The following is a 72,089-nucleotide window of genomic DNA, read 5'->3' as shown; positions in this document are numbered from 1 at the left end:
TTTTGTAACAATCTCATCCAGTGTTTTCATCACATGGACAGCCCCTTTAACCGATGAGATCATGAGCAGTTCTGTCAGCATCTTAATAGTGAATCCCTCCCTGTATACAATATGGGCAGGTCTGGCAGGGTAAGGCAAGTCATGGACCAAAAAACACCTAAAATCAGTTATCACCCTAATACCTCGTGTAAGGCATGAAGGATATGGAGCGATACCAGGGATTACATTATATGATGGGACATAAAGACCTGGAGCCAGAATGTACTGCCAGGATTTATTCCACTACATTTTATTAGTACTTTCAGGGCGTAGATGTGAGGAGAGAGGCTGCAGACGAGGGGCGCGGTGCCGGGGTTGTCAGCAGTTGTCAGGTACAAATACATGTGAAGCTTTTACGACAGTCGTCTGCATTATCCTGTAGGATCCATCCTATGGGCAAGACCTGAAAGAGAAAAACAGAGAATAAATCACAAAAATATATATAGATAATAGATAGATAGATAGATAGATAGATAGATAGATAGATAGATAGATAGATAGGAGATAGATAGATAGATAGATAGATAGATAGATAGATAGATAGATAGGAGATAGATAGATAGATAGATAGATAGATAGATAGATAGATAGATAGATAGATAGGAGATAGATAGATAGATAGATAGATAGGAGATAGATAGATAGATAGATAGATAGATAGATAGATAGATAGATAGATAGGAGATAGATAGATAGATAGATAGATAGATAGGAGATAGATAGATAGATAGATAGATAGATAGATAGATAGATAGATAGATTTTAGATAGATAGATAGATAGATAGATAGGAGATAGATAGATAGATAGATAGATAGATAGATAGATAGATAGATAGATAGATAATGTAATGACAGTTTTATATCTGACCCCATCACTAGGGGTCGCTCATGTGTACTTTCCCCCTGCCCCACACCCTTTACTGAATAATCACAATAAATTAACTACATCTTTGTGGTTACAGAGGTGAGCGGTCCCTGGAGCCTGGGGTGCGGATTAGTGTCATCATGTTATGTGAAGAAGTATTGGCTCCTTGTCAGCTGTAGATGAGTCCTGGAAGTGAAGATATTGAACAGCATTATCTGAATAAACGTCAACCATTTCTTTCCATTCTTCTGCTTGTACTTCACATCATGAGACTGAAAATCAGAAGATGATAGATTGTAGAATTGTATACTCTGGGAGGTGACTGATACATGTAACTGCTCACAGAGCATTGTCTAGACTAGAACAAGTGTATACTCCTCTAGGAGATGACTGGTACCTGTTGCCTACTCACAGAGCATTATCTAAGACTAGATACATTTTTATTCCCCTCTGAGAGGTGTCTGATACATATTGTAGAATTGTATACTCTGAGAGGTGACTGATATATGTATTTCTGCTCACAGAGCATTGTCTATACTTCACTGGGAGGTGACTGATATATGTATTACTGCTCAGAGAGCATTAACTAGACTGGATACAATTGTATACTCCTCAGTAGGTGACTGATACATGTTACCACCTCACAGAGCATTGCTTAGACTGGATACAATTGTATTCTCCATGTTACCTTCCTGCAGTGACACTAACTATGAGTGGAAACACGCGTCTTCTGATTCACTGACAGCAAGCAGAGATCTTGGAAACGGTGAAGAATAGAAGCAGAAAGTATATTAGAGAGCTGGAGAACTTTCAGTCTCTCCATCTATTAAGCCATCAATGATCCACCATCACCATTAACCCTAAACTGCCTGATCTGGGGACATTTTAGTTCTTAAAATAGTGAATCTCATTAGCTGATCGATTAGGCCGGACACTGGTGTTTTCGACCGACAACCAGCGCAAAGATTCCAGAATGGCCGATCTGTTTCCAACAGGCCATGAAATGAATAAGTCGTCCATTCTCGCTGGCGAAAATCTAATGAATACGTCTTAATTCTAGGAATTTTATTTAGTCATTGTATGATGAAAACTATCCTCAGCTGATGTCTGTTACAGTCGTATCCAGTCTAGACAATGCTCTGTGAGCTGAACATATCAGAAGCAGTTGCACAGATCCCTCTGTGAGTTTGCTACAATGTATCAGTCTAGCGTCCAGGCCGCTGAGCTCACAGAGCATTGTCTAGGCTGGATACATTGTAGCCACTTCTCAGCAACCAGGTTACTGCCTCTGAATGTAACCAAGAGTCTTGTTATTCACTATTTAGTTGGTGCCCCCTCTGCCCATCCTCCCCCAGGTATACCCCTGGCCTGGCTGATAGACTTGCAATGTGTAGACATTCCCTACAGGTCTCTAGAACTTGCAATTTTCTGGTTAGTAAATGTAAAGTGTGTTGGATACATCTCATTATGTGCGAGGCTTTTCCATCTCAATGAGTCTTTGTTCTTATTGTTCTCCTCTCAGTAAGATTGATCTCTTGACAACCCCGGGCTGACGCGTTCCTTCTTCTAATGAATACTTACATGGAGTCTTGGAGCTCCTAGAAGGTGAAGCCCTGAATGTGACCTCACAAAACTCCACTCCACACGAAAGCGTTCCCGCAGCCCAAGCTCTGACAGCCCAGTGCACTATGCAGGGCGCAGAGCACCTATTGTCCAGGGCAGGGTTGTCTTGGCCGGGGGCCAACGCTCTATAGGAGGGGGCTCAGGTTTATACAAGTGGAAACACAGCTGGGAATGAAGTTTGGAGCTCGGAGCTGTTCTGCTTCCAAGTATGGTCAGGAAGGGAAAGCGCGAGGCGTTCTGGCCCTGTGTCATCTCTCGTTTTACGTAACCGACACATCCCTGACTATTGTTTGTATATAGTATAGTAAATGGCACCAGGATCTCCTGGAAGTCAGAAGACGTAGGCGACGCTGAATATATACACAGCAGGTCACTGTCCAGGGGGTCGACTACCGGATATGGGGGTGCAGCGAGATGTCTCCCCAAATGCAAGCGAGTCTGGGGCACAGATAGGATCTCCATAGGGAAGGGCGGCCAAATATATAGACGTATAGCACAAATTTGGCCAATCATTTGCCAGTTTTTTTACCTTTTCCTCTTTTTTGACTCCCAATTTAGTTGGATGATGGGATTGTACATGTGAATGATCTCATCTTCCATCAATCAGTAGCACTGTGGCAATAATTCTCTCCTTTTACCCCCTCCAACAAATCCAACTCCAACTCTTTGCCTCCTACAATTGGATTCCGTCACAGTTGGATTTTTTTCTCTAGCCCCCACCATACCTGACCAATCAATGCTGCTAGTATTAACACTCAATAGGCTTATTAGACTCTCTACTGTCAAGTGGGCAGTCTCAGACTATCCACTCCAGCCCAGAACCGCCCACCTGACAGTACACAGCCTAATTAGCCTATTGGGTCCTGAAGTGAACAGCACTGATGGGTCAGGAGTAGTCGGCGTTAGAGGAAAAATTCCAACTGTGCCCAAATCATTGGAGCTACAATACAATGAGCCAGGGTTGGCCCAAATATTCTAAAAGTATAAAGAGTATAATAATAGCACTTAAGGGCTGAACCTTGAGAATATTCCTTGAAACGAATCTCGTAAGGTTCTTCCATCTCTGGGGGGGCAACTGCTAAATGCTGCAAAGATTTGGAGTTGGTGGTGATAGGTCCTCTGTAAGGTGTGTTAAACGATAACCCCAGAACGCGAGCGCTCCTGTACAGGGGCCGTCACTCTAAATCCGCGCCCGCGGCCAGGGACCTGCTCTGTTATAATCATCTCAATCCAATAGATCAATCATCTCCTCTTATGGCCAAGGGTGAGCAGATGACTGGAGATGGTAAATCGTTCTGGGGAAGCTTTGACTTTGCCTCCGGGACAAATTGAGGTCTTCCGATTGTTGCGTGTGTTTAGACTACGAGGCGTTCTGACGTCATCACTTGTGTCACCAGGAACTTTCCCCCGGGCACTAATGTAATACAGATAATCCTGCACCTGTAGGCTCTGCATTGTTACTTATTCCATATCGTCCACGACTCCCTGGAAAGTCAAATTTCCATTGCGACTTTCACCTGTTGCTTCAGATCTTGTTCTTCTAACACTTGGACCAGTTCAGACGAGCTTATTACGGACACATTGCTGCACAAATACTAGTGAGGCTTTCAGTCTTCAGTGAATCTTCTCATTGAGAACAGACTTACTCTTATTACTAAGTCCGTCTTGGGTTTAAGACCCAAGATGGACCTAGTGAACAACTAAATAAAATAGAACAAGGATCCAAGTGGGAAGTCCTGACATCAAACTGAATATTAGTGAAGGGTCTGCGGGGCCCGCTTTCCATTAAGCTGTGTCCAGGCCCCTGACACCACGACCCGGTTACAATTGTATCAGTTTAGATAATTCTCTATGAGGTAAGCACAACAAAAGCGTAATGATGGCTCAGTGGTTAGCAGTCCTGGGAGCCAGATAGTGACATGCATTACTTGTATACGATTTGTGTTAATTTGGTAACAGCATTTAGTGTTCTGCTTTACAGCAATCTGGTGGCCATAGTCAGCAATAGTCTGGAGATGAGTCATTGAGGTCTATGGAGAGACAGGATTACAATAGAAGATAACACATCTATAGATAACACCACTGATTAGGGTTGAGTGATCGGGATTGGAAAAGATCAGATTAAACTTCACGATCACGATTGGAATTCCGATCCCAATTTTTTTTAGGCAGGATCGCATTCGGATGATTATTTCCCACAATGCTTTGCTACTGGCAAAGCATTGTGGGAAAAGCTAACAATGGTAGTTAGGTCCCATAGGAATGAATGGATGCAGCCGGCACACAGCTTAGACCCCTGTGCGTTGACTGCGTCCATTCATTCAACACTTACCTGCACAGATCGCTGCTCTGGTCCCCGCTTTTCTGGCTCCTCTTCTCGCCTCTTCTTGCTTCGCTGCCCCACCTCCCAGGTTAGTGTTACAGACCTAGGGAGAAGGCGGGGCTTGTGGCTTAGGAGAGTGTGGGCGGGTACTGGGAGGGGTACTCCCCGCCCCATATCCGCCCAAACTCTCCTAAGCCACAAGCCCCGCCTTCTTCCTAGGTCTGTAACACTAACCTGGGAGGCGGGGGCAGTGAGGTGAGAAGAGGAGCGAGAACAGCGGGGACCGGTACAGCGGCAGCGATCTGTGCAGGTAAGTGGACACCAGGGGGGACAAGTAGCCAGAGGATTTTTTTTTAATCACTACACAGCGTGGAGTCTAACAAAGCGTTCAATTTATAGATTCCATGCTGTATAGTGAATAGGATCGTTTTTAAAATCCGATCTTCAATTATAAAAAAAATCCCATTGACTTGCATTGGGATCGGAATTGGGATCGGGATCGGGTTCCAATGTGTCTGTGCAGGGAGAGGGAGGAGCTAAGCTGTGACATCATCTATTGTCAGTAGTGGATGTAATGTTGGGTCAATGGTGTTATCTATAGAGGTGTTATCTTCTATTGTAATCCTGTCTGTTATGTAACTGAGTGACAGCTGCACAGACAACCCCTACAGAATAAACTAGTGTCAGTCTATTATTTATCTTAGTGGTCAGAGTGAAAGTTGACAAATATAGTACATTTTTAAATATAGCAATATGGAAAATAAAAATAATACAAAAAAATTATTGGTTTAAAAAAAAAAGTTTATTTCCTGATTAAACATTTCCTTTACTCTCTCCGGAGATGTAAGTCTGGTTATAGCTTGGCTGGTGAATCTATTATTAGGTTTGGCGGCCAGAGTGAAAATTGCGGGGTATAGTGCTTTTTTTTAAAATACAGATGGTAACCTGAAAAAGAAATCAAAAATTCTGAAAAATATGCTAAATATAAAATACAGGTTTGATGACATCTTCCCTCTGAGTACGTATCCCCCATAACACAGGAGTACCAACCTTTGCCCACCCCCGGCCATTGTGTCTATGCCCTTTAACAAATTTTGAATCGTGTGTCTACAGCCCACAGATCTGACAGGAACCTTGGCAACAAGTGAATGGTTACTCTGTAACGCGATCTGTAACCGTAAACGGAAACCTTCCTCCTATCAGATGTGAAGTTCTGGGGCTTTGTCCAATGTCGGCTTCGCCCTTGATAGCGCACCCAGCGCCTGTGCCTCATTATAGGACAGGACATGCTCGGATTAGTGCAGCCCCAAACTCTGCATTCATGGAGGGCGAAGTCTTTGTTCCAGGACGCAGGGCTGTGTTTGTCTTAGCGGGGCGCGGTTTGGTGCTAAATGTGATGCAAACGTCGTTTCCTCCTGTCCAAGAACAGAGATGTAAAAATAACACAGACCAGATTTATTCCCGGGTCTCATAAAAGTGAGGAGGTCGGCTATAAAATCCACCAAAACATTGCTAAATAGTAGTTTTATCTGTTTACAACCAACATGGCCACCAGAGCGGGTCAAAGGGAAGTAGGGACAGATCCCTGTACAAGAAAATAGGGAGATATTCCCTAAAGTGTCCCTGATCATCCCCTCCGTCCTTCAACTGGGATCTTTCCTGCTTTAGATCAAAACACGTAAAAAAGTGACATCAGATTTCCCATACATAGTGAAAAAACAGCTTTATTTAAACACCATATGGCGGTATTATTCAGTCACCATATGGCGGTATTATTCAGTCACCATATGGCGGTATTATTCAGTCACCATATGGCGGTATTATTCAGTCACCATATGGCGGTATTATTCAGTCACCATATGGCGGTATTATTCAGTCACTGTATGACGGTATTATTTAGTCTCTATATGGTGCTAATGTTAAGTCACTGTATGGTGGTATTATTTATTCTCTTTATGGTGGTATTGTTAAGTCACTGTATGGCAGTATTATTCAGTCGCTGTATGACGGTATTATTTAGTCTCTGTATGGTGCTATTGTTAAGTCACTGTATGGTGGTATTGTTAAGACACTGTATGGCAGTATTATTCAGTCACTGTATGATGGTATTATTCAGTCACTGTATGGTGGTATTATTTAGTCTCTGTATGGTGGTATTGTTAAGTCACTGCATGGGGGTATTATTTACTCTCTGTATGGTGATACTCTTTAGTCACCCTATAGTGGTATTATTCAGTTTCTATGTAATGATATTATTCAGTCACTATATGGTGGTAATATTGAGTCCACATATGGCAGTATTATTCACTCTCTATATAGCAATATTACTCAATCATTATATAGTGGTATTATTAAGTTTACTGCATGCTTTTATTCACTCTATGGTTGGATCGGTCAGATAATTTGTAATGATATTACTCAGTCACTTTATTTTGCTATTATTTAGTCCACGTATGGCAGTATTATTTACCCACTGTATGATAGTATTATTTGATCATTCTACAGTGGTATTATTCAGTCATTGTATGGAATATTATTCAGTCAGTATATATGGTATATGGTATTATTTAGTCACTATGTGGTAGTATTATTTAGACACTCCATGCTGCCAATATTTAGTCACTGTGTGGAGATATAATTTATTCAGGATACTGTGAGATTATTTAGTTTCTCAGTGGTGCATTTATTAAGTCCCGGCTTTGAAGTATTTTTTTCTGTTCATATATGGTGGAGTTGTTAAGTCATTCTATAGTACTATAAACTAATCACTGTATGGTGATATTATTCAGCCAGTATATGGTGGTGTTATTTAGTTACTCTATAGTGGTATTAATCGGTTATTGTGTGGTGGTATTATTCGGTCAGTATATCATGGTATTGTTTAATTACTCTATAGTGGTATTAATTAGTTACTGTGTGGTGGTATTATTCAGCCAGTATTTGGTGGTGTTATTTAGTTACTCTATAGTGATACAAATCGGATACTGTATGATGATATTATTCAGTCACTGTATGATGGTGGTATTATTTAGTTACCGTATAGTGATACAAATCAGTTACTGTATGATGATGTTATTCAATCACTGTATGATGGTGGTATTATTTAGTTATTCTATAGTGGTATAAATCAGTCACTGTGTGGTGGTATTAATCAGCCAGTATATGGTGGTATTATTTATTTACTGTATAGTGATACAAATCGGTTACTGTATAATGATATTATTCAGTCACTGAATGATGGTGGTATTATTTAGTTACTCTATAGTGATACAAATCGGTTACTGTATGATGATGTTATTCAGTCACTGTATGATGGTGGTATTATTTAGTTATTCTATAGTGGTATAAATCAGTCACTGTGTGGTGGTATTAATCAGCCAGTATATGGTGGTGTTATTTAGTTACTCTATAGTGGTACAAATTGGTTACTGTATGACGGTATTATTTATTATTCTCTGCTAGTACATTTCACCACCAGAATGAAGACCTTTTCCCTTATCTTGACCTAATCTTGGTCACATCATGTGGCAATCATCTGTTTTATCACCATGTCCTCAGGCTGACCAGGCGATACCCGCAATGACTGATCAACAGAGCCAAACAGCCAGGATATTTGGATTTATTTCTTTATTAAGTGAGTGGTTACTATGGGTTAGGGGGCATTAGGGTACACCCAGACCACCCTATCATGGGATCAGATAAACACGATGGGCTGCGATAAACGTGACCCCCAAGCTAAAGGTCACGGCCTCGTCTTCATTTCATTCATAAACACTTGACATACCGTCTTCTCGTGTCATGTGATAGCCGCCATTCAGGCCAGAAGTCTCTGCCAGAGCAGATAAGCCCCGAGCACACAACGTTCAGTAATAACCAGAGTTATCTTCTTGTGCCAGGAAGATCGGAGATCACAATGTTATAGTGGTGAAGCTTCCCAGGCTGGAGCAATGGCAGCTCACATAGTCTCACTTAAAGGGACACTTAAAGGGACACTTAAAGGATGTCTTCACTTTTGCACCTATGTTTAATTTATTGCTTCTGTATTGAAAATGAAACAATGTTGCAAACAGTCTGGATTAAAAAATTCTCTTATTGGTTACAGAGCTCCAATACAGACCTATGCGTTTCCATGTTTAAAGACTACAAGCAAACTCTATGTAGTCTGATCCCAGAGCTTACTGCTTGCCTGTGCCATTGCCAGACACACACCTATCTGATACTGACGGCTTATCCTACGTTTATGCCTTTAATTATGTAATTCCAGAAAACCCCTTTAAGCCACAAGCTAGGCTGCAAGGGGTTAATTACTGTAATTGCTATTTTTGTTATTATTTTTCCTCATTATTCTTTCTTAAGTATTTTATGCATTTGCGGCAGGTCGGGTACATTTTTTGCCGATGTCCCCAAAAATAACCGAGAAATAAAAAAAAAGTTCTCGAATTATTGTTTTCATTCTTGTAGACGATTCACAATTTGTCTTTGAGGGGACGAGAGCGGGACAATGGGATTTATGTAGGGGAGAGATGAGGAACAGAAATGCTTTTATAATCTGGGTCGCGCACATTAAAGGGTCAACATCTTATCGCCGGCTGTGGCTGTAATTTTAGAATTTGCTGACACATCAGAATGGGCTCAGGAGGCGAATGTGAACTGGAGGCGATCCAAAATGTGGCCTGGCAGAGCTGTCCTATTGTCAGTATATGGGAAGCTAAATCTAATGAATAGATGCAGAGCGTGTTCTCACAATGACGGGAGGTAAAGGGTGTGCCCTGCAAATCCTGATCTATCTATCTATCTATCTATCTATCTATCTATCTATCTATCTATCTCCTATCTATCTATCTATCTATCTATCTATCTCCTATCTATCTATCTATTTATCTATCTATCTATCTATCTATCTATCTATCTATCTATCTCCTATCTATCTATCTTCTATATATCTATCTATCTATTTATCTTCTATCTATCTAGCTATCTCCTATCTATCTATCTCCTATCTATCTATCTATCTATCTATCTATCTATCTATCTCCTATCTATCTATCTATCTATCTATCTATCTATCTATCTCCTATCTATCTATCTATCTATCTATCTATCTATCTCCTATCTATCTATCTATCTATCTATCTATCTATCTATCTATCTATCTCCTATCTATCTATCTATCTATTCATCTATCTATCTATCTATCTCCTATCTATCTATCTCCTATCTATCTATCTATCTATCTATCTATCTATCTCCTATCTATCTATCTATCTATCTATCCATCTCCTATCTATCTATCTATCTCCTATCTATCTATCTATCTATCTATCTATCTATCTATCTATCTATCTCCTGTCTATCTATCTATCTATCTATCTATCTATCTATCATCTATCTCCTATCTATCTATCTATCTATCTATCTATCTATCTATCTATCATCTATCTCCTATCTATCTATCTATCTATCTATCTATCTATCTATCTATCTCCTATCTATCTATCTATCTATCTATCTATCTATCTATCTATCTCCTATCTATCTATTATCTATCTATCTATCTATCTATCTATCTATCTATCTAAATCATATCTATCTATAAGTTTAGTCCTAGATGAAACTGGTGGGTGGGCATCCCAGATATTCACAAAAGGAATCTTACCTATCCCTAGTCAGTGTATGAGCAGAAGAGAACCCTGGCACATATTAGAGAATACTGACTGCACTCTGAACCTGCAGCTCCACAAGCAATAGATAGATAATAATAACTGATATAAACCTAAAAGTAATTTTTAGTCCAATGATGGAAATACCCTACAAATTCTGCACATTGGTGCCCATTCCCATGAATCTGCATTGGAGTATTTTAGGAAACATCCTGTGCCGCTTCCTGCTGGCCGGGCGCTGAGAAGAATATCTATTGTGTTACTGTATTACTCCGAGCACTTGTCGTGTTCTGTTATTGAGCGGTAACCACCTGAATCCCCTTTCAATGAAATTGCCTAAATCTCCTGCCATAAGAGGAGACTCTCACAGACGTATCTTATTATAGGACTGGCGGCGTGTTTCTGAAGGTGCGGTGTGTGCGGGTTCTCCGAGATTTCGCCTCCTTAATGGAACTTTGATGTTAAGTTTATTTCTTTCCATTCAATAAAACCAAATGAGTCTAAAGCTGAAAAATAAAGATTTAGGATTCCGGCAAACACAGTCATTGAGGGATGGCGGAACCTGGCGAGGAAGAGTCTACAGGATTCAGAACATTCCGCAGCGCAAGGACAATTGTATTACATAATAGTAACATGATTGAAACAGGCGCAGAAAGCCGCTCGGTGTGCAGCTGAATGTTTCATTGTGTTATTGTTCCCTGTTGTCAGCCATTGCAGACTAGAGAGAAGCCGACTGGAGAGTTTTTTTCAATGAGAGTATTTCAATTTCTGTATAGTAGAATGTTCTAGAACTTTATACAAGGGCAAATGTATTAGAAAGCAGACGGCACTTACATGGCATGGAAATAGGCGGTGCAGAAGTAGCAGCCAGATCCTTCTAAGTTGAGCCAGAACCAAAAGTGTTACAGAATGGTGGAGGCCCAGGGAGGTGAGACATCCGTACCGCACCTTTTTTGGGTTCCCATGCAGCGTCAATGCTCATTGTCCTGCATCTCTAATGTGCCGAGCACAAAGGGATGGCCCCAGTAGTCACATGGGGCTTGCAAATGTCATGAGGCTTGCATCAAAGTGTCAAAAAGTCGCCAGTATTATAAATGATATGGTAGATTGGGGGAGGGGAATGTTACAGATTTTGCTGACTCATCTACATATTTGGCACAGATGATCAAAAAGTGATTAAAAAGATGCAAGTGCCTCATAATAGTACCATTAAGGGTCAATACGCACTGATTAATTGGGCACGGATCCTGACATGGAATCCGCGTCAGAATCCACACGGAAAAAGGAACTCATTGAAGTCAATAGGAGGCTTTTTTTCCACGCGGATTCCATGTCAGAATTTGCAACCAAATACTCTGTGCACATTGACCTTAAAAATGATCCCATCCTGCAAAAAATAAGCCCCCACACAACTCTGTAGGTGGAAATGTAAAGAATTATGGCAATGCAAAGAAACTAATTTTTTTGAGGGTGGTAAAACAAAAACTATATACATTTGGTATCGCTGGGTTCCTGCCAATGCACAGAATAAATTTAACGCGTCATTTTTACTGCACCATAAAAGTCGTAAAAGGAAAAACCAGTGAAAAATGGCGCAACTGCAATTTTTTTCCTCCATATTCCCAATTCTTCACATAGAATATTAAATGGTGTTATTAGGAATTACAATTTGTCCAACAAAACACAAGTCCTTGTATACAAAAAATATATATATAAAATTTTATGGTTTTGGAAGCCCGGGAGGAAAAACTGAAACCGAAAAATTGAGAACTGTCTAGGTGGGACCAGGTTAATGTCAAGTTATTGATTTCATCAGGATGGGGCGTCCATCTAATGTGTATGATGCCCTGATATTTGCCTCTAGGGGAGGAGGATCGGGATCGAGGAGGATCGGGTTCAAGGAGGATCGAGATCGAGGAGGATCGGGTTCAAGGAGGATCGAGATCGAGGAGGATCGGGTTCAAGGAGGATCGAGATCGAGGAGGATCGGGTTCAAGGAGGATCGAGATCGAGGAGGATCGGGTTCAAGGAGGATCGAGATCGAGGAGGATCGGGTTCAAGGAGGATCGAGATCGAGGAGGATCGGGTTCAAGGAGGATCGAGATCGAGGAGGATCGGGTTCAAGGAGGATCGAGATCGAGGAGGATCGGGTTCAAAGAGGATCGAGATCGAGGAGGATCGGGTTCAAGGAGGATGGGGATCGAGGAGGATCGGGTAATGGAACCAGTATGGTGATCCCTTTTGTTCTTCTCTCTTTCTGACCATTATCTCGGGATTAGTCCATGCTGAACCTTACTACATTCTCCTCTCACTTACAGCAATGGAAGCAAAAATCGCCAAAGAGTTTGAGAACATTCTTGTGTCGAACCTCACACATGTTAAAAAAACCCAACATGGTCAGGATCCACCATGTCTAATGTCTATGACCAGCAACGGTATTCTATTACTTCTTCAAAGCTGGTCCTATAAGATGTCTCCTATGATTGATGGGACACCCTCTGGTCATAAAACCCAGTACAATGTGGTGCTCCGAGCCTCGTCCATTTGTGCAACCATCAAGCACATCCAATTTTTGGAAGAGTCTTACAGCTCCTCAAACGAGGGCCGAGGATCAATCCAACCAAGCCAAAGTATCCTACTGTGTATGGCCAAAGGAGTAACCTAATGAGGCCGATGTTATACTACGCACCTAAGAACCTGTAAAGCAACTTTTTGACACTTTTCACACTATCATTACCCCCCACCCCTACTTCCTTACTATTGACTTTTCCTTTTATAGTCTCCTCTGTTGGTCTCATTGTTAGGTCCACACAATGTGGAGGTCTTGTAGAAGACTTCTGTTCCCATTCACGGTTTGGACAATATCCTAACAACCACAAGCACAGGCCATAGGTTGACATGGTCGCCCCCTGTTGTCTTCTGGCCTTTCCCATAGATCAGGACATGAATTATTCACGGCCCATAAAGCCCTACAGCTCTGCAATGGAGTCATTAAGATGTAAGGTTGAGGCCAGAAATGTCAAGAATCCGTGACCTTCTCTGTATCGACCCAACAACTGTGCGGAGGTCATCTCCAAGCCTGACCCCGGTGACTGCGAAGTTTTATGACCGTGCTTGTAACATTGCACAACTGCTGACTCCATGGCTGCGGGTGGACAGGATCCATCACTGCTGACGGTTTATTATCGGAGAGATGACGGTGCCTGGATGGAGGAATATTATGTAAGAGGTATGGGGGGGCGTCATGACCTCCGCGCCGTAAATCTCGATTTTTATGTTGTTTAGACGCAAAGACCAGTTTTATTCTAGAACCTATTAGATGGTGGTGGAGTAACCTGGCACCGAGTCAGACAGAAATGTAAGAAAACGGAAATAAAATATGGTAAGAGGGTTAACCCTCGCCTGATATTTTTTACAAATGGCACCCGATAGCCATAACCGTGGGGTCTCGACTATGTTACACAGTGGGGACCTGGTGGCAGTGCCTGTGATCTGAGCTGACGGCTAGGCCAGTGACTGGGGTTGAGTCAATCGTGAGATCTCAGGATCGTTTTTAAAATCTGATCATTTTCCAGCCGATCCCGATCGTGAAATTTGCTTTGATCGCCGATCAAGATTCGATCTTTCCCAATCCCGATCGCTCAACCAGACCAATGGCCAGTAGCCAAGCATTGTAAGAACTAACGTGAAACCTCGCTCCCGCCGAAAAAGATCGGGATTGGAATTTCGATCGCGATCGCCGATTGCTCAACCCTACCAGCGACATCACATCCATTGGTCACAAAACTAGGCTGAAGCTCAGTCCCAATCAAATAAATGAGGCTGACCAGCAATATTAAGAACAGCCACTATATCCCTACTAGGGCCTATGGGCATGGGCTGTCATCATGTAACAACCCCTTTAACTAGTGTAACATTATTCTTGCACTATCCCCTTAGGGAATATGGAGTGGAAGGGGTCCAATATTTGGGGCCTCCATGATTAAGTTGGAGCAAGTCACCAAAAAGTCACTCTTGCTTTGGAGGACTCATTGCTGGACATGGGTTGAGCAATGGGATCGGAAAAGATCGGATTCCGATTGGCAATTAATCAAATTTCACGATCGGGATTGGCTGGAAAATGAACGGAAATCGGATTTTAAAATCGATCCTGAAATCTCAACCCTGCGTGTAATACCTTACTTCCCCTGCGGAGGCACTGCAGTATAAATGAACAGGAATCCAGCAGGCTACAGCTAATGGCTCGGGATCAATTATACATCATGTGATTGACTTAGTTTTGGTGGACTACCCCTTTAACTATGTGTTACTATGTAACCACATCTGTTTCAGCTTACTGTAGCTGTTACCGCAGCTTGCACGTTATTGATTTAGATCACACCTTTGTTTGGGGCTGACTCACTAGTAAAATAAGTCTTAAGAAACCGTCTGTAATAAATCTTCACACGCTGTAAGTCCTTTATGGTTTCTTGGCTGTGACGTGTGGTGCGGCGTTCCCATGCGGCAGGAAATCGTGGTGTTTGGTCGCTACACCCTGACTCACAACTTATCGCCGTGTTTGTGTACAAAGGTTTGTTTGGTTATTGCCACAGAGAAGCCCTTACCTGATAAAAGGGTTAAATGAGTCATAATCATGCAATAATACAGTCAGTAGTGGTTATGGCATATCCACAGGGCAGGGCCGGAGGTTGCACAGAGCTTCATCACTACAGAGCTCCGCGCAGTCACTGTTGTCCCATCCTCTACCCTTCTGTCCATACACACAACACAAAGGACCGAGCTAGACCACACAATAGGACAGAAGGGCTTGCCGCTTGTGTCCCCTCCGCACCCTTTCCATGACCCTTGGTCCCATTTCTCACCCCTTTGTTTGGTAACAATCCATCTCCTACAAGACAGTCCCTACTAGGTTATCTCCAACCAATTGCAAAGTGACTCTTCCTCTATAGGTCCTATAGTAGTTGCATGATGTGACCCTATAGTGCGCCCCCTCTTGTACACCATGGCCAAATATCTATTGTATGGCCATCGGCCCTCTGCATAGAATACCTTAGGATGGAAAAGTCTCCTTGACAGCTTCGTGGTTCTTGAGATTCGAGAGTCAAAAATACCTTTAACAACTTTTTACTGTTACCATTAGCTCTGCCATTCACTAGTTACAATGTGGCTGTCACTGATACTGAGATGGAGTGGCTGTGGGATTCGGCTTTGATGCACCTGCCCTTGTTCCATCTTCTGCCCGCTATGTCCTCCCCCCATAGACGATAATAGAGGAATATTCTAAGTGACCATTGATGATCAGGCTATAGCACACAATAGGACAGAAGGGCCTACCGCTTGTGTCCCCTTCCACGCCCTTTCCATGACCCTTGTCCAATTTCTGACTTCTGTGTTTGGTAACAATCCATCTCCTCTGGACAAGACAGTCCCTGCATAGATTATCTCCAACCAGCAGCAAAGCAATGGAAAAGCCAGGACTCCTCCTCTATAGGTCCCATAGTAAGGACATGATCTGGCCCTATTGTATGCACCACCTTACACCCCGGGATCAAATGTGACAATGTGCACCCTATGCCCATCTGCCAGGGTGCCTCAGGATAAGATGGTCCCTTGACAGCTTCATGGTTCTTGAGAGTCAAAAATACCCCAGGCTCAAATTTTAACTACAAAAACCCATCTATAGACTATCAACTCTGCGAAACTCAAGAAGTGGCTGTCACTGACATGGAGAATGGTGGCCACATACTGCTCTAGTACAGCTGCCCTCGCCCTATCCCCCGCCCTCACCCTATCCTCCACCACAAATAATAATAATAATAATTATTATTATTATTATTATTATTTTATTTATGTAGCACCATTAATCCCATTGTGCTGTACATTATTATATTCATTCCATGTTGCTATACATTATTATATTAATCCCATGGTGCTCTGTACATTATTATATTAATCCCATGGTGTTGTACATTATTATATTAATCCCATGGTGCTCTGTACATTATTATATTAATCCCATGGTGTTGTACATTATTATATTAATCCCATGGTGCTCTGTACATTATTATATTAATCCCATGGTGCTGTACATTATTATATTAATTCCATGGTGCTGTACATTATTATATTAATCCCATGGTGCTGTACATTATTATATTAATCCCATGGTGCTGTACATTATTATATTAATCCCATGGTGCTGTACATTATTATATTAATCCCATGGTGCTGTACATTATTATATTAATCCCATGGTGCTGTACATTATTATATTAATCCCATTGTGCTGTACATTATTATATTAATCCTATGGTGCTGTACATTATTATATTAATCCCATGGTGCTGTACATTATTATATTAATCCCATGGTGCTGTACATTATTATATTAATCCCATGGTGATGTACATTATTATATTAATCCCATTGTGCTGTACATTATTATATTATGTCCATGGTGCTCTGTACATTATTATATTAATCCCATGGTGCTGTACATTATTATATTAATCCCATGGTGCTGTACATTATTATATTATGTCCATGGTGCTCTGTACATTATTATATTCCTCCCATGGTGCTCTGTACATTATTATATTAATCCGATGGTGCTCTGTACATTATTATATTAATCCCATTGTGCTGTACATTATTATATTATGTCCATGGTGCTCTGTACATTATTATATTAATCCCATGGTGCTGTACATTATTATATTAATCCCATGGTGCTGTACATTATTATATTATGTCCATGGTGCTCTGTACATTATTATATTCCTCCCATGGTGCTCTGTACATTATTATATTCCTCCCATGGTGCTCTGTACATTATTATATTAAACCCATGGTGCTGTACATTATTAAATTAATCCCATGGTGCTCTGTACATTATTAAATTAATCCCATGGTGCTCTGTACATTATTATATTAATCCCATGGTGCTTTACATTTGGGGGTTATATACAGTACACAAAATATACAGGTAGATATAATACTAACAATGACTGACTGGCACGGTGGGGTAGAGGGCCCTGCCCGCGAGGGCTTACAATCTATGGGGGAAGGGGGGTAGAGACAGAAGGAGAGGGGGAGACTGTACAAATGGCGGTGCGGTGATAGTGTTATTGGAGGTTGGAGGCCTTCCTGAATAGGGGAGTCTTCAGGGCCTTCTTGACAGGACTATTGTAAGTGACCATCAAAGGCCAGGTTATATCACACAATAGGAGGCGTTTGCCACTTGTGTCCCCTTCCGCCCCCTTACCCTAATATCTGGTCCTATTCTCCACCCCTGCAGTTCCTCTAGGCAAAGAGAAGTCCCTGTGTGAGTTCTCATAACCTAGTAGAAAAGTGATGGAAAAACCAGGACTCTTCGTCCTCTACTATAGGTCCCATTGGTCCCCTGCATGATCGGCCCCTATAGAGTGTATGCTCTTGTACACCAGGATAAGATACTTTATTGTACTGTATGACGGTATCTGCTGGGGTCCCTTAGGTAAGGAGGTCCCTTCACAGCTTTGTGGTTCTCAAGAGGCAAAAACACCTATGTCAAAAATTTTAGCAAATTATTATAAACCTGCCCAGTACTGAACTGAGGTTCTTGGGGCCCATGAGATGATTCTAGGGGCCCCTGGGAAAAAGACCATAGTACTCATCAAAATTCAGTGCCTTCTGCTGAACCCTTATTGCATTAGGGCCTGGCCTTCTACAGACATATTAATTATTCAGCAGGCTGAGCTGAGTGTGCATGTGTATGAGCAGATTTGTAGGAATAGCTGTCTGTCAGACAAGTGCACAGTCAACAACCATTGGCCACCACTGGAATAGACAATATAGGTATAATCAGACCTCACTAATCAGCGCTGATCGGGCGCTGTGTCTCCTCTAATTACAGCACAGTGACATTCCTCCAAGTGTGGCCATGTGTAGTACTGCATCCCATCCATTTCTTTTGCTCAGCAGGGGTCCTGCCCCTGTACCAGGCATAACACATGCACAGTATACAGTATACCTTGAATGTTCCATTCAGAGCACAACTAGAAGCCTCTCCTCCATTCACTATTCTCACACACACCTTTGCGTGACATTGTTCCATTCATCATTGACCTTCTCAGAATATTCTATATTTATCTCCGCGCGGCGCTTACATCGGAGGATCAGCAATATTTCCCACACAAGACATAATGAGCCCTGGCAGCGGTGGAAAATATAGGTCATGTGCGGCATTGTATGGCCCTTCACTCTGTCACTTAGACAGACAGGAGCAGGTGGAGAGTCGGAATAGTGGAGAGGAGTTTGTAATTATCACATCATCACCCAATACCATCCGAATAATCAGCGGCGCCACCCGCTGCCAGCCATGGAGTCATACGGAAGGGGGGGGGAGGAATATTACTTGTAGAGGTTCTCATAGAGATTTCACTGCACATGCAGCAATGACATCCAAAATATACAGTCTATAAATACACACCGTGACAATCCAGCCAATGATTAGTGCCGCTTGTTAATCCACTTCCTAAGAGGCGGCCATTGTTCTAATGGGAACCTATCGCCAAATCCCAGCCAACTGTATCCCATTCATACAAGGAATCCTTCTGTCCCCGCTTTGTTCTTTCAAGAGCGATTACATCTGAGCAAACAGACCCAGAATTAATGTGAATATTAACATTTCTATACAAGTACACAAGACATAATGGATAGAACCGCAAACTAGTGCACCCCTCCCCCACAGCATCCATAGAAAGCAGAATTATAGAAGGCGTATTCCTGAATATAAGGGCAGTATTATAGTAGTTATATTCTTGTACATAGGAGTAGTATTATAGTAGTTATATTCTTGTACATAGGAGGTAGTATTATAGTAGTTATATTCTTGTACATAAGAGTAGTATTATAGTAGTTATATTCTTGTACATAAGGGGCAGTATTATAGTAGTTATATTCTTGTACATAGGAGGCAGTATTATAGTAGTTATATTCTTGTACATAAGAGTAGTATTATAGTAGTTATATTCTTGTACATAGGAGTAGTATTATAGTAGTTATATTCTTGTACATAGGAGTAGTATTATAGTAGTTATATTCTTGTACATAAGGGGCAGTATTATAGTAGTTATATTCTTGTACATAGGAGGCAGTATTATAGTAGTTATATTCTTGTACATAAGAGTAGTATTATAGTAGTTATATTCTTGTACATAGGAGTAGTATTATAGTAGTTATATTCTGGTACATAGGAGCAGTATTATAGTAGTTATATTCTTGTACATATGAGTAGTATTATAGTAGTTATATTCTTGTACATAGGAGTAGTATTATAGTAGTTATATTCTTGTACATAGGAGCAGTATTAGAGTAGTTATAGTCTTGTACATAGGAGGTAGTATTATAGTAGTTATATTCTTGTACATAGGAGGTAGTATTATAGTAGTTATATTCTTGTACATAGGAGGTAGTATTATAGTAGTTATATTCTTGTACATAAGAGTAGTATTATAGTAGTTATATTCTTGTACATAAGGGGCAGTATTATAGTAGTTATATTCTTGTACATAGGAGGCAGTATTATAGTAGTTATATTCTTGTACATAAGAGTAGTATTATAGTAGTTATATTCTTGTACATAGGAGTAGTATTATAGTAGTTATATTCTGGTACATAGGAGCAGTATTATAGTAGTTATATTCTTGTACATATGAGTAGTATTATAGTAGTTATATTCTTGTACATAGGAGTAGTATTATAGTAGTTATATTCTTGTACATAGGAGCAGTATTAGAGTAGTTATAGTCTTGTACATAGGAGGTAGTATTATAGTAGTTATATTCTTGTACATAGGAGGTAGTATTATAGTAGTTATATTCTTGTACATAGGAGGCAGTATTATAGTAGTTATATTCTTGTACATAGGAGTAGTATTATAGTAGTTATATTCTTGTACATAGGAGGTAGTATTATAGTAGTTATATTCTTGTACATAGGAGTAGTATTATAGTAGTTATATTCTGGTACATAGGAGCAGTATTATAGTAGTTATATTCTTGTACATATGAGTAGTATTATAGTAGTTATATTCTTGTACATAGGAGTAGTATTATAGTAGTTATATTCTTGTACATAGGAGCAGTATTAGAGTAGTTATAGTCTTGTACATAGGAGGTAGTATTATAGTAGTTATATTCTTGCACATAGGAGTAGTATTATAGTAATTATATTCTTGTACATAGGGGCAGTATTATAGTAGTTATATTCTTGTACATAGGAGTAGTATTATAGTAGTTATATTCTTGTTCATAGGAGGTAGTATTATAGTAGTTATATTCTTGTACATAGGAGCAGTATTATAGTAGTTATATACTTGTACATAGGAGTAGTATTATAGTAGTTATATTCTTGTACATAGTAGTAGTATTATAGTAGTTATATTCTTGTACATAGGAGCAGTATTATAGTAGTTATATTCTTGTACATAGGAACAGTATTATAGTAGTTATATTCTTGTACATAGGAGTAGTATTATAGTAGTTATAGTCCTGTACATAGGAGTAGTATTATAGTAGTTATATTCTTGTACATAGGAGTAGTATTATAGTAGTTATATTCTTGTACATAGGGGGCAGTATTATAGTAGTTATATTCTTGTATATAGGAGCAGTATTATAGTAGTTATATTCTTGTACATAGGAGTAGTATTATAGTAGTTATATTCTTGTACATAGGGGGCAGTATTATAGTAGTTATATTCTTGTACACAGGAGTAGTATTATAGTAGTTATATTCTTGTACATAGGAGTAGTATTATAGTAGTTATATTCTTGTACATAGGAGTAGTATTATAGTAGTTATATTCTTGTACATAGGAGTAGTATTATAGTAGTTATATTCTTGTACGTAGGAGTAGTATTATAGTAGTTATATTCTTGTACATAGGGGGCAGTATTATAGTAGTTATATTCTTGTACATAGGGGCAGTATTATAGTAGTTATATTCTTGTACATAGGAGGCAGTATTATAGTAGTTATATTCTTGTACATAAGAGTAGTATTATAGTAGTTATATTCTTGTACATAGGATGTAGTATTATAGTAGTTATATTCTTGTACATAGGAGTAGTATTATAGTAGTTATATTCTGGTACATAGGAGGTAGTATTATAGTAGTTATATTCTTGTACATAGGAGTAGTATTATAGTAGTTATATTCTTGTACATAGGAGCAGTATTATAGTAGTTATATTCTTGTACATAGGAGTAGTATTATAGTAGTTATATTCTTGTACATAGGAGTAGTATTATAGTAGTTATAGTCCTGTACATAGGAGTAGTATTATAGTAGTTATATTCTTGTACATAGGAGCAGTATTATAGTAGTTATATTCCTGTACATAGGAGTAGTATTATAGTAGTTATATTCTTGTACATAGGAGTAGTATTATAGTAGTTATATTCTTGTACATAGGAGCAGTATTATAGTAGTTATATTCTTGTACATAGGAGTAGTATTATAGTAGTTATATTCTTGTACATAGGAGCAGTATTATAGTAGTTATATTCTTGTACATAGGAGCAGTATTATAGTAGTTATATTCTTGTACATAGGAGTAGTATTATAGTAGTTATATTCTTGTACATAGGAGTAGTATTATAGTAGTTATATTCTTGTACATAGGAGCAGTATTATAGTAGTTATATTCTTGTACATAGGAGCAGTATTATAGTAGTTATATTCTTGTACATAGGAGTAGTATTATAGTAGTTATATTCTTGTACATAGGAGGAGTATTATAGTAGTTATATTCTTGTACATAGGGGGCATATAGTAGTACATAGAATTTTGTACTATTTTCCCATCTATCTGCTACATATTACAGAGATAAGTTTCCTTTGGTGCCTCCTCTGGGTGATGTATAGGCTTTGGTATAAGCAGATTCCCATCCTGGCTGACATTGCTGAATGATCTGTGTCCATCTTAAGATCTCTCTGGAATGTCTGTGATTGATCATTGTTCCTCCTGTAGTCATTCACCTCTCTGCTTTCTATGGTAATGTATTACCTGCTGAGGTGAGTCCATGTGTGTGAATACTTCTGTGAGGCTTCTGTGTGTTCTCCATATAAAAGCCTCCCCTCAGGCCACACATTGAAGGGTCTGTTAAATATTATTTACCTGTTTACACAACAGCTTTCAATTAGCAAAGTCAATTCTTATTATTGGTGCGAACATGGAGACCGTCAGCAGGAATCTCCTTGGTTGTGCATGTTACAGGATATTTCTTTTTTTGCAGTAGCAGTATAGTGGATATATATACAGTCCTATGAAAAAGTTTGGGCACCCCTATTAATCTTAATCATTTTTAGTTCTAAATATTTTGGTGTTTGCAGCAGCCATTTCAGTTTGATATATCTAATAACTGATGGACACAGTAATATTTCAGGATTGAAATGAGGTTTATTGTACTAACAGAAAATGTGCAATATGCATTAAACCAAAATTTGACCAGTGCAAAAGTATGGGCACCTCAACAGAAAAGTGACATTAATATTTAGTAGATCCTCCTTTTGCAAAGATAACAGCCTCTAGTCGCTTCCTGTAGCTTTTAATCAGTTCCTGGATCCTGGATGAAGGGATTTTGGACAAACAATTCAGGTTCAGTTAAGTTTGATGGTCGCCGAGCATGGACAGCCCGCTTCCAATCATCCCACAGATGTTCAATGATATTCAGGTCTGGGGACTGGGATGGCCATTCCAGAACATTGTAATTGTTCCTCTGCATGAATGCCTGAGGATTTGGAGCGGTGTTTTGGATCATTGTCTTGCTGAAATATCCATCCCCGGCGTAACTTCAACTTCGTCACTGATTCTTGAACATTATTCTCAAGAATCTGCTGATACTGAGTGGAATCCATGCGACCCTCAACTTTAACAAGATTCCCGATGCCGGCATTGGCCACACAGCCCCAAAGCATGATGGAACCTCCACCAAATTTTACAGTGGGTAGCATGTGTTTTTCTTGGAATGCTGTTTCTTTTTGGACGCCATGCATAACGCCTTTTTTTATAACCAAACAACTCAATCTTTGTTTCCAAAATGAAGTTGGCTTCTCCAAATGTGCTTTTGCATCCCTCAGGCAACTCTATTTGTGGCGTACGTGCAGAAACGGCTTCTTTCTCATCACTCTCCCATACAGCTTCTATTTGTGCAAAGTGCGCTGTATAGTTGACCGATGCACAGTGACACCATCTGCAGCAAGATGATGCTGCAGCTCTTTGGAGGTGGTCTGTGGATTGTCCTTGACTGTTCTCACCATTCTTCTTCTCTGCCTTTCTGATATTTTTCTTGGCCTGCCACTTCTGGGCTTAACAAGAACTGTCCCTGTGGTCTTCCATTTCCTTACTATGTTCCTCACAGTGGAAACTGACAGGTTAAATCTCTGAGACAACGTTTCGTATCCTTCCCCTGAACAACTATGTTGAACAATCTTTGTTTTCAGATCATTTGAGAGCGGGCTGTCCATGCTCGGCGACCATCAAACTTAACTGAACTTGAATTGTTTTGTAGAAAGAAATGGTCCAAAATACCTTCATCCAGGATCCAGGAACTGATTAAAAGCTACAGGAAGCGACTAGAGGCTGTTATCTTTGCAAAAGGAGGATCTACTAAATATTAATGTCACTTTTCTGTTGAGGTGCCCATACTTTTGCACCGGTCAAATTTTGGTTTAATGCATATTGCGCATTTTCTGTTAGTACAATAAACCTCATTTCAATCCTGAAATATTACTGTGTCCATCAGTTATTAGATATATCAAACTGAAATGGCTGCTGCAAACACCAAAATATTTAGAACTAAATATGATTAAGATTAATAGGGGTGCCCAAACCTTTTCATAGGACTGTATATATATACTATTGCTGGATGAATAATGTCATGATCCACAGCCCAGAGGTCCATATACAGTCAGTCCCTAATAAACACAACGCCAACCGGGGAGAGGAATTTATTAATGTTTTCTGATGCAAAAGTAACATTTTCTGACACAGGGTTACATTTGCACCAAAAAAATTGACATTTTGTTCAATTTCCTACTGGAAAATGGTTGTGGAGTGGGGCAAAGATTGAGGTGACCTGAAGCAGGGGCGCCTTAGCCCAACGATTTGCAAAGACTTTGGCACTGCCAAGGTTTTTCAAATTGGGCAGAACTCAATTCAGCCCCTTGTGCGGTGCGTGGTGCCATCATTGCACTGCACTGTACCCTCCCCCTCCAGTGTGCATCTATATGTGGTCATCACATTTAGGATGAGAGTGAAGCCATCCTTCGTTTTCATTCCTTATAACCATCTAGGGTCCACATCCCACCCTTGAGGATCCCAATGACCCATATGCACCAATTTATGGCCATGAACTACAATGGACTGGTGACTATAGAAGTCTGACTATAGCCACATGTCCATTCAATCCTACAGAGATGGTGGTGACTGGCAGTCAGTAAATTGGGCTACTGGATCCATGTTCTCTCCTCTTAAGATGGGAACATCCCTTTAAATTCATGAAAAACATAGTAAATATTTTCCTTATTTTCGTTACATTGTGTCTTCTGCTCCAATCACATCCCAAGCAAATTTTTTTTGCATAGGATTGCTCAGACCCATCATCTTTAGTCGCTGTGTCCTTGTGCCCAATGTATCCGGCATCTGTCATACGGATAACAAGTCAACCTATTGACAATTTTGCTTAGTTTTTTGCTGTTTTTCTATGTTTTTGTACTTGCTTTTCTGTTTGCAGCCACTGAATATAAAAACTTCTGTATCTGCTGAGATAAAAACAGAAGAATTCCTGTATCGTGCCCTGCCAAGGAGTCCGGGGTGATGGAGGATCCTGTCAGCGCCTCTTCTCTTTATCTGTATCTGGGGTGGAGTAGATCATGTGACGTCACCCTATGGTCCGGTCTCAGGCCTCGGGAATCTGATTATCTAATATCCCAAAATGTATTATATCTGTTTCTGAAGAAGTTGGGTGGAAACTAATATGGCTGTCATTCTAAATATGTTTTGTTTTATTATCAAGGCTAGGATATAGGGCACTTATATATATAGGAAAGTAGTTCTGCAGCAGCTTTACAACCACCCTATATCTTTATAACCATAGGCTATTCACCCATCTTTCCTAGTCTCCTGAAAGGCAAATTTTGTAACTTCCATGATAGACGTGAAGCAGCAGCTGCAAACCTCTAGTGATGTTAATCTTGGAGGGAAACCTTTGGATTGGTGGTAAGGCTCAGACATGACTGTCGGCGGCCTCCTGGGGGGTGTAGGGGGGTTCACACCCTAGTGTTGGCTCCAAAATTGCAGGGCACATAAATAAACCTGCGGTCTTGGCAGAGCATTTGCTGTGATAGCAGCGACACCGCCACTTGTGCAATGTTTGTGTAGCTGTCATGTGGCGCTTAGACTCAGACCTGACATCTCTGGCTCCCTGACATTGTTCTCAGGGGTGTTTCGTCACTGACAGGGCTGCAGCTCTAGAGAACCCCACTTAAAGGTGCGGTATATTAAAGGGCTACAACTTTCTATTGTTTGATTCCGCTCTTTCCAGATCTCTGCTTGCTGTCAATGAATGAGAACAATGTCCTGTATATGGCAGTTTTCAGGGTCTGCTATACAGTGCACAGGGCTGCAGCAAGAACAATATTTGTTCCAAAACTTACTGCACGTGAAAATCACTTCTATGTGTATGAATTGTGTCTACTGCAAGGATCTATTTCAGTTTTAGATGAATGGGGAAAGCAAAGAAATTTCTGCAATAAATCTGCCATGTATGAATTCACCCCAGAAGGTCTGCAATATACTTTGAGTTTCACTTCCTCCATTCTTGAGAACTTTACTTCCTACCAGTGAATGGACAGATTCCTGTTGACATCATCCTGGACCTAAGACCCCGTGCACATGGCCATACTTGTGTATCGGTCCTTGGGAAACAGAATACAAATGGCATACAAGGTTTTCACAGACTCTATCCTTATAATAGATGGACCGAGCCACAAAAACGGACAGAAACAGGACCTGCTCCATTATACAGATGTGTATATAGGGCCATAAAGTGAGGGTCTGTATATGCTATCAAATAGTATGGATCCATACTAACACATAGCACACAGACTAACACTACAGTCGTGTATATGTGGACTTCTGGGCTGTAGGATGATACATTTTACTTTCCTTGATACATTGTAACAAATGACCAGAACAAGAGAGAGTTTTTGTTTCTGTTGATATATTGTCTAGAGTGGATACAATTGTATCATGGTGAGTAAATGTTCGTAGGAATTAGCCAAGTCTATGCACAGATCTGGAATAAGTAGATTTATTTTAATATCCATAATATATAATGCTAGTAAAGAAAGGTGACTCCCACGTAGACTGTCACCCAGCTTTCCCAGACTCCTGAAGGACAAAGCTGGATGCAGAGACCTAGTAGCAAGGCATTCATTTAGTTCTAGTTTGGCTTACATTCACTTACAGCAAAGATTTAGTATGTTGCTGTAGTCTTGTGTGTGTGTGTGTGTGTGTGTGTGTGTGTGTATGTATGTATATATATATATATATATATATACTGGCTTGTTATTTTGCCCCTGGCACTAACACTTGGCGTACATGCCCCACTGATGCAAAGGTAATACAGTGTATAGGAAGCCTATATAGGAAGCAGTATTATCATTTTTCCACTCTTTTAATTTTTTTTTTAGGTTTTTTTGGATTCAGAATTTTCAGCATGAATATTTGCAATATAAATGCAGCCAAGATTGGCGCAGACCTGGTGCAGCGATTCTGCCCAGTGCCTGGGAGGTGCTTGGGTTTTGGTTAGATGTGGGCTATCTTCTCTGGGCCACCCTGTGGCTTTTCATTGCCCAGCCCGTCTCTCAGCATTATCATCTCCCAACAGTTGTATCCTGTGCAGACAGCGCAGTACAGCCCAGATCCTGCGACAAGACGAGGGGCTGCACCCACAAGACTGATAGATTATACTCTCTCTGTGGCCCCACCTTGCCTCCACTTATACAGTCCTATGAAAAAGTTTGGGCACCCCTATTAATCTTAATCATTTTTAGTTCTAAATATTTTGGTGTTTGCAGCAGCCATTTCAGTTTGATATATCTAATAACTGATGGACACAGTAATATTTCAGGATTGAAATGAGGTTTATTGTACTAACAGAAAATGTGCAATATGCATTAAACCAAAATTTGACCGGTGCAAAAGTATGGGCACCTCAACAGAAAACTGACATTAATATTTAGTAGATCCTCCTTTTGCAAAGATAACAGCCTCTAGTCGCTTCCTGTAGCTTTTAATCAGTTCCTGGATCCTGGATAAAGGTATTTTGGACAAACAATTCGCGTTCAGTTCAGTTTGATGGTCGCCGAGCATGGACAGCCCGCTTCAAATCATCCCAAAGATGTTCAATGATATTCAGGTCTGGGGACTGGGATGGCCATTCCAGAACATTGTAATTGTTCCTCTGCATGAATGCCTGAGTCGATTTGGAGCGGTGTTTTGGATCATTGTCTTGCTGAAATATCCATCCCCGGCGTAACTTCAACTTTGTCACTGATTCTTGAACATTATTCTCAAAAATCTGCTGATATTGAGTGGAATCCATGCGACCCTCAACTTTAACAAGATTCCCGGTGCCGGCATTGGCCACACAGCCACAAAGCATGATGGAACCTCCACCAAATCTTACAGTGGGTAGCAAGTGTTTTTCTTGGAATGCTGTTTTTTTTTGGACACCATGCATAACGCCTTTTTGTATGACCAAACAACTCAATCTTTCTTTCATCAGTCCACAGGACCTTCTTCCAAAAGGAAGCTGGCTTGTCCAAATGTGCTTTTGCATACCTCAGGCGACTCTATTTGTGGCGTACGTGCAGAAACGGCTTCTTTCTCATCACTCTCCCATACAGCTTCTCCTTGTGCAAAGTGCGCTGTATAGTTGACCGATGCACAGTGACACCATCTGCAGCAAGATGATGCTGCAGCTCTTTGGAGGTGGTCTGTGGATTGTCCTTGACTCTTCTCACCATTCTTCTTCTCTGCCTTTCTGAAATTTTTTTGGCCTGCCACTTCTGGGCTTAACAAGAACTGTCCCTGTGGTCTTCCATTTCCTTATTATGTTCCTCACAGTGGAAACTGAGACAACTTTTTGTGTCCTTCCCCTGAATAACTATGTTGAACAATCTTTGTTTTCAGATCATTTGAGAGCGGGCTGTCCATGCTCGGTGACCATCAAACTTAACTGAACTTGAATTGTTTTGTAAAGAGGAATGGTCCAAAATACCTTCATCCAGGATCCAGGAACTGATTAAAAGCTACAGGAAGCGACTAGAGGCTGTTATCTTTGCAAAAGGAGGATCTACTAAATATTAATGTCACTTTTCTGTTGAGGTGCCCATACTTTTGCACCGGTCAAATTTTGGTTTAATGCATATTGCACATTTTCTGTTAATACAATAAACCTCATTTCAATCCTGAAATATTACTGTGTCCATCAGTTATTAGATATATCAAACTGAAATGGCTGTTGCAAATACCAAAATATTTAGAACTAAAAATGATTAAGATTAATAGGGGTGCCCAAACTTTTTCATAGGACTGTATAATGGCACCTAGTGTGGGTCAGAGCAGTGTTAGTTGCTGATTTCTCACTTGTGTGTGCACCCTATGGTACTAGTATGTAGGCACTATATGGCAGTATTATATAATATATGGTATTATTTATGCATTGTGCTGCAGTAATATTGCGGTTGTTATACTATAGAAATGAGGAGTAATACAGTCATAATACAACCCCTATTCTTGCACCATAATGTGTAATTAATAGCACCATACAGTGCACACAAATAAATGACACCCTGCCTCCAGTTATATCATGGTACCTGGAAAGGTATATAGGGGTATGATTTGTGTATTACCTAGCCCTGTTGAGTACTGTGTGGTGCTAGTACATTGATGCTATAGATCAGTATTATATGCACACTATATGGTGGTATTATATTGGCATCATATGGAAGTATAATTGGGATTAATATAGTCATAAAACAATCCCTATACTAGTACCATATAATGTAATACCACTATACATATGTTATGCACTACATCCCACCCCGCCAATGCAGATTTAATGGCACAACTGCAACCTCAAAGCTCTACCATAATATACTTCCCCACTGACTAGCACATATCAAAATTCATCAATTACCATCACAACACTGCCCAGTGGCCCGATGCAGTATAATGCTTCCTAGTGGCCCCCCTCCCACACACACTGTATAATGCTCCCCAGTGGCCCCTAGACACTTTATAATGATCAGTAGCTCCCAGACACTTTGCAATGCTCCCAAATGGCCCCCAGGTACTTTATATTTCCCCTAGTTGCCCAAACACACTGTATAATGCTTCTTAGTTGTTACCAGATAATATTGTATAATGCCCACAATACTCCTGATACTTTATAATACCCTCTAGGTGCACCCAGACACTTTATAATACTCCCCATTGTCTGCTACAAGCTGTATAATGCCCCCCTATACCCCCAGATGTTTTATAATGCCCCCCTATATCCCAGATACTTTATAATGCCCCCTATACCCCAGATACTTTATAATGCCCCCTATACCCCAGATACTTTATAATGACCCCCTATACCCCCAGATACTTTATAATGCCCCCTATACCCCAGATACTGTATAATGACCCCCTATACCCCCAGATACTTTATAATGACCCCCTATACCCCCAGATACTTTATAATGCCCCCTATACCCCAGATACTTTATAATGACCCCCTATATCCCAGATACTTTATAATGACCCCCTATATCCCAGATACTTTATAATGACCCCCTATATCCCAGATACTTTATAATGCCCCCTATATCCCAGATACTTTATAATGCCCCCCTATATCCCAGATCCTTTATGATGCCTCCCTATACCCTCAAATACTTTATAATGCCCCCTATACCCCCAGATACTTTATAATGCCCCCTATACCCCCAGATGCTCTATAATTCCCCCTATACCCCCAGATACTTTATAATGCCCCCTATACCCCCAGATGCTCTATAATTCCCCCTATATCCCAGATACTTTATAATGACCCCTATACCCCCAGATACTTTATAATGCCACCTACTATCACCACTTACTTTATACTGCCCCCCAGTGTCCCCCACATGCTTTATAATGCTCTTTAGGGGCCCCCAGGTGCTTTCTATTGTCCCCAGTGGCCCCCAGTCACTGTATACTGCCCCCCAGTGTCCCCCACATGTTTTATAATATTCTCTAGGGGCCCCCAGGTACTTTATATTGTCCCCAGTGGCCCCCAGTCACTGTATACTGCCCCCCAGTGGCCCCCACATGCTTTATAACGCTCGTCAGTGGCCGCTAGACAAATTCTATTAGAAAGTTGCAGAAGTTCTGGATTAGGAGGCGACTGAGGATCTCCACCGCTCACCCCTCTTATTATACACTCTATTATACACACGTATAGTCAGTTATGGTCACACGTCTTGGATAATGAGGGTTGTAGTCCCATAAGAGACCCCTCATTCAGTGCAGGTTTTGCTGTGATTTGCTCATTAACCCCGTTATCTCCGCGGCAGGAAGGAAGCCCTTTTTCTTCTTCTTCTTTCTCAGAATTGTTCAGATGTAACCCAACGCTCCGGCCCCTTTTTATCTGTCTCTTTTGCGTTTCTTTGTTTTTGTTGCCCAGGCCTATAATTATGATGTGGTTTTCCGGACGTCCACCCTGTCATTTCCTCTCCTGTCTTTCTCAGGTTGTCTCGTCGTTGGTCGCAGGCTGTCACACGTCCTATCACTTGCCTCGGTGTCTCTAATACTTGGTGTCATGGCTTTAGAAACAGAAGTTTGGGACAAAGCCTCTGCGGTCACAAGGATTTCCTGGAAGGGTGTCTGAATAGAGCCCAGGTAACAGGAGACATGTCCTGCCCGAGGTGTCCTCATTGTCTCCACTCAAAGGGATCTTCTGGGTGTCTTCTCTTGGGTCATGTGGCCTAAAACATGTAAACCAACCTCTACACATCAGGTCACCCAAAGTCAGTCAGCACAGCCCATGATGGCCACTTCTATCTGTACTTATACACAGCAACCAAGCTAAACAAGCAGACCTGCAGTGTAAAACATGGGGAGAAGGAAGCGGCAGACAGACCTCACATGAAGAGACAGATTATTTTACATTCTGATGATTGAGTTGTACATCAATGAAAGTGGATATGGACATCGTCACCGACCATAGACCCAATGGAGTAAAACCAAATAGCAAGACAAGAAAAGCAGGAATGAGTCAGAAGCGATGACTTAGACGACAACTCGATGACAGCCTTAAAGAGGTTGTTAGGTTTAGGTCTGGCATGGCTGATCTCTTTAAGAACATCACCCCTCCTATCCATGGGCTGTGCCTAGATCTCAGCTCCATGACATTGAACATTGTTTATCTGCTACAGCACACACCATCGGAGGATGGCGCCATTTTTGGAAGAAAACAGCCATGTTTTACCAAACCATTACAACCCCTTTTAAAATATCTCTAGGATACCCTAGATAAAATACTTTAGGGGATTTTGACAAAGATTCAAAGAGACCAGGAGCACAAGGTGACCGCATATGTAAAAACCACTCTCCAATGTAGGTAGGTAGAGGACGCCTTAGACTAGATACATTGTAGCGAACCTTGTACAGGGATTCAACTTCATTGCTGATATTAGAAAGTTGCAGAACTTCTTCATGATACATTGTTGAAAAAATTGTCAACATAAAACTGAAAGTCCCTTTAAGGTGTAACTCCCCTTTAAGAAATGTATCTCCTGACGCTGACAGTGTAACCGTAGACAGTAGAATACAGTCATTAACTAATGTTCTTGTTGGGTCCTGTCTGTGTGAATACAGAATGTGCATCGTAGCATCCTGGGCCCCTATCGCATTAAGCTCTACAGGCAGCTCGACTATATTATACATATTGCCCCGGGCGGCAGAAGCAAAGTCACATATCACATTGTCTAATGTACACTATGCCACGTTCTGCGGGCCAGGGAAACATAGGAGTTGCTGGATAGATTGAATCTTTCTTAATGATTATTTGCTTGGGCTGTGATGAAACAAAATGTTCTGTCTTTCTAGGGAAATGAACTCATCAGTTGGCAAGACGTTGGTAGAAGGTGTGGTGCAGCAAATCTAGAACATTGTGATGAGAGAACGTCTTGATATCATAGAAATGGACAAAGTTGACCATGGACATGAGATTGTTGAAGAGCTAACCCATAACATGGTGAATAGTCCTTAAAATCCAAGACATCTTGACATGGTAGAAATGCCCAAAGCAAGACCGAGACTGTTTAGGAGTCAAACTATAACATTGGGATAAGTTCTTCAGAATCCAGGAGGTCTTGATAGAAGTGGTCAAAGTTGGCCATAGCCTGAGACTGTCGAGGAGCGAATCCATAATATTGCAACAAAACATCTGAGCATCACAAAGGTGGCGACCAAAGGCATGAGATTGTTGGGAAGCAAATTCATAAAATTGTGATGAGTCCTTTAACCCTTAAGTACTATCATGGTGTCTATCATACACATATCGTTACTGTTTCTTACTAAAGAAGCCCATACGTTTTAGAGAAACACTAACGAAACATGCTGAACTCAGCGGGATAGGATGACTATCTCATATACATGGATCGTGATGAGTCTCCCCCAATGGCAGATGTCATGAGAAAGAACAATGGGAAGATACGAGGCAAGTTATTGTTAGATCTGTCTGGAAGTTGCTCATTCCCTCTTACAAAGACTAAAATGGTACAGTAATGCCTTGTCAGGAGAGGCCGACAGAAGCCAATGGCATCCTCTAAAGCTGGTCAACCACGTAGACTTGGCCAAATCCACCAGTTTCAGCAAGACCAACAAACAATCTAATGTATACAACTGTGATCATGGATGTGTATGGGGGAGAAGTAGCTGCTGATTTCAGAGGGATCGGCTGACTGTCTCATGGGAGAAAAACAGCTGTCTAATGTGTAAAGAAACTTTGACGCTCCTTCCTTCAGTGGTGGTCCTGACTCTAGGACCACTCACCTATGTCAATGACTTGTGAGAAGCTCCTTAGCAGAACAGAAACTCTTCAAGAACCATACTTTTACTTCATATTATGTACTGACTTACTGAGCTTGGATGGTAGACACGACCTCCCCACCACCTCTTACACAATCACATGTCAATCAGTAATATCTAATTAGACTGATATTATGTAACGGATACAATTCTGTCATAACATCTTATGTATTTCTTCCCCGTATAATGTGTCACGTCTAACATTCCACAGAAGTCCTAACATGCCGGTCCATGCGAGGCTGTAGACAGCTGTTCACACTGTACTCCTACTGTACACATAGACATCTCGTGCAGACCCCGGCACCTTACACAACATGCCGTAGATTCCTCATTACATTATCCCCAGGCCTTGTTTTGACAGGATATGAAGGAAAGCGAAATAGAGACGGCACACAACATTATTAGAGTTCACAAGAGGACGTACACTCAGATAACTCCAAATATTCAGCCAAATTGGGAGCTAACATCTTCTAAAGTGTCAACTTCTGGAAACCAGAGAGCACCATCAGCACCCTAAAGACTGAGGTCATCGTGGATCTCCTTATGATTGGGTTTCAACGAACCCCACAATGTCTTCCAAGATTTGCATTCACCAAGAAGAAGGCAAACATGGGAGCATTGCTGGAAGAAGGATTTCTTGGTCAGTATTTTCTCCAGGTGTTCTTAGATAAGGATTTGACCTATAAGAGATGATCTAACCATGGCTGCCATCTACCAGGTTCATGAAGTCAACAAACCCCACCTCTGCCCCATAGTTTTTTGAGATTAGGAAGGCCAGACAGAGGTAGCAGGTTCCTGAAATCCTCCATCCACATGTATCTCCTGCAACTTTCCTTTGCCACTTTAAGGAAGCCATGACACCTTACTACATTCCACCTTAACAGGAGGAATGACTGGGAGAAGATGAGCCGGACACCCCTGGAGAATCGAGGTGCTGGCGGAGCAGCCATAGTGCCACTGTCCCCACACTGTTCATAGCTTGTTGGTGGCTATTATACAGTACAGTGATTGACGAAGCAAAAATGGAACCCTTTCCAGAGGCAGCCATACACCCTCACCTCTTCTAAAATTACCAATCATTCCTCCTCATAGCACCCATTACCAGTATAAAAAAAAACAAGTATTCCCAAATAGATACCACTGAAGGGCTTGCAACACTTCTGTAGCCTTGGGGGTTAAACCACTAGAAGGGTTTAGGGGCAAAACTGTCCAATTTGTAGTGGCCGCTGTAGGATCTACAATGGCAGACAGGCCTGTACCAAGCGGCATGTAGTCAGCAGTTGCTTCCAAGTCCTGAAGGTGCCCCAAGAACCCTCCACAACATAAGCCCACCCCAATGTTATAGATGGCACCAGATATCTCAGGGACCCCGTTACACATTTTGCACTGTAGCTCTGACCCCCCACTTTCAGGCCTGGCCCCAGTTGGGTGTCTGCCCTCTCCTATTATTGCATTTAGTAAATATCTATGTGGATTGATACTCTGCTGCGGTGCAGACTTGTAAAAATCCCATTATTTCCCAACGAATGAGCGCACGAGCCATAACAAGGTGCGGGGCTGTGTATTCCGTCTTGTAAGCTGAGAACGTCTTGTAGCAACTAGAAAGAAATCACTTAGCAGTTGCCACATTTCAGCAGCTGCCATGTAAACACAGAGCGGCCGATAAATCGCGAGAAGGAAAGTCGCAACTAATTAGAGGAATGACGGCAAGTGACATAAGAAGTAATGAGAAGCGGAGAGGAAGGAGGGAAGCGATAGATGATAGTGATAGCAAATACTGGCGAGCGGATGAAAGGGAAAACCGCAGACACTAAACGTCCTAATGAGGAGGGAGGAAGAAGGAGAATTCGCAGCACAATGCACACCGGATATAAAGGGATCCTCCATGTAACTGTGTGATGAAAAGAGATGAGCAAGTCGCTTCGTAACAAGCTGGGTTGGATACAAATTTTGGGGTTCGCCATCCACAAATCAATGTTATACTCTGAGGTCTCTTCAGACCCCCCGGGTATAATAATTGGAGGCCTGGGGAGGTGGAAAAGTAATAAACACTGATATTCACCTCCCCTCACCTCTCTCGAACAAGTCATGGCCGCCTTTGATCATCTTTGAGCTTTTTCTGGCCTCCTAGGTGATGTCACAAGCTCCAGGTGACCACTGAGGCCCGATTACGTGTTGTTGGCCGACCTCATCACCTTTGATGTGACTCATTTGACCATTGAGGCCCAATCACAAACTCGGTGGTCCACCAGGACCAACACTACCCAGAAGGCTGGTAGACAACCGAAGAGGTCAACAATGGAATACAGGACAATGCAAGAGAGTCCAGGAGAAGTGGTGGAAGGTACACCAGAAGATCAGCTCTTTGAGGAAGCCCAATGCCCCCATCACCCAGATTTGGATTTCCATATCGGCCATCTTTTTTGAGAACGCCACCCTGCTAGAAGACCATTTTTTTTACCAATGTTTGTTTCCACACCTCCCCCGGACCTCTATTGTCCGTCTCTGGGTTGAAGAGACGGACAATCACATTAGTTTTATGTGAGTCCCAAAAATGTGCCAGACTGTCAAGATATATATATTTTTTTTACTGGAATAATGTCACCTAATATAGAAGATAAATTAAATCTACACTATATGTTCAAACCTCGTGGGCCAATAAGTTACAAAAATTTTCAAAGAATTTTTTTTTTTTTTTAATTTGGGGATTTGTAAACAAGACATCCTGTTCATGTGATCAGAGGCGCCATAACCAGTGCGTATTTGTCTTTCCACCATGAAGTGTCCAAATAATACAAAGCTCTGAGGCCGAGTCACAGATCAGTGCGAAACAAAAAGAAAAACATCATCGGCTTTTGTGTTGCTCCCCAGGATGTCAGACTGCTTGTAAGATAGGTCACTGTTATGTCTTCAAGTTGTAAGGAAGAGATTTCTCTATGGGGGAAGGGAAGTGTAAGGAGACGGAGCCTATGCAGGTTATGCATAGATGATGGTGATACTTGGAGCTGGAGTCTCGTCTTCCAGGAAATATATTGTTTGTTTTTCACTGACCTATTATATAATAGGAAGATGGCTTAAGGGTCCACGGACTAAGCAAATTAACCCATAACGTGGCTCCTTGGTGGACTACGTTCTCTAGATACAGTCCTATGAAAAAGTTTGGGCACCCCTATTAATCTTAATCATTTTTAGTTCTAAATATTTTGGTGTTTGCAGCAGCCATTTCAGTTTGATATATCTAATAACTGATGGACACAGTAATATTTCAGGATTGAAATGAGGTTTATTGTACTAACAGAGAATGTGCAATATGCATTAAACCAAAATTTGACCAGTGCAAAAGTATGGGCACCTCAACAGAAAAGTGACATTAATATTTAGTAGATCCTCCTTTTGCAAAGATAACAGCCTCTAGTCGCTTCCTGTAGCTTTTAATCAGTTCCTGGATCCTGGATGAAGGGATTTTGGACAAACAATTCAAGTTCAGTTAAGTTAGATGGTCGCCGAGCATGGACAGCCCGCTTCAAATCATCCCACAGATGTTCAATGATATTCAGGTCTGGGGACTGGGATGGCCATTCCAGAACATTGTAATTGTTCCTCTGCATGAATGCCTGAGTCGATTTGGAGCGGTGTTTGGACATTGTATTGCTGAAATATCCATCCCCGGCGTAACTTCAACTTCGTCACTGATTCTTGAACATTATTCTCAAGAATCTGCTGATACTGAGTGGAATCCATGCGACTCAACTTTAACAAGATTCCCGATGCCGGCATTGGCCACACAGCCCCAAAGCATGATGGAACCTCCACCAAATTTTACAGTGGGTAGCATGTGTTTTTCTTGGAATACTGTTTCTTTTTGGACACCATGCATAACGCCTTTTTTTATAACCAAACAACTCAATCTTTGTTTCCAAAATGAAGCTGCCTTCTCCAAATGTGCTTTTGCATCCCTCAGGCAACTCTATTTGTGGCGTACGTGCAGAAGCGGCTTCTTTCTCATCACTCTCCCATACAGCTTCCCCTTGTGCAAAGTGCGCTGTATAGTTGACTGATGCACAGTGACACCATCTGCAGCAAGATGATGCTGCAGCTCTTTGGAGGTGGTCTGTGGATTGTCCTTGACTGTTCTCACCATTCTTCTTCTTCTCTGCCTTTCTGATATTTTTCTTGGCCTGACACTTCTGGGCTTAACAAGAACTGTCCCTGTGGTCTTCCATTTCCTTACTATGTTCCTCACAGTGGAAACTGACAGGTTAAATCTCTGAGACAACTTTTTGTATCCTTCCCCTGAACAACTATGTTGAACAATCTTTGTTTTCAGATCATTTGAGAGTTGTTTTGAGTAGACCATGATGCCACTCTTCAGAGGAGATTCAAATAGTAGAACAACTTGCAATTGGCCACCTTAAATACCTTTTCTCAAGATTGGATACTCCTGGCTATGAAGTTCAAAGCTCAGTGAGCTTACAAAACCAATTTTGTGCTTCAGTAAGTCAGTAAAAAGTAGTTAGGAGTATTCAAATCAATTAAATGATAAGGGTGCCCATACTTTTGCACTGGTCAAATTTTGGTTTAATGCATATTGCACATTTTCTGTTAGTACAATAAACCTCATTTCAATCCTGAAATATTACTGTGTCCATCAGTTATTAGATATATCAAACTGAAATGGCTGCTGCAAACACCAAAATATTTAGAACTAAAAATGATTAAGATTAATAGGGGTGCCCAAACTTTTTCATAGGACTGTATATAGTCATAATACCGCTATGCACTGTACCGCTGTACAGTGGTCATGACGGACCTGTGGCCTGGTATCCAAGTTACAGATTTTGTGTAGCCCGGGAGCTTTAAGGGGTTATTTGCATTGCTTTTGGATATTCCATCACTTTAATGATCATGGAGGGAAGTCAGACCTGTGGGCCCCTCACTGATCCCACAAAAGGGCCACAGTGTTGAGGGCCCTTCACTATTCTGCCTTGAACATCAGCAGGTAATGGACCTATACTGTGGCAGACTTTGAAAAATCAGCGCTATGTTCTCTTCAGTCTCAGGATAGCTGGGGGTCCAAAAGACAGACCCTCCTCCGATAAAGTCATGGCATGGGATTTGCTCCTGTAAGCCAGGCCTCTGTGACCCTGTATATGGTGACTGTCCATACACAGAGCAATTTCCCTCCATCCAAAACGTGTTCCACTATTTAACACCATCAGGACAGATTGGTAAACCCTTAAGGGCTACATGACCACTTTGGTTGTGACCCCCATCTTGTAACCCATCGGCCTGCAACTCCTTCACTAATGTAAGTGAATAGGGTCTCAAGGCGACCCAAGGCTGCCGCAACAGACTTCTAGTCTCAAAAAGAGTGAGAACTTTTTTGAGACTAAGTCGTAGTGACGGCACTTTTCACGTACTCACATTATTTAAGCGAATCCGCTCCTTCCTCACCTCGGAAACTACCAAGACGCTCGTCCAGGCCCTCATAATCACCCGTCTAGACTACTGCAACACCCTTCTGCATGGACTCCCAGCAAACACCCTCGCCCCCCTCCAGTCCACCTTACACTGTGCTGCTTGCTTAATCCACCTCACCCCCCGATCCTCATCGGCTGCTCCCCTCTGCCAGTCCCTCCACTGGCTACCTATAGCCCAGCGAATTGAGTTCAAGCTACTAACGCTAACATACAAAGCCATCCACAACCTGTCCCCTCCATATATCTCTGACCTCATCCACACCCTGTCCCCTCCATATATCTCCGACCTCATCCACAACCTGTCCCCTCCATATATCTCTGACCTCATCCACAACCTGTCCCCTCCATATATCTCTGACCTCATCCTCACCTGTCCCCTCCATATATCTCTGACCTCATCCTCACCTGTCCCCTCCATATATCTCTGACCTCATCCACACCCTGTCCCCTCCATATATCTCCGACCTCATCCTCACCTGTCCCCTCCATATATCTCTGACCTCATCCACACCCTGTCCCCTCCATATATCTCCGACCTCATCCACAACCTGTCCCCTCCATATATCTCCGACCTCATCCACACCCTGTCCCCTCCATATATCTCCGACCTCATCCACAACCTGTCCCCTCCATATATCTCCGACCTCATCCACACCCTGTCCCCTCCATATATCTCCGACCTCATCCACAACCTGTCCCCTCCATATATCTCCGACCTAATCTCCCGCTACCTGCCCACACGTAACCTCAGATCCTCCAAAGATCTCCTACTCCGCTCTCATCCGCTCCTCACACAACCGTCTCCAAGATTTCTCCCGTGCATCCCCCATACTCTGGAACTCCTTACCAAGACACATAAGACTGACCCCCACAATCACAGGATTCAAGAAGGCCCTGAAGACTCCCCTATTCAGGAAGGCCTACAACCTCCAATAACACTATCACCGCACCGCCATCTGTACAGTCTCCCCCTCTCCTTCTGTCTCTACCCCCTTCCCTCATAGATTGTAAGCCCTCGCGGGCAGGGCCTTCTACCCCCCTGTGCCAGTCAGTCATTGTTAGTATTATATCTACCTGTATATTTTGTGTACTGTATGTAACCCCCAAATGTAAAGCACCATGGAATTAATGGAGCTATATAAATAAATAATTTAAGGAGTTGCAGGGCAAAGCAGAAATCTTTGGTTAGGTGATCGGAGTGGTTGCAGGCAAAGTCATCTCGCCATGAAGCCTCAGCCTTAGGAGGCAAGAGGGGGCAGATACAGACGCCGAAACCACCTCAGAATCCGCCCCCTCACAATACAGGTCTATTTAGACCGCTAGCTTCCTTTTTCCCATGAGCGGTATGTTCCAGTGCACGGAAAAAAGAAGCGAACTGCCCTTTTTTCAGGTAGATTCTGCGGCTGAGTCAGCCCCGGCGTCCGCTTCACGACAGCACCCTCCGGACTAGGCCCATTCATTTGGGCCTACTCTGGAGCGGGAGGCTGAGTCAGTCGTGGCAGGCGCATTTTGGTCCTATTCTGATGCTTCCCCATGCCCAGTGTGGAACTAGCCCTTAAAATCCATTACTATGCAGTGGAGGAGGACTCCTGCTACAGAGGGTTGCCCATCAGGAAGACCGACCCGATATTTGATGGAAGGAATAAGGGAGATAGCAGATCTTATACAGTCAAGAAAGAGGATTTAGGGAGGACCCACGGCATATAACATCACGCCATTGTTTTCTACAGGCAACAATGACTGCCATAATGGAAAGTGATCTTAGGCCCCTCCAGACACAGCAGAGCTGACCTGGCACAGATCACAATTTACACATCTGCCATCAAGCTGACACTGCCGGCTCCCAGAGAGAAGAAACAAGACCTTGGCGCCGGCTCTGCTACATCTGTGTATAGCAGTAATAAACCACACGCACCGCGACGGAGATCTTTAGACTCGTTTTATTGAAGCTGAAGAAAGTGTCCATTTTGTTTCTCATTAAATACAGACATTGCTACATCAGTAAGACAAACATGGACGCAAGCTCCACCAGAAGCCGCCGCCGCATCATCCTTCCGATATCGAGCAGCGTCCTTTCAGCTGCCAGGTAAATACGTAAAAAAAATAAAGTGCGAGTCAGTTTTTATGTAAAACAAGTGACAACCGAGTAACAGACAGTTCTGATGACGGACAGGTCACCTGTAAAGAGCACCTCTTAAAGGGCATCTCCATATGTATGTTAATAAAGTTTATTGAAATAAACACTACCTATGTTGTAGATGTAGAGGTCACAAGAAACTATTGTGCTCATTTCTCTAAACTTTATTTATAAACTCTCAGCCTTGGCCTGTGTGTACAATTACTATAGTCAAGGTGAACTCTGGGACTGTACAATAAAGTTTATTGAAGATCTTATGCATGAGTGACCCATAGCAAACAGATCTGAACTACACTGAAATGAAACTGGCGCACTGATTGGTTACTAAGTACGTATGAGCACATCCTGCGCCTTATTCAATAAACTTTATTTACAGTCCCAGATAACTAACGATCATGTTAGTTTTGAAACAACAGATTTTGAAACTGAAAGTGTGAAGATACAACTTTATTCATAGGTGACAGTTATAAATAATGAAAGGTTTGTGCATTTTTTTAGGTTTTTAAAACAAATTCTTAAGTTGAAATTGTTGCGTACAGTTGCAATAACTTTATTGACCTTGAACATGTCACAAATTTTGCATCCTATACAAGTATAGGCTATTGTCTGGTATCCGCCACATTTCCTGGCAATGGTATTTCATAGGCAAGTCTAATGTACAAAGTAAAATTCGTACACCGTAATATTTCATATTTGATACAGCCCTGTCCTCTACCAGACACTCAAGGCCTCAACTAGTCTTCCCGAAAGGCTTAAAGGGGGTGTTACAACAAAAAAGAAAAAAAAAAAAAAGTGTTTACTTTCAAAAGCAGCGCCACACTTGGCCACAGGTTGTATGTGGTACTGCATCAAAGTCCCATTCACTTCAGAGGAACCAAACCAACTATGGACATGCGAGACAGCTTCTGAAAGCCCGATATTCCCAATTATTCTGGAAAAGTCCTTCAAGGCCTACACCCCTGGCCCAGCTATGGAGCATGTGGTTCACTTTGCATAGTATCCTGATCCTCACACAAAGTCGACGCATACAGAAATCCCATAGCAATGGCGGATCACTGCTGAGGGGAGCAGGACAACCGTATGGGTCACCACTCCAATCTGTAGCTGCCATTTTCTTATAGACATGACAGCCCCTACAACGCTGTGGTGGGCGTCAACTCATTTCAGGAGACTGCATAAGAGTTATTAGCACCATTTTTTGTTAGTTGCCCCTTTAACATGGGGTGGGGAGTTAAAATATAAATTGAAGGGTATCTACCATGATCATATGAAGGCCAAGAAACAAGTAGTAAACATTTAGAGGGTCGTCCTAATATACTTTATAAGGCTGTGGGGGCCCCGTTACTTTAGTGAAGAGCGAGGTTCTCTCCTTGTACTTTTATACATCCGAGCTACCTGTAGCCACCACTAGAGGGAGAGCTACTGTACAGTCTATATATACCACCATAGCTCCCTCTAGTGGTGACAACAAGCAGCTGAGACTTTAATAGCTGTATGTGGAGGAACAAAGGTCAGAATTACAGAAATGGAGCAAGTGAATAGGAAAGACTACCGTGGGTGGAGCTTACTGTACCATAGTCATTACCGCCACAGAAAGACAAAAATATTATATAGATATAAAAAAAATAGCGTCCATATTGTGCTTCTGTACCAATTTTCAGAGACCTTCCAAAACTTAAGGCGTTTTTCTAACTTATACTCCAGTCACAGCTAAAGCCGCATTCAAAACATTCCCAGCCGTCACGAGGATCCCGTCAGGACTGTGGTAATAGACACAGAGCCAACAGCGCTGTATGATGGGAGATGTAGTCCACACTGCCAGGTCTAAAGACTACATCACCGCAGCAGAAAGCGGTAGTTTTTATGAATTTATAATGCAGATTTTAGATGCAGCTTTGGAAGTGACTGGAGGTGAAGACATAATTAAAGCAACGGGTATTATAAGTAAATGTAACCCTGCCATCACGTGAAACTACCCCCAAAAATTCAGGCCCTCCGTCCCTAGATGAATGTCACAGAATTTATAATGCACAGCATCGTCATGTGATGTCACAAAAAAAATGTATTAAAAACACAAAAAAAATAAGATTGAAAACCTTCATGCACTGCATGGATAAGTCTTAAAAGCAAATATCAGCAGGATTTTACGTCTCCAGCCCCACCCCCTACCGTTGGAATTTCGGATATTACATAAAGGGGGAGGTACGAGGGGCGTCACACGTCCTCATTTATCTCCCCTGGGTGGGTTGATAGCGTCACAGGAGCATTCACCCTCCGCAGCGGCATTATTCCAAATGTCACAGTTCACGGGATGGCGCGCGTCCGCGCTCGGATCTCCTGGTGTTTACACAACTCAGACACACTGCGAGCATCGCCGGATCGGCACGACTAGAAATTAAGATGTAATGTAGCTTTAAACACCAGCCGGGTCCAGGTTTCCTGACCTAACCCTGGGTAACGTCAACATACTGACGGGGCAGCACTACACCATTTGGTCACGCTCCACAGACCTCCGCCCACGAGCCTCATCTCTTTTTCTTCTGCTGTCTGAGCATTTTCCGCCGTTTTATGATCATTTCGTGAAGTTTCTCTATGCCCTCCCTCAGGCCGTCGCCGATGATGGCGCAGGTGGGCTGGAGGTGCCACGGCGTGGAGGAGCTGAGCTCGTTGAGCGCCAACATCTTCTCGATTTCCGCCAGAGATAAGGAGTTCCTCAAATCCTGCTTGTTGGCCACAATGAGAACCGGGACCCCTTGGTTCTCGGAAATTTTTGTAATTTTGTACAGTTCCGTCTTGGCTTCCTCCATGCGTTCGGCGTCCACCGAGTCCACCACAAATACAATCCCGTCCGTGCAGCGGGTATAAGATTTCCAAAGCGGCCGTAGCTTCTCCTGGCCGCCGACGTCCCAGAACTGGATGGTAACGGATTTGGAGTTGCCAAGAGGAACTTTAATTTTCTCCGTGTTAAATCCTTTGGTGGGGACGGTGTTGACAAATTCGTTAAATTGTAACCGGTACAGCACGGTCGTCTTACCGGCGCAATCCAAACCCAAGATGACGATGTGCAGCGCCTGAAATGGAGAGATCCCAGACAGGATAGGAGTCTGCTCCGACAGGCTGTTCCCCATTGTGTAGAGTATTATAAATCCAGAGGTCCAAGGAGGTTTCAAAAAGTTGCCTAAAAAATGAAACAAATAAGTTTAGACAAGTTTTTTTTTTTTTAAAAAAAAACTACATTCATTGTCCTATTTATCTTAAAAGGGATTGTCCAATGGCTTCCATCCAAGGTCTACTGTGTCTTCCCGTATGGTGCAGACCTTGGGTCATGTGATCGGAACAGGCACCTGAGCCGATCCACCACCTCTCCTGGGTTCACCATGGGGTCTGGCTTTACTATTAGGTCATCGAATATGGCAACCCAGGAGTAACGAAGAGAGGGGTGGACCGACTCGAATGCCAGGGGCCAATCATGTGACCCAAGGACACGCCCAGCCCCCAAAAAATCCAAGGTCTGACCCAAATAGAGCCCAGAGGAAGTAACAATTCTGGGATAACAGAGTGCGGCGTTAATCTGTACTACGGTAAAATAGGGATTCAAAAATTACAACAGAAAAAGAAAAAAAAAATTTTTAAAAAAACAATGTATATTTTATTCAAGTGAAAATATAAAAAAAATTTGCAAATTAAAATTGCGTTATTTTAAAAATATTTTTTGATTAAAAATGCAAATGATAAAACTTTTGAAAATTAACGAGTTTTTCACTGCAGCATATTTGTTTTTTTGAAAAATATATAATTTGTATTTTTAATCAAGTTTTATTTAAAAAACAAAACAAAAACCTACCATTGTAAAATAAATAAAAAATTTAATTTTCATTTTTAAATGCAGGACCTACGGGGCTCAGCTCCAACCCCAAGTCATGTGATCGGAACCAGAGGCAAGTAAAGGCTCCATGGAGAACCCCTTTAAGTGTGCTTTTAACCTGTTAACTACCACAAAAAATAAAAAAATTCTACCATTATGAATTTTTGTTTTATGGCAGTACATATTTAACCTTTTAACTACCACAATGACATCTCTATTAAAAACGGGATGTTTCGGTAAATAAAATAAGTACATTTTAATAGGGGAACATTTAATGCGTTAACTTTTTTAAAAAAATTTCAGCGCACCCGCAGACCGCTCGGACCTACGAAGACACGACTGCGTTGTACGCGTTTACTAATACATGATGGCACAGGTAAATTATGCATGTGGGCACCAGAGCGCAGACACGGAGCAGATCAATACCCGGATTATGAGTGACAGCCCAGACGGACTGGATTATACCCCCCACCCTCCCCCTGCACCCCCCTGATGACTGAGGCCGATCCTGCTGGATGTGATAATGTGCAGAGAGGAAAAACAAATCCTGCAGGAAAAGGGGTGTTGGCCGATTTTGAAGACTCCATAACGATTAGGCTCAGCGCTGGATCACAAGTGACAACGCCTGGGGGGGCTGAGAACTGGCCCAGCTGCTCCAGCCAAAAAAGTGGCCAACTGTATATACAAGGTATACAGCCTGTACAAGGTGCAGGGGCACTGCGGTATACTCCATGGGGGCGACTGCTAGACTACAAAACCCTCAGGTCGTGACAGAGTTAAGTAGAGAGGGATTAAACATAATAAACCAACCCCCGCCCCCCCAGGTCAGCCCCCTCCTCCATGTCTGCTATACAGATACAATGCACTAATCTGGTCTGTGTCAGTCACAGTATCAATGTGCAGTTAAGACTATGGACACTGGAGCAAGAAACACCCAATTGCAAAAGTATGTGCACCCCCAACACCGAGCCTTTCCTATTCTGTAACACTGATACAATGCACTAGCCTGGCCAGTCAGAGAGCCTAAAAGCTGGTGTAATAAGACAATGGCCAGTAACTAGGATAAATAATACCCAACTGCAAAAGTATTGGCACCCCTAAACCGGACCTGCAATACTGGCCTGGTGATCACATTTTAACAAGTGTTAGGTAGTAGTTATATTGTGGTCACTGTAACAAACATCAGATTGCAAAAGTATGTACCCCCCCACACACACTTCTAATATACTGACCTACATAAGACAACCAAGTTACATTAGGACCACTGTGTAAATGCACTGAACATGTGATTGCATAAGTATGCACACCCCAACACTGCCCCTCTCCTATTCTGCAATGCTCTGCATTGGCCACAAGGTACAGCACAATGTACTTAAATGATGGCCACAGTCTGAGGACACATTGTTGCAAAAGTATTTGCACTCCCCAATAAATCCTCACTCCCAGCAATGCGGTGATCTAGGTCATTTTAGAGCAGTGGAAACTCATTTGCAAATGTATTGGCACCCCAAACAATGCCCTGCTGCTAGTATCACACAGACAATACAAAGCTCTATCACTTGCATATGAATGGAGGTAGTACCAGGGAGGCAAAACCTGCTTGCAAAAGTATTTACACCCTCAACACTGCCCCTCTCCCCTAAGTATGTGCACCCCAAACACTGCCCAATACACAGAGCCATCACTGATACTTGCATGATTGTAGTAGCCAATGTCTAAAAGCAGGTGTCACGCTTGCAAAAGTATGTGCACCCCCACTGATGCTCCTCCTTAGTCCAAAAATACAATGCACTGATCTGTTCACAAGGCAATTTGTCCTCAAATTTGTAAGTTGAGAGTGGTGCAATGTCTAAAAGTAGTCAACACCCACTTGCAAAAGTATGTGCACCCCAAACACCGCTCCTCTACTAGTTTGCTATACAGATAGAGCACACTGACCGTGCAATATAGTGTAGAGTCACCATGGCCAATGTCTAAAAGTAAGTAGCACCCAATTGCAAAAGTATGTGCACCCCCCAATAACCCCCTTCCCAGTCTGAAATACAGATCCAACGCACTGGTCCTTGTAAGACTAACTGGTAGGTGACTGTCACCGTGTGCAAGTAGGGAACATCCAAATGCAAAAATAAGTGCACCCCATGGGTGGTCACAAAGCAGCAGGTGGATTCCCAGATCCTTTGTAAAAGTATGTGCACCCCCAGACTGAGCCTGGAGCCAAGCCCTGTATTTAAGGGGGGTACAGAACAGATCAAACTCAGCTAGTGCAAAAGTATGTGCACCCCAATATCTAGCAGAGACCCCCAGCTATGTGTAATGTGCGCCAGTCCACGTAGCCGGCACCTATAAGGGCAATGCAAAAGTATTCACCCCCTGGTATATAGGACCCCGGGGGGCCGGGACACTTACCTGTAATACAGCGGTGTTGGCAGTGCAGCAGTGTCGCTCCCTACAGGCCGCCCGCCCGCATCACCCTCCTGTCCGCACCGGTTGCAGAGCTCAGACTGGCAGCACCAACATCACCAGACGAGTGACTGAGCTCCAAACCACGCCCCATCCTTCATCCCGCACCCTGATTGGCCGCCGCGGCCCTCCCCTCGGCCTAGCCTTGTCTCGCCTCCTGATTGGTCAGGATTCCTGTCCGTCACGGTTATTGTCTCGATTCACCTGTTGGCGCCAAATCATCATCGAGTGTGAGCTGAGGAGATTTACAGGAGCCCGGAGGGGACATGCAGGGTGTCGGCAGAAATGACAGGGTTAATGTACTGTTTAATGGAGGCAGTCAATCCAAACCTACCTATATGGAGACCCTCTAATAGGAGCCTTAAAGGAGATGTCTAGTCACACAGTCATAGTCAACCTGGCATGTGACGCTTGCTATAGTGTTGCTGAGGCAACTGTACCAGTCTATTGGGTCTCGTAAGGATACATTCGCGTGGTAGAATATTCCCATTTACGAAAAAATAATTGTAAAAAATCGAAAGTGATCTTCAGGCTGTGAATTGGAGACCCTGCTGTGTGACTGTGCCCTAAAAAGTGCCCGAGTCAGTACGGCGGGGTTTGGCGTATCTTTCGTTCTCGCTACACGGCGTACAAAGCTGTGCCGGCTCAGATACAGGTCACTGACACTCATGGACAACCCCTTTAACGAGATCGGGGTCTGTGCACGATACTTGATGAGGATGTCAACCGTGTCGCCAATACGTGCTAAGTAAAGTCGAGCGATCGGGAAAGATCGGATCCCGATTGGTGATCGAGCAAATTTCACTTTCGAGATCGGCTGGAAAATGATCGGATTTTGAAATCTAAAGATCGGCTCAACCCTGCTGTCTATATAATATATAATTGGGGTTGAGGGATTAGGAAAGATCGGATCACGATTGGCAATTGAGCAAATTTCACAATCGGGATCGGCTGGAAAATGATCGGAAATCGGATTTTAAAATCGATCCTGAAAGATCGGATCCTGATCGGCAATCGAGCAAATTTCACTTTCGGGATCGGCTGGAAAATGATTGGAAATCGGATTTTGAAATCTCAAGATCGGCTCAACGCTACTGTACATATAATATACAATTAGGGTTGAGGGATTGGGAAAGATTGCATCCTGATCGGTAATCGAGCAAATTTCACAATTGGGATCAGCTGGAAAATGATCGGAAATCAGATTTTAAAATCGATCCTGAAAGATCGGATCCTGATCGGCTGGAAAATGATCAGAAATCAAATTTTGAAATCTCAAGATAGGCTCAACCCTGCTGTCTATATAATATACAATTAGGGTTGAGGGATCGGGAAAGATCGGATCCCGATCGGCAATCGAGCAAATTTCGCGATCGGCTGGAAAATGATCGGAAATCAGATTTTAAAATCGATCCTGAAATCTCAAGATCGGCTCAACCCCAGTGCTAAAGCGGGACAGCAGCTTTAGACCAAGGCCATACATGGTGGTAATGAAAATGGACCTACTGAAATGAATGGCTTTCTAGGATGGTGACTGGAGCTTTTCCCGGATCCTGCAAAGAATATACATTCAGAGGCGTAACATGAAGCTCCTGGGACCCAATGCCAAATCGGTATCAAGGGCCCTTACTATATTATAGTGTTAAGAGTAGCGAGCTCCTCATATTGGAAAGAGACCCCAGGGTGCCTTCACACAGCGTAGTGCGCCGCTACTTTAGACACGTATACACGTGATCGAGCACGGCGCTTCAAAACAGAGCCCATTGATTTCAATGGGTGCCGATATACACGTGCTACCCATTGAAATCAATAGGTAAAAAAAGCCTCCGATTGATTTCAATGGGTAGCACACGTCTATCGACACCCATTGCAATCAATCGGCTCGGTTTTGAAGTGCCGCGCTCGGACACGTGTCTAAAGGAGCTGCGCGCTACGCCGTGTGAAGGCACCCTAAGGTTGTGTTCACACAGAGCAAGAGGGGGCAGATTCTGACGCCGAATCTGCCACCTCACAATAGAGGTCTATGTAGACCGCTAGCTTCCTTTTTTCCGGCTCATGGAAAAAAGAAGCAAGCTGCCCATTCTTCAGGCGGATTTCGCGGCTGAGTCAGCCCCAGCGTCCACCTCGCGACAGCACCCTCTGGACTAGGCCCATTCATTTGGGCCTACTCTGGACCGCGAAGCCACGACTGTCGGAAGCCGCGGCAGGCGCATTTTGGTCCTATTCTGAAGCAGCTTCCCGCATCAGAATCAGGACCAAAATACGCAATCCCGTCTCCGAGTAAACGAAGCCTAAGACTGCTGGACCAAAGTGCAACTGCACCCATAAAAGTAACAAAGAGCTGCCCTCACCTGGTAAGTAAAGTACCCACTTAACCTGGCGCAGGTAGATCAGTACAGAATATATAGTACTGCATTACTACTGCTACTCGTCATCCAATTTATGTGTACCCTTCACTAATAAAGGGTCAGAGGTTATCACCTAAATCAAAATTACGATTAATTGGACATTTCACCTCGATTACGATTAATGGAGAATAAGACACGCCGTTTTTACAATACGCATATGTGCTGGCCCAGCGGTTTCGATCAGGCCAAACCGAAACTGCCTTTATACTCTAGGTTCTCTTGTTTTTTGTTACCCTGGTTTGATGTTGGTTTCGGTTATTTGTAAATGAATTGCCCGCTCTTAGGTTTTACCATTGCAATAAGAGTCTAGACCAGCTTTGCATATTGAGTTTGTTTTCAATACACAAGTGGTCCAGAAAAGACCATTGTACGCAGAGAATATTACATCCTGTGCCTTTTGTTAAACGAGGGAACATTGTAATTGGGTGCGTCTTCAGACCACAACAAAGAAAGCTATAGTGTCCCCCATAAGGGCCCTTTACATGGTGGAATTTCATGCTGATTTTGAGACATATTCTACCAATGTGGAATCTGCGGATGATTGGTGCACACCCCAAGTGTTTGGCAGGTTTGCACCCTGATGTTTTTGGTCTCCGCCCTGTTCATAGTCCTGAACTTGTTAAAACTTCTTTCACTTCAAGCATTTGCTCATGAGATGTGAAAGCGAAAACAGAAGGGAGCAGAAAGTAGCACTCCGAGGATCTTCGCCCTTCTCTGTTGCTTTTTGTGCTATGCCTGGAATTTCACACAGATGTGTCAAGATCAAATTTTAAGTATTATTTTTGTTTTCCTATAGGCTTCATGAATAAGGTCAGTACCTATAGGGGACAAGACCCTACACATGTTGCTTTACCACCCTTTATTATGAGATGCACTAAAGGTGTTATGTGTGTAAATAAAGAGTTTTGCAGGACAGGAGTGGTTATTATTTTTATTTTTTTTTTAATGTAAATTGTGAGCCCCATATAGGGATCACAATGTACATTGTTTTTTTCTTATGAGTATGTCTTTGTAGAATGGGAGGAAATCCACACAAACACGGGGAGAACATAGAAACTCCTTGCAGATGTTGTTCGATCCCAGGACTCCAGCGCTGCAAGGCTGCAGTGCTAACCACTGAGCCACCATTTTGAGAGTAGTTATTAGTTAGATAATGACTTTTAAACAGAAATGAAAGCAAAAAAAAATATTTTGTTGCATGATTTTTATCCCCAATGGTGGTGAACTATATATATACAGTCCTATGAAAAAGTTTGGGCACCCCTATTAATCTTAATCATTTTTAGTTCTAAATATTTTGGTGTTTATAACAGCCATTTCAGTTTGATATATCTAATAACTGATGGACACAGTAATATTTCAGGATTGAAATGAGGTTTATTGTACTAACAGAAAATGTGCAATATGCATTAAACCAAAATTTGACCGGTGCAAAAGTATGGGCACCTCAACAGAAAAGTGACATTAATATTTAGTAGATCCTCCTTTTGCAAAGATAACAGCCTCTAGTCGCTTCCTGTAGCTTTTAATCAGTTCCTGGATCCTGGATGAAGGGATTTTGGACAAACAATTCAAGTTCAGTTAAGTTAGATGGTCGCCGAGCATGGACAGCCCGCTTCAAATCATCCCACAGATGTTCAATAATATTCAGGTCTGGGGACTGGGATGGCCATTCCAGAACATTGTAATTGTTCCTCTGCATGAATGCCTGAGGATTTGGAGCGGTGTTTTGGATCATTGTCTTGCTGAAATATCCATCCCCGGCGTAACTTCAACTTCGTCACTGATTCTTGAACATTATTCTCAAGAATCTGCTGATACTGAGTGGAATCCATGCGACTCAACTTTAACAAGATTCCCGATGCCGGCATTGGCCACACAGCCCCAAAGCATGATGGAACCTCCACCAAATTTTACAGTGGGTAGCATGTGTTTTTCTTGGAATGCTGTTTCTTTTTGGACGCCATGCATAACGCCTTTTTTTATAACCAAACAACTCAATTTTTGTTTCCAAAATGAAGCTGCCTTGTCCAAATGTGCTTTTTCATACCTCAGGCAACTCTATTTGTGGCGTACGTGCAGAAACGGCTTCTTTCTCATCACTCTCCCATACAGCTTCTATTTGTGCAAAGTGCGCTGTATAGTTGACCGATGCACAGTGACACCATCTGCAGCAAGATGATGCTGCAGCTCTTTGGAGGTGGTCTGTGGATTGTCCTTGACTGTTCTCACCATTCTTCTTCTCTGCCTTTCTGATATTTTTCTTGGCCTGCCACTTCTGGGCTTAACAAGAACTGTCCCTGTGGTTTTCCATTTCCTTACTATGTTCCTCACAGGGGAAACTTACAGGTTAAATCTCTGAGACAACTTTTTGTATCCTTCCGCTGAACAACTATGTTGAACAATCTTTGTTTTTAGATCATTTGAGAGTTGTTTTGAGTAGCCCATGATGCCACTCTTCAGAGGAGATTCAAATAGGAGATCAACTTGCAATTGGCCACCTTAAATACCTTTTCTTATGATTGGATACATCTGGCTATGAAGTTCAAAGCTCACTGAGGTTACAAAACCAATTTTGTGCTTCAGTAAGTCAGTAAAAAGTAGTTAGGGGAATTCAAATCAATAAAATGATAAGGGTGCCCATACTTTTGCACCGGTCAAATTTTGGTTTAATGCATATTGCGCATTTTCTGTTAGTACAATAAACCTCATTTCAATCCTGAAATATTACTGTGTCCATCAGTTATTAGATATATCAAACTGAAATGGCTGTTGCAAACACCAAAATATTTAGAACAAAAAATGATTAAGATTAATAGGGGTGCCCAAACTTTTTCATAGGACTGTATATAGAGAGAGAGAGAGTAATTGGCATATCCCAAAAAATTATACATCCTGCAAAAAATAAGTCCCCACATGGCTTTGTTGTCTGATGCGTTCTATTATGCCTCATAGTGGCCCCTTAACACAGTATTATCCCCCATCGTGGCTCCTGCACACAGTATTATACCCCATAGTGGCCCCTGCACACAGTATTATGTCCCATAGTGGCCCCTGCACACAGTATTATGTCCCATAGTGGCCCCTGCACACAGTATTATGTCCCTTAGTGGCCCCTGCACACAGTACTATACCCCATAGTGACCCCTGCACACAGTATTATGCCCCATAGTGGCCCCTGCACACAGTATTATGCCCCATAGTGGCCCCTGCACACAGTATTATGTCCCATAGTGGCCCCTGCACACAGTATTATCCCCCATAGTAGCCCCTGCACACAGTATTATGTACCATAGTGGCCCCTGCACACAGTATTATCCCCCATAGTGGCCCCTGCACACAGTATTATCCCCCATAGTAGCCCCTGCACACAGTATTATCCCCCATAGTGGCCCCTGCACACAGTATTATCCCCCATAGTGGCCCCTGCACACAGTATTATAGCCCATAGTGGACACCCATAAACAATTATTATACTCTGGGGTCTTTTTAGACCCCAAAGTATAATAATCGGAGACCCGGGGGAATAAAAACATAAAAAACTACTGTTACTTACCTGTCCCCCAGCTCCTACGCGGTCTTCTCCGCTGCTGTCCATGTTCAATGACGTCGGACGTCACATGACCCAGGAAGCAGGCCGGGTTCATGTGACGTCAGAGACGTCAGGAAGGAGGCCTGGCAGGATCGTGGAGAGGTAAGTAACATGATTTTTATGTTTTTTACCTCTCCCGGTCCACCAATCATTATACTCGGGGGTCCGAAAAGACCCCCGAGTATAATGATAGCAGCGGTAGCAGCTGTCACCGGGCCCCTAATGTCCCGGGCCCTGTGGCAGCTGCTTCCGCTGGTATGGCGGTAGTTACGCCACTGTATCTCATATCTATCTCGTATCTATCTATCTATCTCATATCTAGCTATCTCGTATCTATCTCCTATCTATCTATCTATCTATCTATCTATCTATCTATCTATCTCCTATCTATCTATCTATCTATCTATCTATCTATCTATCTCCTATCTATCTATCTATCTATCTATCTATCTATCTATCTATCTCCTATCTATCTATCTCATATCTACTGTATCTCCTGTCTATCTATCTATCTATCTATCTATCTATCTATCTATCTATCTATCTCATATCTATTTATCTATCTATCTTGTGCCCCATCACCCCAATTTATGGTCTGCAGATTGAGACCGCACATCTTGTTCCTCTGCTTTCCCTGCTGATTCTCTGACTCTCCGCCTCAAAATCCTGACCAAAAAGACGGCTCCCATTGACATCAATGGGAGTCGCTCAGGAGTTTTTTCTGGGAGCCGAAGCGATGAAGAAGCGAGATGCTCATTCTTCAGGCAGAGTCGCCTCGCGATTCGGCCTTAAGACACTCCCTCCTCCAGACTAGGCCCATTCATTGGGCCTAATCTGGAGCAGAATGCGCGGCTGGATGCCATTGCAGTGCACCGGCTTTCAGTCACGGCTACCCGTTTTTTGAATTGGAGCTTGAGACGGCCTCTGCCTCAGGTTCCGATACAAAAATCCCCATTTGAACTTACCCTATGAGTTGGAGAAACAGCAGAGGAGACAGTGGAACAAGACTTGACCCACCCACTTCGCTCTGCAAACCTAACAATGGGGGTTGCAGAGGACGGCATATCCAGTGCAGGGAATATACTGCTAAACTTTTCATTTCCCCACATAACCCCTTTAACCAGTTTAGAGCTCCATCACGATAACAATTGAGAATAACAAAATTCGACAACTCTACGATATTCAACGTCTATGCCAATTTATGTGTTTCCATGGTTATAGACTACAAACAAGCCTTGTGTAGTCTGATCTTGCGGTCATTCCTCCCTTTCATCTGTCTTATGTGTTGTACATCAGTAAATAGAGACATTCATTAATAGACTGAAAACTGGCACTGACCTAATACTTCTCACACAGCTGACGAGTTTGTTACAGTGTGTCGGACTAGACAATAGTATGAGAAATAAACATAGCTGCAGCTCACTTCTGTCAGGAGAATGGGAATGTGAACGTGCCCACGAGTGCACCCTTTTGAGTAGAGCTGCAAGGCACATGCTCGACCAGTGGTGTAACTACCGGGGTAGCAGCTGCCACGGGGCCCGGGACATTAGGGGCCCGGCGATAGCCGCTACCGCTGCTTTTTTTTTTTTATAGGCTGCATTGGACCCTACTTACTTACCGATCCTGGCAGGGGCTGGGATCGGTAAGTGACACCATAGGCCCCATAAGCACTATTATACTGGGGAAGGAGGTCTTTTCAAACCCCCGAGTATAATGATCGGAGGCCCAGGAGAGGTAACGGAACATATAAAACAGTGTTACTTACGTCTCCGGGCATGCTTGGGGCCTACTTGCGTGACATCACATGACCGGGCCTGCGTCCTTATGCGTCGCGACGCAGGCCCCCCAGTTATATGATGACCCGACCGTCATTGAAGATGGCCGACAGCGGCAGAGAATGCAGCGGAGCCAGGAGATATAAATGAATGAATGAAGTATCAGTGGTTTTTTATGTTTTTATCTCGGCTGCATCTCCTATTATTATACTCTGGGGTCAGAAAAGACCCCAGAGTATAATAATTGTTCATGGGTGTCCACTATGGAGCATAATACTGTGTGGAGGGGCCACTATGGGGCATAATATTGTGTGCAGGGGCCACTATGGGGCATAATACTGTGTGCAGGGGCCACTATGGGGGATAATACTGTGTGGAGGGGCCGCTATGGGACATAATACTGTGTGCAGGGGCCACTATGGGGGATAATACTGTGTGGAGGGGCCGCTATGGGACATAATACTGTGTGCAGCGGTCACTATGGGGGATAATACTGTGTGGAGGGGCCGCTATGGGACATAATACTGTGTGCAGCGGTCACTATGGCGTATAATACTGTATGCAGGGACCACTATGGGACATAATACTGTGTGCAGGGACCATTATGGGACATAATACTGTGTGCAGGGACCACTATGGGGCATAATACTGTGTGCAGGGACCACTATGTGACATAATACTGTGTGCAGGGGCCACTATGGGACATAATACTGTGTGCAGGGGACACTATGGGGACATAAAACTGTGTGCAGGGACCACTATGGGGCATAATACTGTGTGCAGGGACCACTATGTGACATAATACTGTGTGCAGGGACCATTATGGGACATAATACTGTGTGCAGGGACCACTATGGGGCATAATACTGTGTGCAGGGACCACTATGTGACATAATACTGTGTGCAGGGGCCACTATGGGACATAATACTGTGTGCAGGGACCATTATGGGACATAATACTGTGTGCAGGGGCCACTATGGGGGATAATACTGAGTGCAGGGGTCACTATGGGACATAATACTGTGTGCAGGGGGCACTATGGGACATAATACTGTGTGCAGGGGCCACTATGGAGATAATACTGTGTGCAGGGGCCACTATGGAACAGAATACTGTGTGCAGAGGCCACTATGAAACATAATACTGTGTGCAGGGGCCACTATGGGGCATAATACTGTGTGCAGGGGCCACTATGGGGGATAATACTGTGTGCAGGGGCCACTATGGGACATAATACTGTGTGCAGGGGCCACTATGGGGGATAATACTGTGTGCAGGGGGCACTATGGGACATAATACTGTGTGCAGGGGGCACTATGGGACATAATACTGTGTGCAGAGGCCACTATGGGGGATAATACTGTGTGCAGCGGTCACTATGGCGTATAATACTGTATGCAGGTACCACTATGGGACATAATAGTGTGTGCAGGGACCATTATGGGACATAATACTGTGTGCAGGGACCACTATGGGGCATAATACTGTGTGCAGGGACCACTATGGGACATAATACTGTGTGCAGGGGCCACTATGGGACATAATACTGTGTGCAGGGGCCACTATGGGGGATAATACTGTGTGCAGGGGCCACTATGGGGGATAATACTGTGTGCAGGGGCCACTATGGGGGATAATACTGTGTGCAGGGACCACTATGGGACATAATACTGTGTGCAGGGGCCACTATGGGACATAATACTGTGTGCAGGGGCCACTATGGAGCATAATACTGTGTGCAGGGGCCACTATGGGGCATAATACTGTGTGCAGGGACCACTATGGGACATAATACTGTGTGCAGGGGCCACTATGGGACATAATACTGTGTACAGGGACCTCTATGGGGCATAAAACTGTATGGAGGGGCCACTATGGGGCATTACAGTGTGCGCAGAAATGAAGAGGGGGGGTTAGGAGTCAGTCGGTCGAGATCTTTGGCGTCAGTCTGGGGGGGGGGGGCATGTCAAAAGTTCGCCCCGTGGCCCCACCATTCCTATTTATGCCACTGTGCTTGAGGGTACCCATTCTCTTTATCTTTGGAGGTCCCAGTGGTCAGACCCTCAGTGATAAGACATTTTTCTTCTATCCTGTGCATTCTCATATTGATGACCCATCCATGATCTGATCTGTATAGGTCCGGACCCCGCACATAACCGTTGCTCTGGCTTCCTCCAGGCAGCGGAAGAGACTCCTATTGAAGTAATGTGAACGGAGATGCAATTTTCTGGTGCCTCCGCTATAGAGCGAACAGGGCTGCGGCTCTGTGCCTATTACTTGTACGTATAGGAACAGAGCGGCTTACACCCACTCATAATTATAATTGGTAACACTTGTACTTTTCTAAGGAAAACATACAATTAGCATAACTGGACTGACAGCCGCACCTGCCACACCTGTGTGTTCTGTACATGAGGTGTGACCCGGCCACACTGTACTATGGACAATGTAATTGTGCCAGCCTGTTATCTACCAATAACATAGATGCGATGTCCATTGTTCTCCAGCTCTTAAGCCTTGAATTTTGATGCCTCATTCATAGGGTTGAGCGATCGGAATCGGGAAAGATTGGATCCTGATCGGCTGGAAAATGATCGGAAATTGGATATTAAAATCGATCCTGAAATTTTAAGATCGGCTCAACCCTACTCATTCAGCCTCATTGCCCCAATATATAATCTCCAGCCTCTCGCTCTGCAGTCACCTATACGCAAATATTCGGTCCTGTCCTGTAGTAGAAGTCACCTCTACAACAAGCCACTGTCTTCCTTACTTGATATCCCGCCATCATCTGAGTGGTATTATTTAGAAGTGTAAGGAAACTGTAGCAACTCAGCCACGAAGTGCAGGAAGACCACATAAAGTGACAGAGAGGGGACGATACCAAATCCAAACCACCTCAGCACAAGTACTATGTCGGGAGGTTCTTGGCATGGGTTTCCATCGCTGAGCAGCTCTGTGCAAGCCTGACGTAACCAAACACAATGCCAAGTGTTACATGGACCGGTACAAAACACACTGCCAAACGTTGGATGGATCGATGTAAAGCACAATGCGAAATGTTGGCTGGAGAGATGTAAAGCACAATGTGAAATGTTGGCTGGAGAGGTGTAAAGCACAATGCGAAATGTTGGCTGGAGAGATGTAAAGCACAATGCGAAATGTTGGCTGGAGAGATGTAAAGCACAATGCGAAACGTTGGCTGGAGAGATGTAAAGCACAATGCGAAACGTTGGCTGGAGAGATGTAAAGCACAATGCGAAACGTTGGCTGGAGAGATGTAAAGCACAATGTGAAATGTTGGCTGGAGAGATGTAAAGCACAATGCGAAATGTTGGCTGGAGAGATGTAAAGCACAATGCGAAACGTTGGCTGGAGAGATGTAAAGCACAATGCGAAACGTTGGATGGAGAGATGTAAAGCACAATGCGAAACGTTGGATGGAGAGATGTAAAGCACAATGACGCCACTGAATTCTGGACTGGTGGAATCGTGTTCTGTGTAGTGATCGATCGCACTTCTCTATCTGGACCCGTCTGGGTTTAGTGAATGCCTGAAGAACTTGACCTGCCTGACTATTGTATCAGCTATAAAGTTTTGTGGTGGAGGGGTAAATGTTGGTTTTCAGGGGTCAACCTATGCCCCTTAGTTCCAATAAAGTGAACTCTGAATGCGTCAACAGACCAAGATATCTTAGAAGATTGTGGTCCCCAAGTTTGTGGGAACAGTTTGGAGAAGGCTTGTTTGTTTTTTCCAGTGCATGAGGCAAGGTCCATAAAGACATTGACAAGGGAGTTTAGTATGGAAGAACCTGACCAGCTACACAAAGCCCTGACCTCAACCCCATCCAACACCCAAGGGATGAACTAGAACTCTGAGCCGGGCCCTCTCTATGTCTGATATAAGAGTCTGATGTCACAAATGCTCTTTTGGATGACGGGTAGGGTTGAGCCGATCTTGAGATTTCAGGATCGTTTTTAAAATCCGATTTCCCATCATTTTTCAGCGTGAAATTTGCTCGATTGCCGATCAGGATCTGATCTTTCCCGATCGCTCAACCCTAATGACGTGGCAAAAATCTTGTTACAAGTCTTCCCAGCAGATTGGAAGCTGTTTTAGCTGTGCCTGGTACTGCCGCTGGTATATTTTAGGAAACCCTCTTGATGTAGACTTCTGATGAACGCTGCAAAGCGAATGTGAAAGCAGCCTAAGAACATCATGATTCACAGCACAATCCCGTGTGATCGCTTTACAGCTGCAGCTGATCTCAGAATCAAATCCTCCTGCATTTACAATAGTAGGGGACAGATGTGACAAGAAGAAGAGCGGAGGATCTGAGCGCGCTGTCCTCGATGAATACAAGACTGGGGTCACTCGGAGGGTAAGGCCATCAAAGCTTCTTACTGTGTCTTGAATCTTGAATGCAGACTAATATACAAATATAACAAGACTCCTTGGGTTACTGAACATCTGAAACCTCTGAAAACAAGAAAAAGCTAAATGTCCTTAGCCAATACAAAGCTCATGTGTCCCATAGTAGATGAGGTTGGATGAAGACAGGTCCATCAAGTCCAACTTATAACATCCTGCTTTCTACAGAATCGGTGTTGTTACATTTCTCCTTGATCTCGACTTCCTGCTTGTGTGTCAGTTATAACTGTATTTCTAGTCTTCTATTCATAGGATTAAATTTTATAACAGTGACCTGCCTTAGGTAAGGCCATTAATACCAGATTGATAAAGTCTAATACTTGGAACCCCCGCCCGATCAGCTGTATGAAGAGCTCCTAGCTCCACTTCCTCTTCTTAGTCCAGTCCCATTAATGTGACCACCTGTCAAAATCCAGAATAACCACCTTTGGCAGAGCGGACCGCTGCGAGGGGATGTTGTGATGATGATCACTGGGATGTTGAGCCATGCCGACTCCAGTGCCGTGGCCAGCTGCGATAGGTTACGCGGTTGAGCACCCATGGCACAAACAACCCGCTCAAGGTGGTCCCACAGATTCTCGATTGGGTTCAAGCCTGGGGAATTTGCTGGCCAAGGAATAATGGTAAATCCTGGTGCTCCTTGAACCACACACGTACACTGCGAGCTTTATGACACGTGGCATTGTCCTGCTGGTAGATGCCATCATCCTGAGGACAAACAATTCGCATGTAGGGGTGAACATGGTCCGCAAGGATAGATGCATACTGGTATTGATCCATCGAGCCTTCCACAATGATGAGTGCACCCAGATGGCTGATGACACGTGCCTTCTGCGATTGGTTATTTAACGTTGACATCAAAAGAAGGCGGTGGTCACATTCATATGACTGGACTGCGTGTTATGTTCAGTGGTCACATGGCCATGCTGAAAATGAATGGGGCCAACCTGCAATACCAGACACAACCACTATTACTACTATGGCACTGTGCTGGGCAAGCTGCAGCTAACAATATCCTAGGCATGGAAAAACCACTTCACTGTCTGCAATACCAGGTGCAACCTTTGCCCAACATTGGCGCTGTTTCTGCAATTAAATAAAAACATAGGTTTTGTTCAAAGGGGTATTCCGATCACCCCTGCAACTGAGGCTGTGTGTAAATCTTATTGGCCACTACTTCTCTAGAAGTGTTGATTCTTGTGTTTACCCTTGGCTCTTATCTTGACTTGCTTTCTTTCTGTGTACCCATCTTGTCCTTGTCACTGGTCCTCGGAGATGAAGACTTGGCATCAGCTGTAAGGACACAATACAAAAGATGTATCCTGTACAATACTTGGAAGAGACTTGGAACGGCCTCCGAAAACCATTCTGTTCCCAGTTACTTCGCTTCCATGTATTTACTTCACACCCTTTCTACTTTCTCTCTCCCCCGAGGCTTTGTTTGGTCACAATGGCCCGCACCGGTAGAGCTGCACCCTTGTGCTCCGCAGTAATTCTTTTCCCTGCAGGTGACAGCGCTATACACCACCACGTCCTACAGAACAACGCAACCTCAAAAACGTCTCCCATCTCATTGGTCACGTACAGCTCGGCGTCTTGGAGACAACACAACAAGAGTTGTTCAAACTTGTAGGAGGCCCGGGGGTGGCTTGCTATTGTGTTCTAAGGTCACGTGGACCTGACTCGGGCACGTTGTCACTTTTTTTTTTTTTTTTTTTAAATTATTGTTACAATTATTTTTTTATTTTCTAGGCTGTTCTTGTTGGATCCGGTGCCAGATGTTGGCGTCGGCTGCTAATTGTTCAAAAATATCCCCCAGCAAAAAGCGGCAGGTCGTGTAATAAGAAGGCGAATAACAGCGATCCTAAAATAGCATTAGAATGGTTTCCCCTTCCCTTAAAGGGCTCTGACCCATCAGGACGACCCAATAGACAGATGAATAGGTCCGTCGCCTCTTATCGCTGTGGGAATTTGCAGGCGACTTCACATTTTCCCTGCAGCTCTGGCTTTTAGAGGGGGAAGGGTTTCTAAGTTGAATCTGCAGCCTTAAAGTAGGCTTCCAGGCTTCCTATCCTTTGGACAGGTCAACAATTGAAGATGGGGGAGGGGGTTTGACAATTTGCACCCCCATGGATCAATTTCACAGGTCATGTTATGTCAGAATCATTGATCACATGATGTGTTCAAGGGAATGGGGCCGCAAGCACTGGCGCTATATAGTATGTGGTGCTGTAGAGGCAACTGCACTCAACCCACATGCTGTGGACTCTTCAAATAGCTGATCGGTGGGGGACCAGGTGTCAGACCTTCTCCCCCCACCGATCTTCAGTTGATGACTTGTCCCAAGGGGGTTTGCAGGATTCCAATACTGACGACGTATTCATTGGATAAGTCAGCAATCGAAAATTGATGGGAAGCCTATACCCAGGACCCCCGCTGATCAGTTTTTTTTATTCAGATGAGCAAGGCACCCTCTTCACTGGAAACTAAGCACAGTTCCATATATTATATATGTTCTGTAGGGTCCCAGGTGTCAGACCCCCACCCATCTTTGAATGGTCACCTACCTAAAAGATAGATCACCCATCTTATTATCTTGGAACACCTATTATTATTTTCAATAAGTCCATTGGATTGTGACGCATGCACGTTACACCAACAAGGTGTCCTTAACAGGTTTGGTACCCTAGCGCCGAGCAGCATAAGGGCTTAGTATAGGGCTGGTATGGAGGCCCCAACCTGATGGCAGGTTCTCTTTAAAGTTGACATCAAACATAAGACTATACCATTTTTTCAACCCCCAACTCTAGTCTGATATCCCCTCCCCCAAAGCCCTTCCCGTACAGCTGCCCGTTTTCAGAACACCCACCAGCATGGGTTGTCTCTGTGGGTTGTCGTCTTGCTTCCTTTGCATCTCAAAAACAATCATGGAGGGCCCGACATTTTATAAAGACCAAATTCATTTTATGGCCTTGGTTTTGGAGGCCAATAAGGCGACCATAAATGAGCAGATGCCTCACCATCATTTATGGCCTGGAAGACATTTGCCTGTCTTTAGAGTCTTTATGTGCCCACAACGGGAAAAGAGAAGGGTCAATAGATTCATTGTATAGAGAATTTAGAGGAATAGGTTGTAGGTTGTATAGCCCTCAGTATCACCCTCTCGGTGGCCACACCTCCTCCTCTAGGCCCTCTTTCCTTACAAGTGCATTTTATAGACTTTTCTATATCCCATCTGATAATCCAGAATATCTCGAGATCTGCAATATCATATTCTATGGATACTGGATGAAAAGAAATTATACTGAGCGGGCACAAGCCTGTCTTCTCTAGTAAGGCCTGTACACGTGATATACCGTATGATAGAAATCACAAGTATATATCCCTATCAGTTATGTATCAGTCATGCAAAATCCGCATTCCTGCACAAAGTAATATTCCCCATAGTGGCCCCTGCACACAGTATTATGCCCCATAGTGGCCACTGCACACAGTATTATCCCCCATAGTGGCCCCTGCACACAGTATTATCCCCCATAGTGGCCCCTGCACACAGTATTATGCCCCATAGTGGCCACTGCACACAGTATTATCCCCCATAGTGGCCCCTGCACACAGTATTATCCCCCATAGTGGCCCCTGCACAAAGTAATATTCCCCATAGTGGCCCCTGCACACAGTATTATGTCCCATAGTGGCCCCTGCACACAGTATTATGTCCCATAGTGGCCCCTGCACACAGTATTATGTCCCATAGTGGCCCCTGCACACAGTATTATGTCCCATAGTGGCCCCTGCACACAGTATTATGCCCCATAGTGGCCCCTGCACACAGTATTATGTCCCATAGTGGCCCCTGCACACAGTATTATGTACCACAGTGGCCCCTGCACACAGTATTATGCCCCATAGTGGCCCCTGCACACAGTATTATGTCCCATAGTGGCTCCTGCACACAGTATTATGCCCCATAGTGGCCCCTGCACACAGTATTATCCCCCATAGTGGCCCCTGCACACAGTATTATGCCCCATAGTGGCCCCTGCACACAGTATTATGCCCCATAGTAGCCCCTGCACACAGTATTATATCCCATAGTGGCCATTGTATACAGTATTATTCCCCATAGTGGTCCCTATACACATTATTATGTCCATAGTGGCCCCTGCACACAGTATTATGCCCCATAGTGGCCCTTGTATACAGTATTATGCCCCATAGTGGTCCCTGCACACAGTATTATGTCCCATAGTGGCCCTTGTATACAGTATTATGCCCCATAGTGGTCCCTATACACATTATTATGTCCCCATAGTGGCCCTTACACACAGTATTATACCCCATTGTGGATTACCCATGGAGTGGTCCAGACCCCAGATTATAATAATATGAAACCCAGGGGAGGATACAAACATAAAAAAACAATGTTACTTAGCTCTCCCTGTATTAGACGCACTCCCTGCTATTTTCAGCCATCCTCAATGTTGGAACAGCCGTCACATGAGGCAGGCCTGCGTCCCGACGCATAATGGCCCCGGCCTGGCCTTTGAGATGTCTGGGGCGTCACCAAACAGGCCGCAAACCTGATGGAGCGCAGGAGAGGTAAGTAACAGTGCTTTTTTATGTTCCCTCATCTCCTCTGACCCTCCAATCACTATACTCTGGGGTAGGAATGTAATGATAGCAGTGTTTGTGGGCCTGCGGTCTCACTTACCGATCATCGCTCCTGATCACAGCCACCGCTGCTTCCACAGACGTAAATAGGGCCCGTTACCTGCTGCGGTTACATTTTTGATGACCATAACAAGGCCTTGCTTGACTTTGGTATAGATGGCAAAAACACAAGTGCCATCCATATCCGTATCAGTGATCCCCACCTTACAGTGTCCATTGCAAAATAAGAAATTCTCAATTTTCCTCTTGACAAATCATAATTTACAAACATTGGGGTATGTGGGGACCCCATGGCAGTCCCTTAAATAGCCTTAACATTATATGTACAGAATATTTGATATTCACTATGAATTTATTTCAAGAATTTAATAATTTATTTCTGTAATTTCTGTTTTGTTAGAGTCTATGGTTTCTATCCTTCACTATGCTTTACACTGCAGCGCTGCTTGTTTATACTGGTCACTGTATATCAGTCAGAAATCAATACATGGGAAGCTGATCTACTATACAGCGGTGTCAGAATAAGTCTAAACTAAAGTAACTAAACCACTGGCAAGAAGATTATAAATTAATTCTGCACATTGATTTAAGGAAATGGGCTTTAATTGGGGATTTATGGGGAGGAGGGGCTCCGAAACAGCAGGATTCCTTCTATATACAGTAGATACAAAGCCCAAGACTAATGTTATTACCATAATAGCCGATCATAAACATGAAGTATTATTGAATAAGCATGCGGTAGATTAAAGGTGACCTCCTGCACGTGGGCGCCATTATTTATTTTATTGTATTCCAAAATAGCAGCAAAGGAAAGTGATGAGCGGCTTCCTGCATAATGTAATCAGCATAAGACGGAGGAACGGTTATGTCTCCCCCGAGAAAGCAATCCTAACCAGGTCCTGGTGCGCGGCTGCTCAGATCTTCTCCGCACAATCTCCTGATGTCTGAACAGTTTGTGGGAAAACACTAATTATAATCATCAAACCTTCTATTCTACTAACACAATAGACACAAAGTCTCCTCCAAGACGCCTTCTGCTACCAATTTACTATTATGTGACTTCATTTAAACTTTCTAGGGATGTCACAAAAGTTTACAAAATTCAGAATTCTGCATTGAAATGCGGATACTGTAAAGGAAAAGTCAAATGTGCGGAGAAAAGAGCTCAAAATACATCAAGCACAGCATCACCCCAGGCTACAATGTAAAGGAAACCGAAATGTTGGGTAAACAGTCTAATACACAAAATATGGCTATTATATTCTCCATAGGGGCAGTATTATAGTAATTATATTCTTGTACATAGGAGGTAGTATTATAGTAGTTATATTCTTGTACATAGGAGTAGTATTATAGTAGTTATATTCTTGTACATAGGGGCAGTATTATAGTAATTATATTCTTGTCCATAGGAGGTAGTATTATAGTAGTTATATTCTTGTACATAGGAGTAGTATTATAGTAGTTATATTCGTGTACATAGGAGTAGTATTATAGTAGTTATATTCTTGTACATAGGAGTAGTATTATAGTAGTTATATTCTTGTACATAGGAGTAGTATTATAGTGGTTATATTCTTGTACATAGGAGTAGTATTATAGTAGTTATATTCTTGTACATAGGAGCAGTATTATAGTAGTTATATTCTTGTACATAGGAGCAGTATTATAGTAGTTATATTCTTGTACATAGGAGGTAGTATTATAGTAGTTATATTCTTGTACATAGGAGCAGTATCATAGTAGTTATATTCTTGTACATAGGAGTAGTATTATAGTAGTTATATTCTTGTACATAGGAGTAGTATTATAGTAGTTATATTCTTGTACATAGGAGTAGTATTATAGTAGTTATATTCTTGTACATAGGAGTAGTATTATAGTAGTTATATTCTTGTACATAGGAGTAGTATTATAGTAGTTATATTCTTGTACATAGGAGCAGTATTATAGTAGTTATATTCTTGTACATAGGAGTAGTATTATAGTAGTTATATTCTTGTACATAGGAGTAGTATTATAGTAGTTATATTCTTGTACATATGGGCAGTATTATAGTAGTTATATTCTTGTACATAGGAGTAGTATTATAGTAGTTATATAATTGTACATAGGAGTAGTATTATAGTAGTTATATTCTTGTACATAGGAGCAGTATTATAGTAGTTATATTCTTGTACATAGGAGCAGTATTATAGTAGCTATATTCTTGTACATATGGGCAGTATTATAGTAGTTATATTCTTGTACATAGGAGCAGTATTATAGTAGTTATATTCTTGTACATAGGAGTAGTATTATAGTAGTTATATTCTTGTACATAGGGGTAGTATTATAGTAGTTATATTCTTGTACATAGGAGCAGTATTATAGTAGTTATATTCTTGTACATAGGAGGTAGTATTATAGTAGTTATATTCTTGTACATAGGAGCAGTATTATAGTAGTTATATTCTTGTACATAGGAGCAGTATTATAGTAGTTATATTCTTGTACATAGGAGGTAGTATTATAGTAGTTATATTCTTGTACATAGGAGCAGTATTATAGTAGTTATATTCTTGTACATAGGAGCAGTATTATAGTAGTTATATTCTTGTACATAGGAGTAGTATTATAGTAGCTATATTCTTGTACATAGGAGTAGTATTACAGTAGTTATATTCTTGTACATAGGAGGTAGTATTATAGTAGTTATATTCTTGTACATAGGAGCAGTATTATAGTAGTTATATTCTTGTACATAGGAGGTAGTATTATAGTAGTTATATTCTTGTACATAGGAGTAGTATTACAGTAGTTATATTGTTGTACATAGGAGGTAGTATTATAGTAGTTATATTCTTGTACATAGGAGCTGTATTATAGTAGTTATATTCTTGTACATAGGAGCAGTATTATAGTAGTTATATTCTTGTACATATGGGCAGTATTATAGTAGTTATATTCTTGTACATAGGAGTAGTATTATAGTAGTTATATTCTTGTACATAGGAGTAGTATTATAGTAGTTATATTCTTGTACATAGGAGGTAGTATTATAGTAGTTATATTCTTGTACATAGGAGTAGTATTATGGTAGTTATATTCTTGTACATTGGAGGTAGTATTATAGTAGTTATATTCTTGTACATAGGAGTAGTATTATAGTAGTTATATTCTTGTACATAGGAGTAGTATTATAGTAGTTATATTCTTGTACATAGGAGTAGTATTATAGTAGTTATATTCTTGTACATAGGAGTAGTATTATAGTAGTTATATTCTTGTACATAGGAGTAGTATTATAGTAGTTATATTCTTGTACATATGGGCAGTATTATAGTAGTTATATTCTTGTACATAGGAGTAGTATTATAGTAGTTATATTCTTGTACATAGGAGTAGTATTATAGTAGTTATATTCTTGTACATAGGAGCAGTATTATAGTAGTTATATTCTTGTACATAGGAGTAGTATTATAGTAGTTATATTCTTGTACATAGGAGTAGTATTATAGTAGTTATATTCTTGTACATAGGAGCAGTATTATAGTAGCTATATTCTTGTACATATGGGCAGTATTATAGTAGTTATATTCTTGTACATAGGAGTAGTATTATAGTAGTTATATTCTTGTACATAGGAGTAGTATTATAGTAGTTATATTCTTGTACATAGGAGCAGTATTATAGTAGTTATATTCTTGTACATAGGAGTAGTATTATAGTAGTTATATTCTTGTACATAGGAGTAGTATTATAGTAGTTATATTCTTGTACATAGGAGCAGTATTATAGTAGTTATATTCTTGTACATAGGAGCAGTATTATAGTAGCTATATTCTTGTACATATGGGCAGTATTATAGTAGTTATATTCTTGTACATAGGAGTAGTATTATAGTAGTTATATTCTTGTACATAGGAGTAGTATTATAGTAGTTATATTCTTGTACATAGGAGCAGTATTGTAGTAGTTATATTCTTGTACATAGGAGTAGTATTATAGTAGTTATATTCTTGTACATATGGGCAGTATTATGGTATGTAGTGTTATTAGATATGTATAAGCATCTATCAGATTCCCTATGGAGCCATTTGGCTTGGAGGGAGCAGTAGGACTGGATAGGTGAAAATCCAATTTATCTAACCCCCGTTTCCCTCAGTGGCAGATATTGGGATCCTCTGTAGAATCACTATAGACATTTCTCGGACCACAGTGTTCTGTTGAATAAAACGAAAAATGTCACGTTACAAATATTCGCCGTTTTATAGTATCACAATTCCCACCACTTGGGCCTCTTTGTGCTCTACAATCTCCTTATATCAGTAACTCCAGAGTCTCAGAGCTTATCACCTCTGTGCCAGCACACCATGCAGGTCAGCAGGGAACAACAACAATACTCATGGCCCCAGGGAACAGATTATCCTGCCCCCTGTTGACAGTGATTTACACCAGATACTAGTGACAAGTGCCTCAATTATCACATGACCGCCAGATCTGGGAAGAAAGAGGATTTCAGAGCTTTGACCATTGAAAATAATTAATCACAGCTAAACCCATCAGCTCGCAGTAATTAGCATTTCCCAGGACAATGGTGTTGTGTTATTTTTATTGTTTGCTGATATTGTATAATGGTCTGTTCCCAGGGTCCCCGCCCCCGAAACAACCTGACACACTCAGGAATTATATTGTTATATCACGTCTCCTTCTACGTGGTTATAGATTCTGAAAAAGGAAGGAAAAAAGTCTATTACCTAATAATATCTCTCTCTCTCTCTAGCTCCTATCTATCTATCTATCTATCTATCTATCTATCTATCTATCTATCTATCTATCTCTTCTATCTATCTATCTATCTATCTATCTATCTATCTATCTATCTATCTATCTCTTCTATCTATCTATCTATCTATCTATCTATCTATCTATCTATCTATCTCCTATCTATCTATCTATCTATCTATCTATCTATCTATCTATCTATCTCCTATCTATCTATCTATCTATCTATCTATCTCCTATCTATCTATCTATCTATCTATCTATCTATCTATCTATCTATCTATTTCATATCTATCTATCTATCTATCTATCTATCTATCTATCTATCTATCTATCTATCTATCTCTCCTATCTATCTATCTATCTATCTATCTATCTATCTATCTATCTATCTATCTATCTATCTATCTATCTCCTATCTATCTCTCCTATCTATCTATCTATCTATCTATCTATCTATCTATCTATCTCCTATCTATCTATCTATCTATCTATCTATCTCCTATCTATCTATCTATCTATCTATTTCATATCTATCTATCTATCTATCTATCTATCTATCTATCTATCTATCTCTCTCTCTCTCTCCTATCTATCTATCTATCTCCTATCTATCTATCTATCTATCTATCTATCTATCTATCTATCTATCTCCTATCTATCTATCTATCTATCTATCTATCTATCTATCTATCTATCTATCTCCTATCTATCTATCTATCTATCTATCTATCTATCTATCTATCTATCTATCTCCTATCTATCTATCTCATATCTATCTATCTATCTATCTATCTATCTATCTCATATCTATCTATCTATCTATCTCCTATCTATCTATCTATCTATCATAATAATAATAATAATTAAAAAAAAATATTTCTATAGCGCCAACATATTCCGCAGCGCTGTACAATTTGTAGGATTCAAATACAGACAAAAAGATACATTACAAAGAAAGTCATTTCACACAATGGGACTGAGGGCCCTGCTCGCAAGAGCTTACAATCTATGAGGTAGAGGGGGTGACACAAGAGGTAGCAGGGGCGGCATTACTTATACAGGGGTCAGACACTTTTGTAATAGAGGTGACTGTCATTACACAAACATAATACTTTATGAGTAGAGATGAGCGAACACTAAAATGTTCGAGGTTCGAAATTCGATTCGAACAGCCGCTCACTGTTCGAGTGTTCGAATGGGTTTCGAACCCCATTATAGTCTATGGGGAACATATACTCGTTAAGGGGGAAACCCAAATCCGTGTCTGGAGGGTCACCAAGTCCACTATGACACCCCAGGAAATGATACCAACACCCTGGAATGACACTGGGACAGCAGGGGAAGCATGTCTGGGGGCATAAAAGTCACTTTATTTCATGGAAATCCCTGTCAGTTTGCGATTTTCGCAAGCTAACTTTTCCCCATAGAAATGCATTGGCCAGTGCTGATTGGCCAGAGTACGGAACTCGACCAATCAGCGCTGGCTCTGCTGGAGGAGGCGGAGTCTAAGGTCGGACCTGAATGGAGACTGGTGTGGAGCGATCTTAGACTCCGCCTCCTCCAGCAGAGCCAGCGCTGATTGGCCGAATTCCGTACTCTGGCCAATCAGCACTGGCTAATGCATTGTATTGGCGTGATGAAGCAGTGCTGAATGTGTGTGCTTAGCACACACATTCAGCTCTACTTCATCGGGCTAATAGAATGCATTGGCCAATCAGCGCTGGCCAATGCATTCTATTAGCGTGAACTGAGTTTGCACAGGGGTTCTAGTGCACCCTCGGCTCTGCTACATCAGATTGCTACATCTGATGTAGCAGTGCCGAGTGTGCATCAGATGTGTAGTTGAGCAAAACTGACTCAGCACTGCTAAGTCTCTGCATTCGCATAGGAATGCATTGGCCAGCCTTCGGCCAATCAGCGCTGGCTCTGCCGGAGGAGGCGGAGTCTAAGGTCGGACCTGAATGGAGACTGGTGTGGAGCGATCTTAGACTCCGCCTCCTCCAGCAGAGCCAGCGCTGATTGGTCGAGTTCCGTACTCTGGCCAATCAGCGCTGGCCAATGCATTCTATTAGCCCGATGAAGTAGAGCTGAATGTGTGTGCTTAGCACACACATTCAGCTCTACTTCATCAGGCTAATAGAATACATTGGCCAATCAGCGCTGGCCAATGCATTCTATTAGCTTGATGAAGCAGAGTGTGCACAAGGGTTCAAGCGCACCCTCGGCTCTGATGTAGCAGAGCTGAGGGTGCACAAGGGTTCAAGTGCACCCTCGGCTCTCCTACATCAGAGCCGAGGGTGCGCTTGAACCCTTGTGCAGCCTCGGCTCTGCTACATCAGAGCCGAGGGTGCGCTTGAACCCTTGTGCACACTCTGCTTCATCAAGCTAATAGAATGCATTGGCCAGCACTGATTGGCCAGAGTACGGAATTCGGCCAATCAGCGCTGGCCAATGCATCCCTATGGGAAAAAGTTTATCTCACAAAAATCACAATTACACACCCGATAGAGCCCCAAAAAGTTATTTTTAATAACATTCCCCCCTAAATAAAGGTTATCCCTAGCTATCCCTGCCTGTACAGCTATCCCTGTCTCATAGTCTCAAAGTTCACATTCTCATATGACCCGGATTTGAAATCCACTATTCGTCTAAAATGGAGGTCACCTGATTTCGGCAGCCAATGACTTTTTCCAATTTTTTTCAATGCCCCCAGTGTCGTAGTTCCTGTCCCACCTCCCCTACGCTGTTATTGGTGCAAAAAAGGCGCCAGGGAAGGTGGGAGGGGAATCGAATTTTGGCGCACTTTACC

At 42.3% G+C, this 72,089-nt stretch overlaps 1 protein-coding gene across 1 annotated transcript; it reads right to left on the bottom strand.

Annotated features, from left to right (window-relative positions):
• Positions 1-41,091: 41,091 nt before the first annotated feature.
• On the bottom strand, positions 41,092-47,662 carry ARL4A (ARF like GTPase 4A). Its single transcript, XM_075271810.1, has 2 exons — positions 47,576-47,662; positions 41,092-44,482 (listed from the first exon to the last, which is right to left on the bottom strand). Exon 2 carries the CDS (start codon positions 44,430-44,432, stop codon positions 43,830-43,832), a length of 603 nt encoding a protein of 200 aa, XP_075127911.1. The 5' UTR covers positions 44,433-44,482; positions 47,576-47,662; the 3' UTR covers positions 41,092-43,829.
• Between the last annotated feature and the right edge of the window lie 24,427 nt (positions 47,663-72,089).

The sequence above is a fragment of the Leptodactylus fuscus genome, chromosome 4 (assembly GCF_031893055.1).
Source record: "Leptodactylus fuscus isolate aLepFus1 chromosome 4, aLepFus1.hap2, whole genome shotgun sequence".
Classification (NCBI taxonomy): domain Eukaryota; kingdom Metazoa; phylum Chordata; class Amphibia; order Anura; family Leptodactylidae; genus Leptodactylus; species Leptodactylus fuscus.
This window is presented reverse-complemented; position numbering and strand designations above follow the sequence as displayed.

Excerpts from the sequence above, each read along its gene's own strand:
- ARL4A (XM_075271810.1), bottom strand. The coding sequence starts at position 44,432 with ATGGGGAACAGCCTGTCGGAGCAGACTCCTATCCTGTCTGGGATCTCT.